Source organism: Leptosomus discolor, chromosome 18 (genome assembly GCF_034619465.1).
Source record: "Leptosomus discolor isolate bLepDis1 chromosome 18, bLepDis1.hap2, whole genome shotgun sequence".
Taxonomy (NCBI): domain Eukaryota; kingdom Metazoa; phylum Chordata; class Aves; order Leptosomiformes; family Leptosomidae; genus Leptosomus; species Leptosomus discolor.
Genome location: NC_141408.1, coordinates 7435417 through 7496364, shown reverse-complemented (window position 1 = coordinate 7496364; position 60948 = coordinate 7435417). Strand labels below are relative to the sequence as shown.

The window sequence follows — 60948 nt, the reverse complement described above, 5'->3', positions numbered from 1 at the left end:
CCCCTTCAGCAAGGACGAAAGAAATAAAAACTCGAGGCAATGGAAATACAGATCTCTGTTCAACTTTCATCTTTCATTTATATTTGCTTCTCAAAAGTTTTTCAGTTAGCTAAAAATACAGTTGAAGTCTTAATCATTCCTCTAATCCTAAAAAGGTGAATTTGCTTTCCCATGTGCTTTTTTTAAAGTTTATATTATTGATTGTTAAATACAAAAATAATTTCCCCCCTGCTTTTTCTCCTTTGGTGAGCTGTGGTTAGTCTCACTGCCATGATTTTCCAGAAAATGGCCATATAGCTGTAGCATAAAGTCATCTCTGCAAACATTGCCCTAAAGAAAAAAATACAAGTCTGCTCATATGAAATCCTATTTCAGTGTGGTCAAAATCTAAAATTCTAAAACAGGCTGTAACATGTTATATGGCATTAGCCAAAGAAAACTGTCATGGCTGTCTTCAGAGAGACAACCGGAATAATATAAGGAAATCCCATTTCCCAATATAGGGAACTTTTCTGTAAGTAGTAGAGTAAGATCTGAGGAAATCAGTTCAAATCACGATCTTGGAAAAACTATAAAGCTTAACCGTATGTGGATATGGCAATTATGTTATTGAAAAAAATTAGGAAGGAAATGTTCACACTCCAATGTTCAAACTGCCATTTAAATCTTCTCAAAGTGATACTGGAAAGAGCCATTTCTTGAGCTGTCCCATTTTATTAGGCAAATGAAAACTCTAAAGGGTCAGCACAGTCTCATGCTTCAAACACAGCCCTCCACAGAAAGAGAATTTCCACAGATGTGCAACCGGTACATGTGGCTGAGCTTCCCTTCTTCTTTCTAGCACGTCATATTGGCCACGGGCATCCCAGAGAAGGATGCTGTGCTAGGCTGAATAAATAGGCTTAACAGAGAAACCTGAAATCCAGTATCAGTAGATCAGATGAAAGGAATCTTGCATTGTTATCTAAAAATTAATGTTAGATATTCTGAAGGAAGAAGGAGGGAAAATTGTGTTAGTACAGAAAAAAATTGTCACATATCCTTCACTAGATAGGATGACCCAGACATTGCTCAATTGTGAGAATTTTTTCGTTTGCTCTGCATTGTACCTTCATATAGGACAATGTAGGGATGATAAGAATTACTCCACTTGTTACTGTCTTCCTGGTTTGCAGTGTTGAAAGTAAACATACTCCAAACAGAACCCCTCATAGGCACTTAGGAACAAAGTCCTCTTGAAGGTCCTCTGTCTAGCTTGTAAATTGTCCCTCCGGTGTTGTGTTAAAACTACAGGCTTGCAGATAATCAATCCTAATGTTTAAGCGCCTTTTTTTTTTTTACAATTTGAATCTTCATAGTTTTGCCTTACACATCCTTTGAATTCTTGTGATTTCGTGCAATGGGTTTCATTTTATATAAGAGCAGCAACAGAAGTCCTTGGTTAGCGTCTGGAGGAGGACAAGGTTAAATTCTGTGTTCAGATATGATTCGTGAGTTGGTAGTTAGAGAGAATACCTGATACATAAAACCAGCAACAGCAAAAAAGAACAAAAAAAAAACAACAAACCCTCCAAAAAGCCCAGAACCTTGAATGAGGTGAGAAGTGTTCACTGGAAAAGAGAACTCAGGATGTACGTAATCATGAGGACCAACATCAAAACCTTAGCAGGAGGCAGGAGGGTGCTGGCACTGGACCAGTACACCTTTCGTTCGTTCAGAAACTGAATAGGTCGGAAATTTTCAGCCATGGCCGTTGAGTTCTTCCTATCAAAGTGGATTGTTGAAAACTGAGAAATCTACAGACATTAAAAAAAAAATAGATCGTTAAATCCTTTTTCCATGGAACACTGGAAATCGTGACATTATGAATCTGCAGTGCCTTACTCTGTTTTTGAACTGTATGGATGCATTAAACCTTGCAGGAAACAATGTGATGGAGGCTACTGCCAGAGGTCACCGACAGGTGACTTCTTTTAGCCCTGGAAATCACGGGGACTTCCTTTCTGCGTGAGCCAAATGCTTTGTCCGGCTCAAGGACCTGGTTACACCAGTCCTCTTGGCGCACACAGTCCTGCCCTTGTCCGTCGCGTCACAGTGACACAAAGCGAGAGGACTCAATTTTCTTTCTTTGCTTCAAATTTCTAACTGCTTGCAGCACGGCGCTGGCCCAGAGCGGGCAGATGCTCACACTTGTGTACTGTGCTCTGCTGCCTTGCGTGTGGCTGAGCATTGCCCTGTGACTGAAGTGATCAGGAGCACGCTGCAGGTAAGGAACTAAAACACAGATGCTGGCTCTCGGCCAGGCTGTGCTGGCTAGTAGTATTGCTGAGAGTCCACTTCAGGACATCTGAATTTTTTAATCACGTATTCTGTCAGCTCAACACCCTGTATTTTCAAGGCAGTCATGACTCAGTCTCCTGTTTCTTTCTATAGGACAAAAATGGGCTGCTTAAAGTTGGTGCTGATAGGCTCCAGGTTTGCATTTAGAAGTATTCTGTTCTGGTAGCCTGATATGAGAACAGAGGAACAGCAGTGAAATTTGGGGGTGAGCAGATGACGGCAGTGGCAATGCTGCTGACGAAGCTTTGAGCTAGGTGTTTACCTGCGGGGTTCTTTGGCTTTCTTTTCACATCATCATTTCCCCTTCCTTCCCCTTTCCTGCCATTTTTTGAGAGATGATTTAATAGGGTCAAAAAACTGACACTAGGGACCATGTTTAGGCTAATGCCAAGCGCGTGTCTGTGTCCTAAGAGCACAGCAGCAGAGCAGCTAACAAGTCTGTGTTCAACTGTGGGAGTGAGCAGGCAGCCGGAGGGACCATAACCATGAGCAGACCTTCCAGGCTACCCCTCTGCAACCTACCTGAGAAATACTGAGTTCAATTGGCTTCTCAAATACTGTCCAGATGACACCCTCATGGCAGTCGGGAGTGGTGAGGGAGCCCTCATACCGATAGTACCTTCGAAGGTCTTTCTCAGGTGGGAGCAGAGAACTCAGTGGCAAAGGCTCCATCTGTGCTGTTTGCCCTAGACAAACCGCACGGAGACAGCGCTGTGACACACGCGGCTGCAGGGACGGCGCACATTTATCTTCAAACGCGGGTGCTGCTGGTGGCTGGGTTATAAGCCTCATCCCCACGCACGCTTCCCCGGCGCCTGCGCTGTTGTGACATCCCCGACGCCAGCCCCAGGACCCCGCAGAGTAGGTTAAGCACACCTCTTGTGTTAACACGCTGCGTGTTTGTCTTCCCACTGTGCTTCCTCCTGCAGAAGCAGGAATATTCATTCTGGTTCTGGGGGCAGTCCTTCACTGCCAATATGAAGAAATAGATTTTCTCCCACCTGCGATGCTCTGAGTGCTTGACAAACTAACCTTTACCGACTAACCTTTACCTTTTGGCTTTGACTTTCAAGTCACAATCTTTACTGTAATTAGGACAGGATTGGACCATGAACCACGTGGTAGCATATGTGCTTGATATAATTATATGTTGCGTTTTGACCAATACAAGCATCTTACCTTTGTATTTAATACTGTCTAATTCATTTATTAGGGTTGCATAGTTTTTATTTTCATCTTCAACCTGAAATGGAAATACTTTGATTCAAAATCATGCGTTTCTCAACAACTTATTCCTTTAAACCGATTGTGACTAAAACAGAAAAGAACCTCAAGGCTAAAAGATAACAGCAAGCAGAATACAGAAAAGGGTAAAGGAGCTAAGTGCTGGTGCTGAATGCCTGCAGAAGACAAGGAGGCTTAGGTTTTGGACTACTGTAATATTAACACAATCGATCACTCAGACAAATTACCAGTAGATTTGAGATGGACAATTAAAAATTTGGCTACCTACCTTTATGAAGAATGCTAACACAGCCACACCATCTGCCTTTTTCTTTGCTTCTGTTATATCTGAAACATCTTCTCTTATGTGGACAATATGAAGCTGTAACACAATAGCCAAGGCCAATTATTTGTTCATTTTCCTCTACAGCTCGTTGTTGTAAGCGCAGCCTCGCTGCTTCTCTGCACCGACGCTGCAGTGTGGCCAGAGCTGCTTTGCTGCTCACAGGCTGGGGTCAGACAGGGCAGTTCCTGAGGCAGGAACTACGACATTTTTTTCAGTTGCATTTGTCAATTCATGGCTGCAGTCCCAGAAATGAATATATCACCTGAATAAGCAGTATCAGACCATATAAACTTCGAAATGTTTCTGCTCCCAAAAGGCTTTATAACTCCAGATTTGTTGCCTGTCCTGTGCCTTTGCTATGCAAAACTAGAGTGTTTCTTGTGGGTTCTGGTTAGCGAGCAACGTGCCCTCAGTTTTCATTTCCACTGTTGGGGCTCCATAGGAGAACTGGCCAACAGCTTCTGTGCAACTATTTTAAAAAGCCAGAGTTCTTGAGTAAAAGCCATAATCCACACGCAGTCTTACCTACCTCCATGGCTTGTTTTTCTCCGTCTATGCTGTGCTCTGACCCAGGAAAGTATTGCCGCTCAATTTGGACTCCCCAGTGAAAATGAAACTCTATTGCCTTGTATTTTCTTCCCAGACCTCCACCTCCGATTTTAGGGGATGCGCTTAATGGTACTTTCACTGGGGAAAACAAAGAAGTTGTTTTAAATAACAAAAAATCAGATCATAGATTAATAGTATGCGAGTAGAGATGCATGTTCTTGAGATTCAAATTTATCCTAAAGTTCTAGCTGTTCCAGAAGTTCGGCTCTGCAGAAGCTGAACTCTTACAAAATGTTACCTGAGATCAATTTGAGATGAAAGGGAGAGATATCATAGCCCTCTTCCTGGTAATAGGCAGCAGCATTTGGGCATCCCTTTATGGCACAGTGCTTGGAGCTTCTGCTCCCATTTCTACCTAGGATTTGCTCTGTGAACTTGAATGACTTGTGTAAAGCCTCACTTGCTGAAGAGCTGAGCTACCCATTACTTCAGTTGAATAGATAATAATAAATAAAATAAATGTGATGGTACTTGTTTCCGTTTGTAAAATGGAGGAAAAGGACAGCACGCTGCTTTGGATTGTTCTGGGGTAAGGGTTTTATACACTTCCATGGCATCCATCGATATATCCTTTGGCGTATCAGTGGTTAATTGCATTTTGAAGAAAATGGTAATAGACTGTCTTTCCTTGATTGCACTGAGGGGATTTGTAGGGATTTGTTCACTGCCACGAGAGCCCCAGGAGTCAGAGCTACTTATACCTTTCAGAATACCCGATATTCCTTTATTTTTGTCTAGAGGAACACCCTCTATCAAAGTATTTTTTAAAGTAATCTTGATCACAGTTTATTTCATTTTTAAGCATTGTTTTTATCTCTCATTGCCTACACGGTAGCATTTGTTTCAGGCAGGGTTTAAAGATATTCAATTTTAATTTAGCGTAGAGTTGCACTTTAAACCTAAGCATCTAAGTCATTATGCCTATTTAATGTGATGCTTGATCTGTTGTTAACGGCAAAACAGAGGTTTCTTAGGAGATATTTTTCTAGCTATAAATCACCATCACTTCCTGTGCTTGAGACATTTGGGATGTATTTTTGCAATTTACTTATTAAGATCTCTACATTAAGCGCAGTACTTATCTTTCCATAGGAAAGATTGTTTTGACCTGGATTGAAGCCCCAGAGATTTAATTTCTCTTCTGAATTCCAAATGAACTGGAAGCTTGCGTGAGTCATTTAGTTACTTTGCTTTTTTTATCTGTAAATAGATGAGTAACAGATCTTTGCTGGCTTTATTTATATTGTAGGACCTTTGAGACACCAGCCTTTGCTATCTGCACATCATCGAACATAAAGATAGTTTAATCTCACGTAGAGCTTCTAATTGCCGCTGTAATTTAAGTGATAACAGTTCCAGTGTTGTAGGTGTTGTAGCACAAGCATTGGTTGCCCTCAGAAGGAAGACATTTTAAAAGCCCAGATTAAAAATCTAATCCTTCTACATGGCTGGGAAAGATAAGAGTTCTGACCAATCCTTATGAATATTAATTTTTGTGTAAAAGATATTTCTATACACAGTGACTGTAATACGGAGATTCTAGAATGCCGTTCTGTAAGGGCAAGTTCATTAACCCATATACTAGTGAAAAGTCAAAATACGTCTCTTTCTTACAGTCTGTCAAAATACTCATATTTTAAACTAGGATCTCTGGTGGTGAAAATCTACCCAGCCGTCTACCTTCCTGTCTTTCCATTTTAAGTTAGGAAAATATTTGCCACTTGCAACTTTCCAATTTGGGGATTTGGCAGTTAAAACAATCCATTGGAGATTTTAAGAACACCTATTGATAAATTAGAAAGGAAAAAAAAAAAAAGACAACAGGTTTATTTTTTAAGTTAAAGTAATTTGGCATAATATTGTTGAAGCGTCATTATTATTGCTTTTAGTAAAGAAAAGTGGAGGAAGTGAAACATTTCGAAACTGCCCTTCACTGATTCACTCACTGTTTACTGATTTGCCATTCACTGACTCACTGTTTACTGAATCAGTAAGTAACTGATCAAAACAACCTCACATTAGATTACTTCTGCATGCAGAGAAAAGAGGTTGAAATCTGAGAATATTTCAGCTCATTATTTAAAGAACTAATAAGATACACACTGTGAGCCACTGGTTGAATGGCTTTCCTAGATTATGTTCTTCTTCAGCAGAATTCTTCTTCATGCAGAAGCAAGGATCAGAAAGGGCAAGCCCAGAACTGCAGGGTATAGGAGCATTCAGCAGAAATGATCTACCTCTGCCAAAACTGTTGTCCTAAACCCCAATACTCTCCCACCTCCTAGTCCTAGAGTGTGTTGTCTGACTCAGAGGTTCCCTGAACATCTTGAGATCTGTTTCTGCACGTGCACAGAACCAATTTCTGCTGAGACACTCAAGGACCCTGTCCAGAATCCAAAAACTAGATAATTCCCCCGAAGTTCCCAGGAAGCCTTGGTTCGGAAGGTGTTCTGAAAGTTTCTCTTCTGCAATGTAGGGACGCTATCTTATATTTGCTCCCTTGCTATTAAGTAGCCATAGCGATACCTGACGCCCTGCCCAGGACACGGAAGAAGCGAACGGACGGTTCCAAGTGAAGGCACAAGTAAATCCCACAGTAACAATAACAACTTGACAGCACTTACCTGTGTGTCCATTATTTTCTATGTTCCATTTCGAAGACCCTTTCACATCATATCCTTCAAACTTCAGTGGCTTAAGGCTCTTGTCATAAATGACATTTTTGGTGACAATATTGATAGGTGACTGCTTGTTTCCGTTGCAGGTGACATCTATTACATACCATTGTCGAGGATCTATTTAATGATAAAGAAAATGATATATTTTTCTGTAGACTGCAAATCTTTGATAAAGCCAAACCTCCCAACACTCATTATATTCTTGCCTGGGAAATTGGAGACTTCTTTGAAGAAAAGGTCTTTGGATGTTGGAATTTAATACAGAAACTTTCTTAGCATGGCATTATTTGTGGTTTTAAAAATATTAGTATGTGTCAAGAATGTTCTGTTAAGCTTAACAGGAAAATAGACGCATATAAATGGCTGCAAAATAGCAAGTGAACTAGCACTGAGGTTGGCTAAACTATAGAAACTTGGAAACTGTGACCAAAAAAAGAAAAAAAAAAAAGTGGTGGTGGTGGTGATGAAATGCTGTTCCCAGCACAGTCAGTTCCAGGGAGGGCTGGGCAGGACTCAAGGATGAGCAAGGGAGCAGGCAGCCTTGATAGGTACTGCTGGTAAAACAGAAGGTGCAGCTGTAGGTAAAACATCAGAATTTTTCACAACTGTCCTTAAGAGTTTAAACAGCTGCGTGTACCCATACTTGAGGGGATGGTTACCTCTGGGGCACACCAGAGTTATTTTTGTGTTTGTAGCATTATCCTTGGTGGAAGCAAAAGGAAGAGTTAGAACAAAGACTGGTATCTTCAAAATATCCTTCCTTAAGTATCCATCCTGTTTAGCACTTAGGCTTGCATATAACACGATCATGCAGCATTAAATGCTGAGTTGTGTGAATTTTTGCATTGTTTTTATAAACAGGCCCTTTGCAAAACAGAAGAATCCAAGCACTGGTGGGATTGGAAGAAATAAATTATTTAGCAGTACCTTCACAGTGTGGCAGTTCATACTTCTGTGACTGATAGCACCAATGGCCTCCAACTGAAAAATAAAATAAAAAAAACCCAGATATTGAAGTTCAGATGAATGAAAAGCTGTTCAAATTGTTCCCCGAGAAAGCAGATGGGAAACGGAGTTGTAACCTGCGAGCCTCAGAGGGTGATGTCTGCCACAGTTTTGACAACTTCTAATTTTTGACGGCCCAATTTTATTATGTTTCATTTCTTAAATATGTAAACAACAGCAGCAGGTAAGAGGTGAGTGCTTTGGCTGTAGAAGTGTGAAGCACACCATCCAGTGAGTCTGTCTGGGTTCTAATATAAAATTCAGAAGAGAGTATAAAAACCCTGCAGTAGGCAGCTCTGTCTCTCTCTAGACCTCCTCCTGGTCTTGAATGAGTTAATTTACCCTTGTCAATATTCCTTCTAAAAACTGAGCTAGCAGGAAATACTAGAACTCTGGATGGATTGCAGTTCTAAATAATTTGCTCTTCAAACTTCAGCTTCAGCAACTTCTTAAGGCAAAAGTTCCACATCTGAATATATGTAGTGTTAAAATAAATTTCCTTTTATCAGTTCTGCACTTGCCATCCTTTCACATACTTATAAATTCTTATGCAAGTTGACTTATCTCACTCTGTTCCAGGAACTATTTTAAAGATTACTTGGTGCAATAAGAAATGAAGGATCTGATTTCCCGAAAGAAATGAAGAATCCTCATCCTCATTCAGCTGTGATCCCACACAGACAGTTGAGACATTTTTCAATAGAACGTCTTAATTCTACTTTTTCATTGTCAGAAGAAATATGAAATTCAGAGGAAGAGAGCTGATTTAGCTTAAGCATGTGTTTATCTAGTCAGGGAAGCAAGGGCTCTTTTATTGCAGCATGACTCGATGGCTGTTTATGACAGCTATAAAGTTTAAATGGACTTTTACATAGGAACGGTTCTCTTTGGCTATTTAACTTGAATCAATAGCAATTCAAAACCTTTTACAATCATGATTGATACTACGTAGTTTCTGTTTGCCTATGATTAGAAAATTATAGGCATTTTAATAGTGACTAATCAATTTTTAGGGATTATTATGGAGGAGTGCTGTCATTAGCTTGCTAATTACCATAATTTGTGATCTTTTATAACACATCTGCTGGAAGGCTCGTAACTGCTTTTAACACCTTTATCTTCACATCAGTAGCACAGCAATACCATCCATCTATTAAGTATTTGGAAGAAGTTACAAATAGAACTGTAATATAAAATGTGACTGGCTGGAACGACAGAGGGAGACTTGGATGAGCTTGTGGCAATTAATGTAGTCTTGAAGAAATGATACTGTTTTAGTGCATCTCTCTCAAAAATTGAATTTATGCTGAAAACCATAAATAATGTTGACTCACTTTCTAGCTTAGCAAATGCTTAGTTATATTGAGAAGAAAAGTAAACACCGTTGCTACATTTGTGTTGTAAGAACTGTGGCGATTTCTGCACCGTTGTTCCATTAACATTTTGTAATTATCAAAAAATTGATTTCAACAGGCTTTTATTTTTTGACACACTCCTAAACACACACAAAACATAGCTTTAGGACTAAATCCAATGGTTGCATTTTTTCAGGCCTGTGTACACAAGACAGCAGCTGGACCTCCAGCAGTGCTGAGCCGTTTCTCATCTCCACTGGGAAACAGGAGGACCAGAAGTTCCAAGCACAGAATGTCACCAAGTGCCTTAATCGATATTTTAATCAATAAATGGCCAGCAGATATCAGGTAAGCCAATCTTCACAATGCTTCATTATGTTTCATGTGCGTTAGTGTCTGCATGGCTGAATGACTGCAGCCATATTTTTGGCAGCTGCTTTAGCCCAGCGGTCAGTCTACACTTTAACAATTGCTGTACCAGCACCCTGTGATCGGGAGTGGTCTTTCTTTGTGAGTTGTATGTGCATGAACCTTCAGGAGAAAAACTCCTGCATTGCAGGAGTAACCTGGACACAAATGTCTAAAGGTGGTAGCATCTATACAGCATGAGAGGGATAGTTACCTGCAAAGATTTGGTCTCAAACTCTTTGGGATATGGGTTAAACCAGAGAGGAAAGTTGTCAGGTGAGAAATCAAGGTCAGTTGAGGTATTCCGGTCTGTTTACTGTAAATTCTTAGCACAAGGTCTACTGTTCTGGGTTTGTGTAGTGCCTTGCACAACGGGAGTGTGATCATTACTTAGACGTCAAAGCATTACTGTAATGCAAATCAAATTTTATGGTCAATATGATTCACAATTAGGAGTAAGTGCAGCAAGTTCATTGTTCGTTTGGTGCAAGGCTGTGGAGCTTTTAGACCATGATGATAAACCAAAGAAAATCAAAGACAATGACAGGAAACACTGAGGGAGGGTAAATATCACCAACCCTTCTTGTCAGTAGACCTGATAAGGTGTCTCTGTACTGGAGTGAAATGGAAGTGGGTTATGGGCTCAGCCCTTTCATTGCTGAGTCTGAGTCTGACCCTTCTCAAACAAAGCCGCCACCAACGTTTTACCAGCTGATAGGTGTTTGGCAGGTTCTCTCAAACAAGCTTGTGGGTTTCAATGAAGTCTGAGCAGACTGACACATGAGCACAGTAAAAGTCTTTCAGCCCGCACATCAAGACGATGAGAAGTTTAAAAAAAATAAACCCAGCCCTCAGGTGGCTACTGCTGCCTTACACCCAGCGCTCATGAACATTCTTCCCTTCCTCTGTGCAACATACAGCAAATAATTAGTGTCTAATTTTTGCAAGCTTTCTGCAAAATTCCTTTATCTCTACAAACTAACAGAGAAGTAGTGGTTTTCTATCGAGTACTTATCACAGTTGTGGTTTAGAAAGTTGGATGGCATCAGTGAATTAGAACAGGATGTAAATTCAGCAGTTCTTAAGAAAAAGGTACTTAAAGCTGTTAAAACTTAAACAATGAGCTAATCAAACACAGCAGAATGCCTGAGCAAACAAAGAATTAATATTTATTGTGAATTAGATTTGGGTTTTTGGCTGGTGGTAATGTAACACTAAAGAACAGGATCTTTTGTGTAGATACTGCTCAGGAGGAACCATACTGCCATACCCTGCGTCACTTACGAGGAAAATCTGTATTTGGAGTTGAGTCAGGTGTGATTCCTCCTTACGTATAGGGACCTTGCACGTACAATGGTCCCCTTTTTTCCCCCTGGGTTTTATTTCTGAAGCAAGAAGGAAAGATACTTGTCACATCCAGTCAGTTGTCTGTGGTCTTAGGTATGATTATGCCCTAAAGTATGTTGTCTAGTCTAGTTTTAATAGTCTGAGTGGCTCCTGCCACTTCCCTTAGGAGACTTTTCCACAGTCTATTAGCCTTCACCATCAGGAAATGTTTCCTGTTTAATAGCTTACATTTTCCACTTGCTTATCTGCATCCCATCACTCCTAGAAATATCACTGAACCACCCTAAACAATTCTTTTCCCTTGCTGGTGTTTACAGCATTCAAACAGTTCCTTCATAATCTGTAATTCCTGTTCTTGCTTCATCCATCCTTTGTCCCATCTCTTGACAACTTGCCCTTTACTTTTCCACCTTTTCCACTTCCAAGTCTTTTGTCTCTCTTTCTCTGAAGCCCCTTTCTCACCAAGGACTCGGCAAGTACCAGATCCCGTCCTGCAGTCCTCTCACTTGACTGCTCTTCCGATCAAACCTCAGCTCCCCCATTCTCTTTCTTGTTCTTTATTTTATCGCCCAGAAAAATACAGGAGAAAGTGGGGGTTTTGGTGTTTGGGGGTTTTTTGTTTGTTTGTTTTTGTAGTTGAGGTGCTGAAACCTCTGCTGTGATACAAGCTGCCCTGGAAGATTTCACAGCTTACCCCTGTGCCTCACTGGTACATGTGAGTTAAGCCATCAGCATCCACACTTCGCTCAGGATGGTATTAGATACTAGTCAGGCTTTCCAAAAGCTCCTGGCCTAATTGGCATTAAATAGAGACCTTTGCATTGTGGTCACCACTGGAAGTAAGCTGATTCGGTGTATATACCTTCAGTGCACAGACACACCCGGACTTACAATTGCTGTATTACCAACTGTGTCTGGCTCTTACATCGTACTATGGAGTCTTGGCTTAAGTGGCAATGCACCATGGCATAGGTGTCGTGACATTACTGGGTTTTAACTTAGAGCAGGGCTGAACTGAGCTGAAGGCCTCCTCTTCCTTCACAAAGTTCAAGCCAGTTAAATTTAGGGAGTCTCTCTTGGCAAGTAAGCAGTCCTACTTATCTCTGTTTCTTCTTTGTCAAATTTACAACTGGTTTCCTGACCAAAGCTGTTTCTTGGCACCAGAATAGCTGGAAAACAATACAATTACGTATTGTTTTCATTTTATTGTAAATGTTTTCGATTGTTTTAGTTATCAAGCCTAGCTTGGAAACTTGAGGCAAAAAAATTCCTTCAGTTGAGAACTCCCTCTTCTGTTCACTCACGCAGCTGGATGGAGGACAGTGCTTCTGGCTGGAAGCCAGGGTGCTCACAGTTTGCCAGTGTGCTATTGTGTGATTTAGGAAAAGACTCTTTAAGCTCTTTGGACCATAGTCAGATTGCCTGAATTCCATAAAAGTTCCTAAATCTACTTTGTCCTACTTGTTCCCAGCTCACTGTCCTACTTGGACCTGCTGAGTTGCTGCTTGGAAGCCCACGACTCCTCTGACTCAGTGCCGTGAGACAGGTGGCATTCAGGCTAGCTGAAAATTGTCCTTTTAATACATCCATCTGCACAAAAGAGTTACTAAAACAGATATTTGTCCTTCTGGATAAAGTGGTTGGAAATCTATTAATTCTATATGCTGAGGGTTAGCTATTTTTATTAACTATACTGAATCTCCTGAAGTGTGAATGACCTCTCAGCCTGAAATACTGAGACAGTCAGAATGGCCTGTGTTGCTTTTTAGTTAAAACCCCTTCTCTGACTGACTGACTCCTTTGTTTGTCCCTTCAGATCTCGTGTCACCCTTTTTCAGCCATGTCTTCGCTGACAATTCCTTGTTTTCCAAGACAGGCAGCCGGTAGTGCCCCCACCCCACTGCTGCTTTTCAGAAAGCCCAGGCTGCCCTGAATGTCACAGTTCTCATCACTGCTCTATTGTCCACCAGTTTCAAATCCATCCCTAAAATCTGTTGTAACCACTGGCTTTGCAGCAGAGTGAAGGGTGGCCCTTTCTATGACAATGGCAACAGCTAGTTTTGCATGCTGTATATTTTTAGCTTTGGTTTGTGTTGGGCTTGTTCTATTTTTAACTTGCTTTGTGAAACTTATTATCTTTAGTACAAAGGACAAAGCAACTTAAAAGCAAATGGAATCTAAGTCTGTCTTTCTAATTAATGAGATTGTTGAACTCAAACTGAGCATCTATACGTAAATCTATCTATGCAGTCTTAAGTATTACACACCCTCAGGAAGGTCTGACAGGCAAAATCAGCTCCGAATGTTTAGTTCTAGATTTGTGTATCTCTACCCATGTAACAACAAATGCCTGTGATCATTCATTTCTCTTTTGTTCACTTTTACCTGGAAATTTTATTTTTCATAATGATACATATCTGTAAGTATGTACATTCCAAGATATTCTGGGAGTTAGCCTTGAAAATAAGCTTTATTGTAGTAGTGTACCATGACAAGTAACCACATCTGATTTGAGCACAGTGTTTATAATTTGCATGTATATATAACAATCACATGCTCAATGAGGTCTTTGTAACACATAAACTAAAGAGAAAATCCAAAGAGACTGGAGGATTCTAGATATGCCCTATAAACACTTGCAAACTACTTCCTTTGTGTCAGAGAGTGAGGAAAATGTTTTTAGCCGTGACCTGTGATACCGTTGTAGCCTCTCTCATACGTGTGTGTCCTGATAAATTTGCTGTATCAAAGAAGGAAGCTGGCCTTTAACAATAAATGAGTATCCAGGGCTAAGGTGATTCGCCTCTGTGGAGTATTTTGCTTTGCTTTGTTTACAACAAAGGCAAAGTCAATCAAAGTTCAGAATTCCTTTTTTTAGTATTTTAAAAATTTAATTCAAGCAAATTCCTTTGTGGCTTCACTGTCCTTCTGTAGTCTTTTGTGCTGGGTTTATGATGACTGATCCTATGGCTAGAAATGTGACTAAAAACCTCGTAACAGGCCACTAGATACATTCTGCAACACACCAAACATCTCCTGCAATGGCACAAACAGGGAAAAAAAGCCTCTTCACAGGGAGGCAGACACCTGGCTGAAGAACTGGACCTTGCAGCATGTCTTGAAGACCTAACGGTTTGTGCTGGTTATTTGGACAGCTGAGAGAGAGGTGTTCCAGAGCAGCACCTGTCTACTTCCAGTCCTCAAAACCTAAATGTTAAGAGCTAGGAGAAACCGTGACTCCAGCTTTCTGAAGTATCACAGCGCACAACTGACAGCATACAAGGGATGTTCCAATTCTTACGCTGATACCTTTTGCTACAGGAGAAAGGAGAGTTTTCTTAAGCTGAAGTAATGTCACTTGTCACCTCCGTATGGCTCCTGTGTACAGCTTCTACTATGCTCCTTTCCTTCTCCCGGAGCTGGAGTGAAGAGCAGTGGGAAAGCAGCCTGGCTTGGATGCTGGGGAAGGACGAGGTGACGCAGCACACTGCAGTTCTGCACGAGGTCAGCTAAGCAGTGAGTTAATCCAGATTGATGACAATGCAGTGTACTCGCGCTAGTCAGGCTGAGCCTGAAATGGAGCGTTAATAATGTGACGGTCCGCTGCGTACACGGAAAACTGCCCACGCGTTGCCTGTCACCAGAAACAGGCTATAAACTAGTCAACAATGATTTTTGAACTTATCAGTAAAAAAGTTTCAAAGATATTAAGTACTAAATGCTGCTACTGGTTCAGCACAGATGATAAAGCTAGAAGATTCTCTGCTGCCTGAAGCCTGCTTGTGCAGTTTATGTCGCTACACGGAGAGGGGAGAACCCAGAGCAGGATCAGTGGGTACCTCGCTCTCAGTGCACACTCAGCAACCTGACAAATGTGAGCTCGTGTTTCTTCTTGCATACAGCGGACCTGACAACGATGGCATACACTGTTACTCGTGGATGATGGCAGGCAGACCTGGATAAGCCTTTAAATCTATTTTGGCAGCTTGAATGATTACAAAGAAGAAAGAGAAGGAAGCCCCAAGCAATATATAAAGATCATAACTTGAGATCAAAAGTCTGTCTGCGCCAAGATAGTTAAGGTAACTGATTTGAGATAAGGTCAGCGATAGCCTGTCAGTTATATTTAATCGTGTGTGGGACTTGGTGGGTGGAGAGAGGGAAATTCAGGCAACCCCTATCTCCTGAAGCACCTATGGATTACTGCCTAAAGCAGCTATGGCTGACTGCCTTGCCTATGTGTTCTAGCCTTATATTGCAGTTATTATCCTTCTCTCTTAAACCACTGAAAATGCAACTTTTCATCCCAGAATGTATCTAAGTGCACCAGCATCCTAATTTTGCCAGTGCTAAAATGGATTTGAAACACAACTGTAAATAGGTGTGCAGTCTATACCATTAGAACTGGAAATGGAAGAAGTTACAGCACGGGGTTTTTTTACTGCTTACACAGATATATTTGTATTTGAATGGCCCTGAGGAAACAGGAGACTGAGAATTAATGCTGACAATGTCAATGTCTGCATGGTTATGTACATTTTAAGTTCATGAAAGTTAAAAGTTAGAAATGAAAGTAAGTGGAAATATAGAAAATTAGTGAAATCATGTTCTATTGTGCATCAATCTTTTGGACCACTAGAGCATGGACTGTGTGAGAATGTCTTCTCATAGCTGAGTCCTGGTCTGTGATAAAGAAAAAGGTTAAAACATGCTGGGGTCCATTCCATTCCAGCTAGATGGTTTCTCTTCCTGGGGCTGGTTATTCTCTGGGAAGGTGGCTGCACCAATGTGCCTCAGTTTCCCCTTAGTAGAACGGGGATAATGAAGCTTGCTTCTTTATAAAGCACTGTAAGGACTATTAGGAATCATTTTAAAACATAGGTGCTGTGATATTAAGACAGGTCAAGGCTGAAAGCAATTTGAAAGATCAGCAATCAGTCACACTGACTACTTAAGCGTGGTGAATTATGAGGCTGTCCAGATTAGAAAAACAGCCCTGGTGGAGGTATGTTAAGCGAGCTGACAAGTGGATATCACTCAAGCTAGTTCTGAAAAGTGGTAAGATAGAAATGGAATGCTTATTTTTTCAAAAAAGGTACCTTCCAAATAGAATAAAAAATAATTTAGGCTGATTCTCAAACATTGAGCTTTCTTGAAATGTTTAGTCTTTAACTTAGCATAATGTATCCTGTGCATCCTCAGGAAAAGGTTTGGAAAAGAAAGCGGGGGAGAGAGCAGGTTTCTTGTGTGTTAATGACTGTGCAGTTTGCCTCTGTACTCAGGGAAGAAAGTGGAAGCAATCATGGTTGGGGAAAAAAGCAACAAAAAATACTATATGCGTTCCGTATCTCACCTCCATCTGCTAAAGTACTAATTATTAATGCCAATCTAATAAAGCCCATAAGGGTTTTGGAAATAATCTTTCAAGATCCTGTAATAAATCCCTTAATAGAGCAGTAAATCTAGCGAAGTGTGAATCGGGCAGGAATCAATACCAAGCAAACATTAGTTGTAGACTTTGGAAGAGCAAAGGTTCCGTGTGTTTCTGTTTGCCTGCACCACATGTGGGAAGCCTCTGGAGAGAGAATACCTACAAAATACAGACTGAAGAAGAGGGAAGGTATGTGAACCGTCAGGTAAGAATCTGCAAAAGGCAAGCTACTGAGTCATGGATATAGAGAAAGAATTAATTAAGAACAGGGAAATAAAATGTGGGAACCCCCCCATTTCCCCAGTGCTCAGGCTGTGCTCCTTGAGGCACTCTGGGCACCTCAGACCTCTGTTTCTTTAAGTCTGGCAACTGAATCTGCATTCAAACTGTGTCCCTTTAATAGGCTCTTGGTGCAGTGCTTCCCTCTGATACCTCTGATAATATTGTATCTCTTTTTTTTTTTTTCCTTAATGCAGTCTGGTCTATTTTAGCGCAAACAATAGACCCTTCATCACTATTAAGAACTGCAGTGTTTATCTTTAATTTTGAGGCTGTGTGCTGATATTTACATAGGGAAGGTGATTTAGTCAATGTTACAACATTGCTGATCTAATAGAAACATAAAAATACCTTCTGCATTTTTCAAAACTAATTATAGATCGCTATTTAATCTAGTCATCATAAGTGCATAGTGTACTTATGTACATGGTGCCCAGAGTGCAGAAATAGATGGATCCGCTGGGCTAATGCAGCAAAGACATATTGTTCTTTTTCTCTCAGTAGGCAACCGTAAGAATTTCATCTTATATCACGAATGGCAGAGCAATATGAGTAGAAAATTAAAACAAGCTATTTGAAGTTTTAGGAAGTTTACAACTAAAGAAATCATGTTTTGATTTTTAACATTTACATATATAATCAAATAATATAGTCAAATCTCATAGATTATTCTTGGAGGAGGAAGGCAACTAGAATCTCTAAAGGTGGGGAACCCCCCTCACACACACGCTCATTCATTCATGAGAGAAGTCTATACTTGGTATTTTACCACAAATAACAAAAGGCAGGGAAATAAATAAAACGTTCTTCATTTGTCACACAGGAGAATTAGAGAGTCTGTACTGTATGTACTCATACCCAGAAACAAATAATAAATAAGGGTAACCTTGGCACATGGGGTTAGAAAGAGCAGGCAAGGACTTACCTACTGCCTCTGTCTTGAGAATGTGCAGAGAGAACAGAACAAGGAACAGCAATTCCATTATCTATTTTAAATAGGCTCAGTGTCGAAACCAGAATTGATTAGACTTCTTAGTATGTGATCATATTTCTGCTCTCAGTTTTATACTGGAGTAAGTAGTCCTGGACAGACCTGAAAGCCATAGCCAGGAAGGTGAACTCCTCCCCTTTGTAATTTCTCCAGATTTACTCTACTCCTGATTTGCCTAAATTTATTCATTTCTCCCAAACGAATGGCAAAAGGAAGAAGGCTTTCTAGCACTGAGCCAGGAGCCTGTAGTGAACAACTGACTTGGCAATCCATGCACGTTCAGGAACCTATTACTGAAATGCAACATTTTTATTTACTGGTAGCATTTTTTTCCTGACAGTCCACATGACATTCACTTAATGTGTGCGTTAGGGTTAGTGTTCGGCTTTAAAATACCCCAACAAAACAAAGAAAAACCCCAACTCCGGCACATCCCCACCCTCCATCCCCCCATCCCTACCCTGCAGCCCTCCAAACGGCTGCTCAGGACTCGGGGGTGGATTTGCGAGACTGGAAAATGGGACTTCTGTGTGCAGTAACAGGAACTGCTGGTTAGGTGGCAGACCAACACCTTACTTACATACGCTTTTGCACTTCGTGAAGTAACTGAAAGCACACCTTTTTTTTTTTTTTTTTTTTTTTTTTTTTTTTTTTTTTCTTTGCTTGTTGGGGGGGGGGATGTTGTCCTTTTTTTTTTTTTTTTTTTAATAATGCTTTTTCTTAACTTTCCTGCTTCTCATACTACAGTATAATATATACAGATTTTTTTTTTTTCTGTCCCCTTTGCTTTCCTAACTGAATGCTCTAATTCCATGTGTCTGATTCAGCAGCAATTCAGGCTTTACGTTTAACAAACAAAGGTGTGCACTGCTACGTTTTTCTCTATAGTCTCTATTATAGACACATTTTCCTCTTTTCATTTGGGATTGGATTTTGATACAGCTGAGGAAACCAAAAGAGGGAGTGCAACTTCTTCCCCTTCCCCAAATGCCTCTCTGCCCATGGGGATGCAACCCATGTGCTGGGTTGAGTGCAAGAAGAACAAGATGCTTGACCCAGCGCTCCTCCGTGAAGGGGTGAACAGAGTGAAGTGGCATTTTCCTGGCTGCACTAAGGAAGCCTAGTCATCCAGCAAGGGCTGAATGAAAAGAAGGAGCCAAGAAAGTGCTTCTTGCCTTTACCAAGAGCTGCAGGCTCCCAGGTGAAGGGTATGGCTGTTCCGCTGTAAGTAGTAGGGTCGCACAGGATCAGGACCTCTAATAACAATGGGAAATCTGACAGCTGACTTATGAGCAGGTCTTTTATTCATAAAAAGGATGGCTATAAATAACGTTCCAACAATGAAGATTTGCTGGGTAGTGTTTTTCCATCCTGGATTAGGTAGATTAAAGCACGAACAGACGATGATTTGCCTAGCACATGGTGCTAAGATAAATAGTGACTGCAGTGACAAGAACAATAAGAGAATTTGTTGCATTTTTTTAACTTCCTAGTTTGGCAGTCTCGGCGGAGCTATCTAAGCAAGGTGCATGCTGAGCACGTAGCGAGAAACGGGGGCGTGAACGTGGCGGTGTCAGATGGTGTCAGCCTTCAAGGGCATCTACAAGACATTTTACTCTTGGGCTTTTCTCTTTTTCTTTTCTGGAGATGGCCTTCAGTGGAGGAGCTGAACCAAAGCTCTTTGATGATTTTTTTTTCGCTCTATTGTCTTCAGTTCTCTGAAAGCTAAGAACCTGTGAGAAACCCTCTGTTTAGGACTGAAAAATCTGAGGGTTAGAAATGTTGATCTTGAAATCCAGGATTCTTGGGTTTGGGGTTGGTTTTGGTTGGTTTGGTTTGGTTTTTTTCCTTCTGTACATCTTCCAGCCTGTCATTACTAAAGTGGTAATAAATTGCACTGCAGTCATGTTAACTAAGTCTTTATTTGTGCTAGAAAGGGAAGGCAGACTCAGGGAAGGACATTCCTTTTCCTTATAAAGTCTGTAATCTATAGAAGCAGGGTAGACATCATGTGATCTCCATTTTTTTTTTTTTCCTAAAGAAACTTACCTGGTAGGTGCTTGGTTATCAGCTCTTGATGGCATCTTTGCACTGAGGGATGTTTTTGAAAGGAATTGCACTATGGGTGGGTCTTACATAAAGGCCTTTGGACGTTGAACTGAAATACATATGAGGATCTCAATTGGAGAAGATAAGAGACAAAGTTATGCAGGGAGTCTATTGCAGATCACTGAATCCAAGGCCAGTTTTTTCTGGCATAACGATTGTAGTTGTGTCCGTAGCTACAGGATGTGTAAGAAAAGGAGGGAATATCTAAACTGGTGAAAACCACACTTATTTTGTGGCCTTGAGAGCCCCAGCAGCAAAGGTTTTGGAGATGTTCCCTCCAGCCTGGTTTCTGAAATGTGTGAGATCTGACATTGGCCTGCTGCTACCCAAAGGGCTTCATGGGAAGTTTGGAGGGACTGACGTGATGGCTCGTGAAGCTTGTGTGTGTCTGAGCCAAATGATCCTACCATGTGCTGATGGAGGAAGTCCAGAGCTGTTCCTAACCTTCCAGCCGAATGGCTGCAGTCCCTCTGTGTCCCAGCAGCGCAGGCAGGAGCAGATGAGAGCAGGCTGGGTCTGACTCCATGGCACAAATGTGTGAGTCCCAGTCCAAAGCCAAGGCGGTGGCACAGCTCTATTGCTGGGAGGCCAAGTCGTTGCTCTTAGAAGGAAGATCCAAGGTTTGTGAGGGTGAGACTGCCTTGAGTCCAAATCCTGCTCATGGATGAGCTGATGTGGGAGGAAACGTCCCTGCAAGGGGAGAGGAAAACACTTCCAAGAGACTTAAAACACAGATGAACTTCATGATTAGCGACTGGGTGAATGGGAAACGTACTCTTCAGAGTAAGAGAATGCACTAAGTGTTCTTCATTTAGCTGCATGTTGTAATTTTCTTCGATAGAGTTCCCTCACCACTGAACAGGAAATCTGGGATTTCATAGCTGTTGGTGAATTAGAAACATTAAGTCTCTACCTTTCACATGAAAATGTGGTTTGGCTGTGATTCTCCTTGAGTCTGCTCCATTGAGAACCTTGTTCTAATACAAGGTCATTTTCATGGAATAGTTAGAAGTGTTTGCTCAGCCTTCTGCCCAGCTCTGGTGCATTAACTGCTTACTATCTATTTTAGGCCGTACCTGAGGATTAGACCCTGTATTATGCAATGTTATCATTAGTAAAGCTGAACTTCTCTCCTTTTCCCAGCATTTATGTAAAGCACTATTGTTTATGTGGATGAGTAGTCTTCATCTGGCGAGTGATGAAACACTAGCAGTGTGCAACTCAACACTTCCTAGAATTATGAGGGTGTGTTCTGAAGGATGGTGCCTCTAAGCGGTGGATTTAGCTCTGTGTGTTTACAGCCTGTCTAGTTGCTTTGCCTGGTTGTGAAGCACACGCATTTCTGACCGTTGCTTTCTTGTAATAACAGTCCTCCCTGTGCCTCTGTCGTTGTTTAGTTCGGAAGGAAGATGCCCTTTACATGGATCATTTAATGTCCAAAGGGACAAGAGGCATTCTGGCTTCTTCACACAAAAATGATCATTGGAAGGCCTTGTTTACCACACATCCTTGGTTTCAGGTTATCTATCAAGGTCTGTCTCCCTTTAGATAGCCTAATACAAGTTCCTCAAAGGTGAAAATAACAGTTCTGGCATCTCAGAGAACCGTTCAGGCTCTGCGTAGACAGGGAGAGGGCCCAGCTTGTGTGGGCGTTCTTGCAACAAGCTGTCCTTGCCATTATTTTGTGGCTTGTAGCTAACGTAATGCTAAGAGCAGTCGGAGACATTCAAGCCTGATGATCGTCTTCACTTCATATTCCTGATGAGGACCATGAAAGCATAGCTGGGACGTCAGATAACTCAAAACCTGTGAGGCAAAAATTCCTCAAAGAGAGTGGGTGGAGGAGGAGTGGAGAGCTCCCTGTTTTGAAAACATCTCAGAAAAATCTTGGAAGGAGATCATACATCCCATTTGTGTCTTCCGTTCCAAAGAGGAAGACTTTAATCTGCATAAATTAAAACATAAATTGGATAACTACCCTCCTTATTTGTATTACTCCCTTTCCTGAATGTTCCTTATTTGCAGGCCACATGATGCCCATTCAAAGACTGAGCAGCTGGATATTCTTGTCTCAAGGCTTTGCTGAAGGTCAGAGCGAGCAGGAATCAATCTTCCTCAATACTTAGCCAAGCTGCGTGCCACATGCTGTATTTTGGCTCAGGTTGTGTAAGTGTGTAGTTGGAGTGCAGGGGTGACTGAGGAGAAAGTTGAACTGTTGCATTTCGCAACAAACCAGGTCTGGGGTTCAAGAATAGGAGTAGGAATTGGAGGTGAGTTCAGGGAGGATGCGACAGGAAAGAAACCAGAACAGTAAAATCCCTTATCCTTTCAGCCCCTTGTTTTTCTCGTGTAGATAGCGCACGCACATGACGTTGAAAGTGATGCCACACGAGCTGTAGCTTGATTGTGCTACGAAGCGCTTTCTTATTTTCATTACACAGATGCAGCTTTTTCTCCTGTAGCTTCAGATATAATTCAGGTTTCTTGGTGAATTATCGGCACACAGAACACAGAGAATGGCGTTGCATCATGCTAAGGTAAAAGTGTATGTTGTCCAAGAGTTACCGCACTAAGACTCTCAGCTCCCGAACTTCATTTCCTGTTTTGAAATCAACTTTGGCGTGTCACAGCTGGGGCCTGTTGTTCTGAGAAGCTGCTGAGCCCTTGTGATTCCTGCTGAAGTCTGATGCAGGTTACGGGCATTTCTGAAACCGCAAGCCCAGTGGTGTGAAGTTAGATTTTCCCCAACAGCCACTTGAAATGAATGGTTGTTAAAAATTGAGCCCGAAGCTTCTCGTGTCCCTTTCTCAGCCTCTTCAATACGTTCAGTGACTATCGTCTTCTCCACAGGCATAATGGTCAGATGATTATTATTAAACTTTGAGATTCTATACAAAATAATGCCATTTGTTACACATGGCAAGTACCAAAATGATAGCAATTTGGACATTCAGATAAATAAATATAAAAAGAATTCTAGAACTAAAAAGTGTTGCAGAAGGTGACATCTAGAGAACTATCAATCAAAGGCTTGCCAACAGCAAGGTACAGCCAGTGTTTAAAGTGCTAGCCTGAGATAGAGGAGATTAGATTCAGTTCCCTCCGTACTGGACTTCTGCGTGATCTTAAGCAAATAATGTGATTGTTCTTTTCCCACTTGTGAAATGTAGATAATGCTCTTTCCTCACAGGTGTGTTGTGAGCGCGAGCACAAGAAAGATCGCAAAGTTCCCAGAATACCCGAGTATAAGAATACCCTTGAACTGAGATTGTGATACATAGAGATTTGGCTATGTAGTAGCCCTCTGTCTTACACAGTGTTTTCAATTCAAACTGCTTTTCATCTGGTTTTGAGAGCTCAAACTTCACTACAGAAGGTTGGAATATACAAATCTGGGGTTTTCTGTATATTGAAGCCCACTAAAAAGCAGTTTCCACAATAATATTGTCTCCTTTAATCTAGCAACATCATGCTAATTTTTATGCAATTATAATAGAGAAAAAGCTTTTGTGAAGAGGTATTTATACTGCTCGATATTATTTTTAATCACATTCTGATCTCATATCATTTAGCGTTTCATGCTTGAACACCAAATTTTCAAATTAGAGAATTTTCAAGTAGCATTTTCAGGAATACCTAGGGCACTTTGAAGTCCAAGCTCACGCATATACTCCTCTCAGCAACTAGGACATTTTTAAAGATGCTTGTCTTTGCGGATAGCCTGCTGTTCAGCACAGCCCTCAGAGCCATGGCAAACGCAATCAGAAGAGATGACGAGTGCATGTGGCTCGGTCTGGTGTCCTCTGCCATTCCCAACCGATACTCAGCGGGGCTGTACGTTACCCGCTGATGTACTTGCTGTTATTAAAAGGTCTCGCTGACTTGTAGTGCTGGCAGTGACAAGGTGACAGAAATAGTAGAGCCCTTGTTCAGCGGCAACCGCACACCAAAGGTCTGGTTGACAAGTCTGTATGAGGTGGATTATAGGATGCACAAAGCATGGTTTATCTGTGACATTTTGAGAAGACTATTTTATAGGATATTAATACCTCAGCAGACTTGACTAAACAACTCTCAGCCTTTATTTCTACATAATCATTCTTTGCACTTCCGTATGACCACCTGAAACACCTGTTACATATTTGCACGAATATTTCTAGTATATAATAATTGTATAGTACTGACTGCACACTAACCTGAATACACGTTCATACACATCAACTTTAATAGAAAAAAAGAAGCTGTAGAGTTTTCCTTTTTAAGCTCAACACTTTAGCACAGATTTGTTGTAAGTCCTGACAGAGCTATATCTATAGAGAGAGATACGTAGATATATATTCACAGATTTACAGTTGTAGAGCTGGAATTGCTGCTACAACGATCAGAAGTCAGCACTGAATGTGGAAAGCCCATAAACTTAGCTGAGCTGCTTTGCAATATCAGGGTACAAAATTGTTACAAATGCAAATCAATCCTTTGTTATCCTAACAGTAAAAAACAAATTAAATCAGAGTACCTGAGAAAGTAACACGGCTTTACCTGGTGTCACGGTTTGAGGCTGGGCGGGCCAGGAACGAATGACAGACGTTCTCTATTAACCTCTCTCCCCTCCCAAAAGGAAAAGGAGAGAGAACAAGGGAGAGAGACTTTACGGTTTGGAAAAGAAAACTAAAACAGCTTTAATGAAACAATAAAAGAAAAGATAATAATAAGAATAAGGAAATAATTAAATATATACAATATGTACAAAGAGATACAAACCCAATACCGAACCCAACTCCCCCCACCCTGATGACAATACGTCACCACTGATGCTGCAGGGCTGGCACTGGGGCAGTCCCAGGCTGGACTTGGCAGCAGACAGTGACGGGATGCAGGAGCTGGACTCAGGCACAGGATTCAGGGATGCACGGATCGGGATCGACGACAGAAGAACAGATAGAGTCCTCCTCAGATGTCGGCCATTGAAGAAGAGAGAGACACTCGTGATCTCTCATCGTTATACTGAATATGACGTCTATGGGATGGAATACTCTGTTGGTCAGTTTGGGTCACCTCCTCCCTGCAGGTGTGACCCTTTTCACTCCCGGCACCCCAACATGGAGTACAAGATTTAGCAGTGACCTTGGTCGCTATAAGAACAAGTATAAGCAAGGGCCTCTCTGCATCCCATTCCTTGGTACAAGCTATAAACACCAGGCCTTATCACTGCTAGGAGCAGTCACTGTCTGGAAAAATGTGCTGCTGTCTCAGAAAATGCTGTTAGTTAGAGGAGACTTAACTGAAAAGTTAAAGCACTAAACCAGAACTAGTTCTGATTTAGCCCAAACCAGGACATCTGGGTAATTTTGCTCAAGGAAAGCTGCTTGGTTGCAGGCAGATGCCAGGTAGCGGCCAGAGCATGTTGGAGAATTCTCCTTGTACGTGGGCATTTTGAACAAAAGGTGGAGTGACACAGAAGCGGCCCACACTCAGCATTAGCAAGCAAAATCAGCAGCTTCTGTGTAGAAAATATATCCCGATGTACTGATGTCCTGCTCACCCAAACTGCTCCCACCTCCCCTACTGTTTCTGCACCACGGACCGCTGCAAGCTCATGGCTCATAGGGAGAAAAGCAGCTCCATCCCTGCCCGCGCAAGAGGCCTTAGGGGGGCTCCAGCAGCAGAGGAGAGCAGCTAACCCGGCCACAAAGCAAGGCCAGCAGAGAGGTCTCAAAACCCCAGGGCTCCAACAGCCCCGGGTTTTACGGGGGAGGGGTTTTTATGTTACCCTGAAGTGAGAGCACTCCACGGCAGCCTTGGCCTTCTCCAGCTTCTCGGACGCTGCCTGGAACTCGGTGGCCTCTTTGGCAGCTGGGGTGGGAGGGAAGCGTCAGGGAAAGATGCCTGCGGCTGCGCCTGCGTCCCACCCCTCCGCAGCCCTCCAGGCACTCACCCACCAGCGAGTCCTGCGTGTGCACGCTCGGCAAGTCCTCGGTGAGCTGGGACCTGCTCCTCCGGCTCGGGGCCCTCCGCGGGCTGCAGGGCGACCTCTGGGCCGCCGCTGGGCTCCAGGGGCTGCAGGGGCTCCGCCGCCATCTTAACCGCGGGCCGCAGGGGAACCCCTGCTCCGGCACAGCTCCCCCTCTGCTGCCTCCCGGACCGGGGCTCCGCAGGGCTGGCTCTCTCCCATCCCCCTTCTCTCACACCCTCGCCAACACACACAGACAAAACCAAAGCCGACAATCAGCGGCTTCTTTCCCTCTTCAACAGGGATTCGCAGAGGTGCCATCGGCCTGGCCTTGCCCAGAGGCGGGTCCGAAATTGAAGCCGGGGGAGCTTCTCAGAGCCTCTTCCAGGGGCTCCCTCCCCCACTACCGAAACCGTGCCAAAACCCCACCAGACACCAAACTACCACAGCAGCATTGAAACACCGAGGAAGATCAGCTTGGGGGCGAGAGAAAGCGTTTTAAGATGGATAAAAGGGTTCAAGAAGCTCTCTTCCCCTGGCCCTGAGCAAAACTCAGGCTCTAGAGCAGCAACTCCTTCCAAAATATTCCTAAAGAAACGTCGCGCAGCCTTGCACACGCTGGTGTCAATAGGCTGCTGCAGAAATCAGCTTCCTGGAGGAAGCCTTGGACTAAGGATCTAGTCCCGCAGGCCCTCGGCACCTGACCTGTCAAACCTCCCTCCTCCAGCGGACTTCAACTCCCCCTGCTTAAATCCTACAAAATTCACACCCCCCCTGCCCCCTGCTGCCCCCCCCGCCCAGTGCTGTGTGACTGATCCAGCCCAGCACAGGGTGAGGTGCCCGACGGCTCTCACTGGGCCCCCCCAAATCCGGCTGTGAACACACAGATCCCAGCACTGCCCAGCCCTGCTGTGCCTGGCCAGGGGTGGCAGCGAGCAGGGGGTGCACAGGAGCAGGGGCTGGCAGTTTGGGAGGTCACCTGCACTCGTGCATGCCCGGCCCCAGCCCAGGGCAGCGTGTGGGGGTGATCCTGGGCCCCCTGCCGTGACAGCCAGCAGCAGCCATGGTGCGCATGGCCCAGGGCTGTACCTGTTACCCTGCACCCTGCGGGGCTGGGCTGTGGGGTGCAGGGGAAGCACATTCCCAGGCATCCCAAGCCCTCAGGGCCACCCCCCCACCCCACCCCCCCCCCCCCCCCCCCCCCCCCCTCCCAATCCTCCCATGGGCATCCCTGCCCCTGATCACCCTCAGCATCCTCCCCTGGCCCCCACCCCGGACACCCCATCTCGGCTCAGCAGCCCCCGTGCCATGGGTTCCAAAAGACCTTCCTCTAGTAAAGACTCAATAACGGGCTGTAATCCCTTTCTTCCTTCTTTTGAAACAGAGTATTGCTTTTTAGAGACTACTTGACCAGGCTGTTTCAAAGGAATCTGAAGGGGCTCCATATCTAATTTTCCATACTTCCCTGGGACTGCCCATACTTCCGGGTTTATTTTAGCATAATCTTTATCAGACAGTTTGCACAAAGTCACCCCAGTATTTGCTTCCTCATCATTCTTGATGATATTAATTTGCATTCCCAGTTTAACCATTAAATCCCTCCCCTATGGACTGCAATCGCAATTAGGGACAAACAAAATTTCATGCATTTCAAATTTATCTCCTACCTCAATTAGCAGTGGCTGAATAATTCATACTTGTTCAGCCTCTCCCCTCACCCCTTGGATAGTCAAAAATCCCCCTGACAATTGTCCCCCCTTTGGAATAAAGTTCAAAGTGGATTGAGAGGCCCCCACGTCCACTAGGAAGTGCACTTCCTCTCGATCTGGACTCACCCTACAAGTTATCAAGGGCTCCAGGGTGGTGGGTCCCTGACACAATGGGAGCCCCTGACACCCCTAACAATCCATTGCCAATAACCGGTGGACTTCCTCCTCACAAGGGTCCGCCTGTCTCTGAGGGCACTCCTTTTTCCAATGCCCTTTCCTTTTTGCAGATAGCACACTGATTTCTTCCCAATTGACCCCTTGGTTTACCCCCGCGCTGAGGAAGACATGTTTTTGTTAAATGCTGGTGTTCCCCTCCGTTTTTCTGATCCTGGGAGTCCCTGCATTTTCACCCTTGGGGGTTGTAAAAACTGTGCCGTAACTTTCGCCTTTACCCTCATCTTTTCCTCATCCCTTCTTACATACACCTGCTGTGCCTTCTTAACGCATTCTTCCAAGGGCCTGCTCTGCCACTCCTCATCTTTCTGTATTCTCCTTCTTATGTCAGGCCAGGATTTGGGGACAAATTGCACCCTTAACAAGGTGTCAAAGGCTGGCCCCTCAGGGTCCCTCCCCCCTCGTTTTCTTAAGGCATCCCTAGTCCTTTCCAGCCAGTGGGAGAGACTCTCCTCTTTTCCTCGTTCTAAAGACATAGCTTTTAGCACATTGTAGGGTCTAGGAATTGCCGTTTTAACCGCCCTAACGAAGTAGGCGCGATGACCCCAGAGGCGGGCCAAAGTAACCCGATTATTGGGATCCCTGTTAGGGTCCACCTGAGGAATTGTCTCCTCAACTGTGAGTGCATTTGCGCCTCCTGCTGCCTATCCGTGTTCATCTTCCCACAACTGACGAGCTTTCTGTAAAATCATCTGTTTTTCTTACTGTCCCAATAGGATTCCCAGGAGGAAATCCCAGTCCTTCCAGGTAGAATCAGCATTCCCCAGGTACTCATCTATTTTCTCCCCTACTCCAATAGGATCATCCAGGTAGGGGGGTAATTCCTTCTTTAGACCTCTTCTGTCATGTGCTGTTAGAGGCACAATAACAAACCCAAAACCTCCCCCTTGTCCTCCTAGAGGGACCTGCCTCAAGGGCATTTGATGAACTTTTTCAGGCTGTGTTTTAGGTTCTCGAGGAGCCTCGTATTTGGTTCCTCTCCTAGTCGCAGAGGGAGAGATCGCGTTTGAATCATCCCCCTCTTTACTGCTATCACCTGGAGGGGCTGTTGGGGCCCCTCAAGAGCCTGAACCCAATGGCTCTCCCCAGCCCAGCCCCAGCTCTGCAGGGAGAGCGGCTGGGCGAGGGCAAGGGGCACGGGGCTGCCTCCAAACCCAGCTCAGCACCCCTCAGGCTTTGACCCCCATGCGTTCTAGGGGACAGAAGCGACCACAGGCTTGAGAGGAACCAAGAAGAGCTGCTGTATTCAACTGCTGGGAAAAGGCTACAACAGCCGGTCTGGTGCATCCGAAGCGTCAGCGGTGGGCCGGAGATCCACAAAGCTGCCCTGGTACCAGCCAATTCTTGTCACTTTGTTTGCTTTTATCAGTTGCAGCCCCTGCTTCTTGATGTCTTTCCTGGTGGGGACAACTTTCTTGCCTTTCTTGGGAAAATCAGAGGGGTCTGGAGGAGAGAGCGGAGAGGAACGGGCTGAGGAGGGTCTGCGGGGTCACCTCTGCTGTGCCCGTGTCCTCAGGGGAGAGGCAGCACGTTTTTGAGGGCCGAGGGCACCCCGGAGAGCCCTCGGGCACAGGCACTCCCCACTAGCTCTTCCAGCCCAGCATCCCAGGATGACCACCGCTGTGGCCCATCTCCCACACTGCTGAGGCTTCCCGTAAAGGTCTGGAGCTACAGGGTGGTGGCTAAAAAAAGAGGTGGTAAGCTGCCAAAAGCTCATGGTCTCCTCCAAGAGCAGCCACTAGGAGGAGGCCCCAGGCAGAGCCAAGCACTGCTTAGTCTTCACAACCAGGTGATCTGGGAGGTGAGGCTCTCCCTCCTTGCCCCACAGCATCTCTCCTTGTTCCTGCTGTGCTTCGATACTCGCCGCCCCACCGCCTGCCTTCCTTCTCCCACATCCCCACCTCAAATCACCACCCATGCCCTAAGCCTTGCAGACAGCCAAGGTCAGCCCCAAGGCCTGGAGGCAACTCCTGGCTTGGGGTCTGCCGGGACAATGGGAGGCAGGCAAGGACGCCCAGAAGGCCCAGCGGGCAGGGGCTGGGGCAGCTGCTGTGTCTCCTACCTTCCACCGTGCTGCTGCTCTCCTTCAAGGGGATTCTGACGTTCTGCGGATGGTTCACAGCTGCCTTCTCCAGGGCATTCTGCACCTTGACAAGAGCCTGGGAAAGAGGCCCGGGGTTAAGTGCTGAAAGGGAGGTGGGTGTCACAGGCCAAGCGGTTCTCCACCTCCATGTCCCCCTGGAGAAAACAGCCCCCAGTGCCCAGTGCCACCTGGGGCTGAGCTGCTCCATGGCTCTTCCCTGGGGCCACCTGCATCCTCCCAGCTGGGAGGACGGCTTGGGACGGGCCATCCGGGAGAGCCCCGGGGGTGTCCCCAAAGATCACAGCAGGGACGGAGCCCCCGCGCACCTTATTCTCCTGGTCCAGGCTGCGCATTTCGGGGGACAGGCTGGCCACCCGCTGCACCAGGTACTGCAGCTTCTGCTGGCACTGCTGGAGCTTCTCCTCCACGCTGCTGGCCTTGACAGAATCGTCCTGGAGTCGGAGAGAGAAGAACCACCGTGGTGGGGAAAATGAGCCCCTTGGGGTGACGTCGGCTGCACCAAGCGTCACTGCGCTGTGCTCTCGCGCCACCGAGCAGCGGCTGGGGCCGTGCTCACCCCAGCACGGTGCAAGTACCTGGCCAGGCACGGTGATCCCACGCAGATAGGCAAAGAGGCTCTCGACAGCATCTCCAATCTGGACCAGGACCTGCTGGTTCCTCAGCACCGGGCCTCGCAGCTGCTCCAGCCGAGCCTCTTCCTGCTGCAGGTGCATCCTCAGCTCCTCCAGCCTCCTGCAGCCAAACACACTCGCATCTGTACAACTGCATAGGCATGCCGAGATACCCCCAAATCTGCTGCAAAAGCTGCTCAGGTTGCCCCCACCCCCAAGTGCGGAGCAGAGATGCTGCCTGCAACCCAGCTCCGTGCTGCTGGTACCACTTCCCACGCCAGGCAAGGAGCAAGGGTCCCCCTGCTGCCACAGCGGGAGCTTTGGGTGCCCTGCCAGGAGCAGAGCTGGGCGAGCACCCTGCCCAGAAAACCTCCCGGTGCAGGAGGGGTGGGCGGCTGCAGGGGGACGGAGGAAGGGGTGCCCTGTTGGGACACGCATGATGCACACATCCCCCACAAGGGTAGGGGCACGCTTGGCATGACTGCCCTGAGGCCAGCAACAGCACCTGTTGGTCTCGGCGGGCGGGCGAAACTTCAGCTTGGCCTGCTTCACCTCCAGCTCCTTCAGCTTCTCCTCCATCATGTGGCGCTTCTGCTCGCAGACCTTGATGCGCTCCTGCATGACCGCTAAGGACGACTTCTGCGCCAGGAGCTTGCTGGGGATGTCCTGGACGGGGGAGAGCACAGGGACTCAGCCCGTGGCGCTCCGGCAGGGTACAGGACCCGGGCCGTGGCCTCGGGGAGGTGTCTGCACCACGGACCGCTGCAAGCTCATGGCTCATAGGGAGAAAAGCAGCTCCATCCCTGCCCGCGCAAGAGGCCTTAGGGGAGCTCCAGCAGCAGAGGAGAGCAGCTAACCCGGCCACAAAGCAAGGCCAGCAGAGAGGTCTCAAAACCCCAGGGCTCCAACAGCCCCGGGTTTTACGGGGGAGGGGTTTTTATGTTACCCTGAAGTGAGAGCACTCCACGGCAGCCTTGGCCTTCTCCAGCTTCTCGGACGCTGCCTGGAACTCGGTGGCCTCTTTGGCAGCTGGGGTGGGAGGGAAGCGTCAGGGAAAGATGCCTGCGGCTGCGCCTGCGTCCCACCCCTCCGCAGCCCTCCAGGCACTCACCCACCAGCGGGTCCTGCGTGTGTACGCTCGGCAAGCCCTTGGCAGGCTGGGACCTGGCTTGCTGCAAGGACATTCATCGTCACCCTCTGAGCTGCTGGCACCCTGGGGGAGCTGGCCCTGCAGCCCCCCACCAGCACCACAGGGGGCTCAGCACTAATGCCCGCCACCTGCCCACAGCCCTGCCTGCGCCGGGTCCCCCCCGGCTCACCGCTCTCAGATGCCTTTCGAGCTCGCTCTTCTGGGTAGCCAGGGAGCGGCACCAGAGCTCTCTCTCTGCCAGGAACTCGGCTTTCTTCTTGGCCATGTCCTTCTGGAGCAGATCAGAGAAGGGAGAAGTGCCTGGGATGTCCAGCGCCAAACACGACCCCTGCCCCGTGTAAACAGGCTGGGAAGGAAAGCGGGCCAGGAGGGCTGGAGGGTGCAGCACGCTGCTTCGCCATGGCTGGTGCTTCAGGCAGGCAGGTGCTTCAGGCAGGCTGTGCCCAGCCCCAGGGCAGCCTGGCCCAAGAGCACGACTCGAGAGGAGCTCTGGAGGCACGTGGGTGCCCTGGGCAAACCCAGCTCGGTCTCTTTTGCTCTTTATTGCAGAAGACTGAGCAGCCCCAGCGCGTGGTGCCGTCTGTGGGCTCTGGACGGCTGGAAAGGGGTGCTGGGCACCCACGGGAGAAGGGGGTCCTGCCTGGAAAACTCCCCCCAAGGTGGAGCTGGGGACGCTGGGACATTGCTCCGGGAGGTGCCTTGGACCATCTCACCTTGGCTGCAATAGCGGCTTTCAGGGCATCCAAGGCCATGAGCTCCATGGTTTCCAGCTCCCCGTGGTACAGATCAGCTGTCTTGCTCAGGAGGTCCAGGTGCTGAGGCAGCTGGGCCAGCTCCTGGGGCGCAGGGAGCCACAGCACATCAGCCCACTGAGCCCCAGGGGTCCCCCGCGCTCTGACAGGGAATGAACGGAGGGGAGCAGGAGGACCGCGCTGATCCGGGAGGGCGTCCCACCAGCACGGCCCCTTGGGCACCTCATTGCCTTTGCAGGGGGAGCAGGTGGGACGATGGCACGGTGAGGAGGAGCTCACCTTCCTCAGGGCATCCCGCACCACCAGGTACACAGAGGTCACCTTCTCTGCAGCCTGGACTTTGATCAGCATCTTCTCAATGCTGTTCCTCAGCTGGTGAACCACCTGGCGCAGAGATGGCGGGGGGGACGGACACAGGGTGAGCCCCTGTGCGGAGCCTGGTGCCCACCCGGGGCGTGCAGGGCTTAGATTAAAGACCCCGTGGGTGCTGCCACCCCAGGGAGGGGCCCTGGGTACCTGTGCCTGATGCCACCGGTTGTCCATCTCGGCATCCTGCAGCTGCTGCAACTTCTCCTGCAGCTCATCCCGGACTCGGCTCCGCTGCCTCAGCTGGTACAGCAGCATGTTGCAGGTGTTCACCTGCTCGTGGATTTGAGCCTGGAGCTTCTCCTGGGCCACCTGGGTGGGCATGCAAGGGTTCACCCGGCTGGAAGTAGGGCTTGCTGGGCACCCACGGGAGAAGGGGGTCCTGCCTGGAAAACTCCCCCCAAGGTGGAGCTGGGGACGCTGGGACATTGCTCCGGGACATCGTCACTGCCTTGGCAGGACGGGCTCTGGCAGAGCTTTGCTCTGGGGGGCTGCTTGGGCTAAGGCAGAGGCAGGTGTCTGCTGATGGCACTGGCGGGTCAGGCTTAGGGACCCTGCATAACGCAGACCCGGGGCTGGGCATCCATAGAACCGGTCAGTGCCCCAGATGTGGAGGCTGGCGGAGAGCGGAGGCACCGCTCTCTGCCTGCAAGAGGCCCCTGGGCAAAGGCAGCTCCGCGGGGCCAGCGCCTCTCTCTCTCGAGGCTTAGAATAAGCAGGTCACCACGTTGGGACAGGCGGCAAAGGGCAGAGACAGCACCTGTCTCCCAGGGGTGCAGCTGGACCCTGTAGGAACCCAGGCAGCCCCGGGGACGCGCAGGGTGGGAGGGCCAGGAGCTCTGCTGGGGCAAAGCATCTGCGCAGGGAGCTAAAGGAGGACCTGCACGGATGGGTGCAGCGGTGGAAAGGGACCCCGTGGGACCACACGTGAACACCCCGTGTCTCGCTGTACCAGCCCTGTGGGGCTGTCCTGGGGCCAGCACCAGGCCCCTCTGCCCTGCCCCCTGTTCTTCTGAGCGTCCCCGGAGCCCCAGCCCCCTGGGAGCAGCCCCTGCCCTCCGGACCCTGCTGTTACCTCCAGCGTTTTCCCGGCCAAAGCGATGCCCAAGGGTTTCTGCGCTCCGAAAGCCTCAGAGGCGGCAAGTGGCTTCCACGCCTGTGGGCAGGAGAGAGCTCTCTTGAACTGTGGCGACAGTCGCACCCTATCGCTGCCCTCCCGAGAGGCGCGGCGGAGGAGCTGGCTCTGCAGGGCCAGCACCAGGCAGGGGTAGAGCAGGTGGGATGGGCTGGTACCTTCTGGGCAGCGCTCAGGGCACGGATGTCCTGCTGCACCGCCTCACGCAGCGGGGGAAGCCGCTCTCTCTTCTGACGGAGCTTCTCCTCACAGGACAGCATAAAAATCTTCCTGCCTTGCTCTGGAGGACACAAAGGTGCTTTTGGTACCATGCAGGACGACGTGGGGACCAGGAGCCCCCGGGCCGTCCCCCCGAAGCCCAAGGGGCAGCACCTTGCAAGGCGAGGGTGGCGCGCAGCCCCTGGGCCTGCTGGCTGAGCATTGCCTTCCGGCCCTGCATGGTGCTGCTCCTGCTGTGTGCGTGGCAGCTGTCGCAGCTCCACTGCCCGACGGGGACGCCGTGACTGCTGGAGAGGTCACGGCCGCTGGACACGTCGCTGGGCGGCGACCACATGTCACTGACACCCAACACACGTGTCACAGCCACCCACGGAATCGTTGCCATGGCACCTCCAAGGGCTGCACGCCACACCCCTCCTGATGGGCCGTTGCCTCCCGCGCGCCCATCGCTGCCCACAGCCCCTTCCTCTCCGCTTCTGCGGGCAACACGTTCATTAAGAAGCAATTCCTGGGCTCTCTCTCCGGGAGCCGAAGGCAGGGCGGGCAGCGGGGATCCCACCTCGGTTTCCCATCCCTGCGGCTACAGCAGGCGCAAGCTGCCCAGCCCAGGGAGCCCTCCAAGCCCCACCAGAAACTGGGTGAGGACAGTTACAGGCAAAACACGTGTCCACGTAGACCCAAACACACTACCAGCCCTCTCGGCAAGCTGCTGGCTTGTTTCAAATGGCAAGAGCAGTCTCTTACTACCTGGACACGTACCTTCAGAAATTCCAGGGAGTTAGTCAGCACTAACGGTTGGGCAGGGAGTTACGCTGCTGTGGAAATGGGCAAGGACAAAGCAGCTACCGATGCTGCTACTGACTTTGGTGCTTCCCATACGTTCCTGCTGAACTACAAACATGACAAGAAACACAAGCATGTACGCTTCTTTCTTGACAAATAGAGCCAAGCTCCTTCTACCAGAGAAAACTCTTCACACTGGGGTTGCAGAAGACGGCTTTATAAGGAAATTGCCTTCCGAGCACCAAGCTCCTAAATCACCTTGGGTTAAGTTTCTCTAAGTCAAGACCTTTAACCTACAGCCATCCTATTGTGCTCTAGGTGTCGAACATGGAAAACACAGAAATCCTTGGACTGTCAAATCAAGTATTAGTGACACAGTATCATCTGAGGCTCTTACTCAGGCTCTCATTTGCAGATTCACTAATTGCACGTCAGCGCTAGGTGCCAGTGACCAGCTAAATATCAACATTAGCAGCACGAAGAGACGGCCACTTGGAAAACAAGGGGTTAAGGGCTGGTACAGACGAGGGATCTTGCCAATCTGTCCATGGACATAGAGATCTCCACCTGGGGCAAATACAGTTACCACGCCAGTAAACTTTCCTAGGCAGCTGTCCCTACCCAGCTGGCTCCAAAAGCCCCCTGCAGCCGTTCACTCACCCCTAGTCTGTCCCCTCAGGGTTGGGGAGGAGAAAATGCAACCGAAAGGGCTTGAGGGTCGAGACAAAGGACAGGGAGGGCTCACCCACCAGTTACGGCCACCAGCAAAAGACAGGCTCCACTTGGGGATAACAACACACATTTCATACAAAACAACCACCACCATCAAGGAGAACGAGAGATACAACCGGGTCTGAAATACAACGCACCTTCCCCCCGCCAGCCCTCCGCTCTTCCCGCGCTCAGCTCTGCTCCCTCTTCCCCCCCAGCAGCACAGGGGGGGCAGGGAATGGGGGGCACAGCCCGGCCGGCACGAGGGGTCTCCCTGCTCCTTCCCCCTCAGGGAGAGGGGCCCTCGCCGCCCTCCCCTGCCCCCCCGGGGTCCCTCTCCCGGCAGACACTCCTCCACCCCCTGCCCCAACGCGAGTCCTTCCCGCGGGGCCGCAGCTCCCCAACCCGCCCCAGCGCGGGGCCCTCCCGGGGCTGCCGCCCTCCCACCGACGGGCGGCTCCAGCGCGGGCGGAGTCGCGGCTGCTCCGGGCCCGGGCCCTGCTCCTCCGGCCCGGGGCCCTCCGCGGGCTGCAGGGCGACCTCTGGGCCGCCGCTGGGCTCCAGGGGCTGCAGGGGCTCCGCCGCCATCTTAACCGCGGGCCGCAGGGGAACCCCTGCTCCGGCACAGCTCCCCCTCTGCTGCCTCCCGGACCGGGGCTCCGCAGGGCTGGCTCTCTCCCATCCCCCTTCTCTCACACCCTCGCCAACACACACAGACAAAACCAAAGCCGACAATCAACGGCTTCTTTCCCTCTTCAACCGGGATTCGCAGAGGTGCCATCGGCCTGGCCTTGCCCAGAGGCGGGTCCGAAATTGAAGCCGGGGGAGCTTCTCGGAGCCTCTTCCAGGGGCTCCCTCCCCCACTACCGAAACCGTGCCAAAACCCCACCAGACACCAAACTACCACAGCAGCATTGAAACACCGAGGAAGATCAGCTTGGGGGCGAGAGAAAGCGTTTTAAGATGGATAAAAGGGTTCAAGAAGCTCTGTTCCACTGGCCCTGAGCAAAACTCAGGCTCTAGAGCGGCAACTCCTTCCAAAATATTCCTAAAGAAACGTCGCGCAGCCTTGCACACGCTGGTGTCAATAGGCTGCTGCAGAAATCAGCTTCCTGGAGGAAGCCTTGGACTAAGGATCTAGTCCCGCAGGCCCTCGGCACCTGACCTGTCAAACCTCCCTCCTCCAGCGGACTTCAACTCCCCCTGCTTAAATCCTACAAAATTCACACCCCCCTGCCCCCTGCTGCCCCCCCCGCCCAGTGCTGTGTGACTGATCCAGCCCAGCACAGGGTGAGGTGCCCGACGGCTCTCACTGGGCCCCCCCAAATCCGGCTGTGAACACACAGATCCCAGCACTGCCCAGCCCTGCTGTGCCTGGCCAGGGGTGGCAGCGAGCAGGGGGTGCACAGGAGCAGGGGCTGGCAGTTTGGGAGGTCACCTGCACTCGTGCATGCCCGGCCCCAGCCCAGGGCAGCGTGTGGGGGTGATCCTGGGCCCCCTGCCGTGACAGCCAGCAGCAGCCATGGTGCGCATGGCCCAGGGCTGTACCTGTTACCCTGCACCCTGCGGGGCTGGGCTGTGGGGTGCAGGGGAAGCGCATTCCCAGGCATCCCAAGCCCTCAGGGCCACCCCCCCACCCCCCCCCCACCCCCCCCCCCCGCCATCCTCCCATGGGCATCCCTGCCCCTGATCACCCTCAGCATCCTCCCCTGGCCCCCACCCTGGACACCCCATCTCGGCTCAGCAGCCCCCGTGCCATGGGTTCCAAAAGACCTTCCTCTAGTAAAGACTCAATAACGGGCTGTAATCCCTTTCTTCCTTCTTTTGAAACAGAGTATTGCTTTTTAGAGACTACTTGACCAGGCTGTTTCAAAGGAATCTGAAGGGGCTCCATATCTAATTTTCCATACTTCCCTGGGACTGCCCATACTTCTGGGTTTATTTTAGCATAATCTTTATCAGACAGTTTGCACAAAGTCACCCCAGTATTTGCTTCCTCATCATTCTTGATGATATTAATTTGCATTCCCAGTTTAGCCATTAAATCCCTCCCCTATGGACTGCAATCGCAATTAGGGACAAACAAAATTTCATGCATTTCAAATTTATCTCCTACCTCAGTTAGCAGTGGCTGAATAATTCATACTTGTTCAGCCTCTCCCCTCACCCCTTGGATAGTCAAAAATCCCCCTGACAATTGTCCCCCCTTTGGAATAAAGTTCAAAGTGGATTGAGAGGCCCCCACGTCCACTAGGAAGTGCACTTCCTCTCGATCTGGACTCACCCTACAAGTTATCAAGGGCTCCAGGGTGGTGGGTCCCTGACACAATGGGAGCCCCTGACACCCCTAACAATCCATTGCCAATAACCGGTGGACTTCCTCCTCACAAGGGTCCGCCTGTCTCTGAGGGCACTCCTTTTTCCAATGCCCTTTCCTTTTTGCAGATAGCACACTGATTTCTTCCCAATTGACCCCTTGGTTTACCCCCGCGCTGAGGAAGACATGTTTTTGTTAAATGCTGGTGTTCCCCTCCGTTTTTCTGATCCTGGGAGTCCCTGCATTTTCACCCTTGGGGGTTGTAAAAACTGTGCCGTAACTTTCGCCTTTACCCTCATCTTTTCCTCATCCCTTCTTACATACACCTGCTGTGCCTTCTTAACGCATTCTTCCAAGGGCCTGCTCTGCCACTCCTCATCTTTCTGTATTCTCCTTCTTATGTCAGGCCAGGATTTGGGGACAAATTGCACCCTTAACAAGGTGTCAAAGGCTGGCCCCTCAGGGTCCCTCCCCCCTCGTTTTCTTAAGGCATCCCTAGTCCTTTCCAGCCAGTGGGAGAGACTCTCCTCTTTTCCTCGTTCTAAAGACATAGCTTTTAGCACATTGTAGGGTCTAGGAATTGCCGTTTTAACCGCCCTAACGAAGTAGGCGCGATGACCCCAGAGGCGGGCCAAAGTAACCCGATTATTGGGATCCCTGTTAGGGTCCACCTGAGGAATTGTCTCCTCAACTGTGAGTGCATTTGCGCCTCCTGCTGCCTATCCGTGTTCATCTTCCCACAACTGACGAGCTTTCTGTAAAATCATCTGTTTTTCTTACTGTCCCAATAGGATTCCCAGGAGGAAATCCCAGTCCTTCCAGGTAGAATCAGCATTCCCCAGGTACTCATCTATTTTCTCCCCTACTCCAATAGGATCATCCAGGTAGGGGGGTAATTCCTTCTTTAGACCTCTTCTGTCATGTGCTGTTAGAGGCACAATAACAAACCCAAAACCTCCCCCTTGTCCTCCTAGAGGGACCTGCCTCAAGGGCATTTGATGAACTTTTTCAGGCTGTGTTTTAGGTTCTCGAGGAGCCTCGTATTTGGTTCCTCTCCTAGTCGCAGAGGGAGAGATCGCGTTTGAATCATCCCCCTCTTTACTGCTATCACCTGGAGGGGCTGTTGGGGCCCCTCAAGAGCCTGAACCCAATGGCTCTCCCCAGCCCAGCCCCAGCTCTGCAGGGAGAGCGGCTGGGCGAGGGCAAGGGGCACGGGGCTGCCTCCAAACCCAGCTCAGCACCCCTCAGGCTTTGACCCCCATGCGTTCTAGGGGACAGAAGCGACCACAGGCTTGAGAGGAACCAAAAAGAGCTGCTGTATTCAACTGCTGGGAAAAGGCTACAACAGCCGGTCTGGTGCATCCGAAGCGTCAGCGGTGGGCCGGAGATCCACAAAGCTGCCCTGGTACCAGCCAATTCTTGTCACTTTGTTTGCTTTTATCAGTTGCAGCCCCTGCTTCTTGATGTCTTTCCTGGTGGGGACAACTTTCTTGCCTTTCTTGGGAAAATCAGAGGGGTCTGGAGGAGAGAGCGGAGAGGAACGGGCTGAGGAGGGTCTGCGGGGTCACCTCTGCTGTGCCCGTGTCCTCAGGGGAGAGGCAGCACGTTTTTGAGGGCCGAGGGCACCCCGGAGAGCCCTCGGGCACAGGCACTCCCCACTAGCTCTTCCAGCCCAGCATCCCAGGATGACCACCGCTGTGGCCCATCTCCCACACTGCTGAGGCTTCCCGTAAAGGTCTGGAGCTACAGGGTGGTGGCTAAAAAAAGAGGTGGTAAGCTGCCAAAAGCTCATGGTCTCCTCCAAGAGCAGCCACTAGGAGGAGGCCCCAGGCAGAGCCAAGCACTGCTTAGTCTTCACAACCAGGTGATCTGGGAGGTGAGGCTCTCCCTCCTTGCCCCACAGCATCTCTCCTTGTTCCTGCTGTGCTTCGATACTCGCCGCCCCACCGCCTGCCTTCCTTCTCCCACATCCCCACCTCAAATCACCACCCATGCCCTAAGCCTTGCAGACAGCCAAGGTCAGCCCCAAGGCCTGGAGGCAACTCCTGGCTTGGGGTCTGCCGGGACAATGGGAGGCAGGCAAGGACGCCCAGAAGGCCCAGCAGGCAGGGGCTGGGGCAGCTGCTGTGTCTCCTACCTTCCACCGTGCTGCTGCTCTCCTTCAAGGGGATTCTGACGTTCTGCGGATGGTTCACAGCTGCCTTCTCCAGGGCATTCTGCACCTTGACAAGAGCCTGGGAAAGAGGCCCGGGGTTAAGTGCTGAAAGGGAGGTGGGTGTCACAGGCCAAGCGGTTCTCCACCTCCATGTCCCCCTGGAGAAAACAGCCCCCAGTGCCCAGTGCCACCTGGGGCTGAGCTGCTCCATGGCTCTTCCCTGGGGCCACCTGCATCCTCCCAGCTGGGAGGACGGCTTGGGACGGGCCATCCGGGAGAGCCCCGGGGGTGTCCCCAAAGATCACAGCAGGGACGGAGCCCCCGCGCACCTTATTCTCCTGGTCCAGGCTGCGCATTTCGGGGGACAGGCTGGCCACCCGCTGCACCAGGTACTGCAGCTTCTGCTGGCACTGCTGGAGCTTCTCCTCCACGCTGCTGGCCTTGACAGAATCGTCCTGGAGTCGGAGAGAGAAGAACCACCGTGGTGGGGAAAATGAGCCCCTTGGGGTGACGTCGGCTGCACCAAGCGTCACTGCGCTGTGCTCTCGCGCCACCGAGCAGCGGCTGGGGCCGTGCTCACCCCAGCACGGTGCAAGTACCTGGCCAGGCACGGTGATCCCACGCAGATAGGCAAAGAGGCTCTCGACAGCATCTCCAATCTGGACCAGGACCTGCTGGTTCCTCAGCACCGGGCCTCGCAGCTGCTCCAGCCGAGCCTCTTCCTGCTGCAGGTGCATCCTCAGCTCCTCCAGCCTCCTGCAGCCAAACACACTCGCATCTGTACAACTGCATAGGCATGCCGAGATACCCCCAAATCTGCTGCAAAAGCTGCTCAGGTTGCCCCCACCCCCAAGTGCGGAGCAGAGATGCTGCCTGCAACCCAGCTCCGTGCTGCTGGTACCACTTCCCACGCCAGGCAAGGAGCAAGGGTCCCCCTGCTGCCACAGCGGGAGCTTTGGGTGCCCTGCCAGGAGCAGAGCTGGGCGAGCACCCTGCCCAGAAAACCTCCCGGTGCAGGAGGGGTGGGCGGCTGCAGGGGGACGGAGGAAGGGGTGCCCTGTTGGGACACGCATGATGCACACATCCCCCACAAGGGTAGGGGCACGCTTGGCATGACTGCCCTGAGGCCAGCAACAGCACCTGTTGGTCTCGGCGGGCGGGCGAAACTTCAGCTTGGCCTGCTTCACCTCCAGCTCCTTCAGCTTCTCCTCCATCATGTGGCGCTTCTGCTCGCAGACCTTGATGCGCTCCTGCATGACCGCTAAGGACGACTTCTGCGCCAGGAGCTTGCTGGGGATGTCCTGGACGGGGGAGAGCACAGGGACTCAGCCCGTGGCGCTCCGGCAGGGTACAGGACCCGGGCCGTGGCCTCGGGGAGGTGTCTGCACCACGGACCGCTGCAAGCTCATGGCTCATAGGGAGAAAAGCAGCTCCATCCCTGCCCGCGCAAGAGGCCTTAGGGGAGCTCCAGCAGCAGAGGAGAGCAGCTAACCCGGCCACAAAGCAAGGCCAGCAGAGAGGTCTCAAAACCCCAGGGCTCCAACAGCCCCGGGTTTTACGGGGGAGGGGTTTTTATGTTACCCTGAAGTGAGAGCACTCCACGGCAGCCTTGGCCTTCTCCAGCTTCTCGGACGCTGCCTGGAACTCGGTGGCCTCTTTGGCAGCTGGGGTGGGAGGGAAGCGTCAGGGAAAGATGCCTGCGGCTGCGCCTGCGTCCCACCCCTCCGCAGCCCTCCAGGCACTCACCCACCAGCGGGTCCTGCGTGTGCACGCTCGGCAAGCCCTTGGCAGGCTGGGACCTGGCTTGCTGCAAGGACATTCATCGTCACCCTCTGAGCTGCTGGCACCCTGGGGGAGCTGGCCCTGCAGCCCCCCACCAGCACCACAGGGGGCTCAGCACTAATGCCCGCCACCTGCCCACAGCCCTGCCTGCGCCGGGTCCCCCCCGGCTCACCGCTCTCAGATGCCTTTCGAGCTCGCTCTTCTGGGTAGCCAGGGAGCGGCACCAGAGCTCTCTCTCTGCCAGGAACTCGGCTTTCTTCTTGGCCATGTCCTTCTGGAGCAGATCAGAGAAGGGAGAAGTGCCTGGGATGTCCAGCGCCAAACACGACCCCTGCCCCGTGTAAACAGGCTGGGAAGGAAAGCGGGCCAGGAGGGCTGGAGGGTGCAGCACGCTGCTTCGCCATGGCTGGTGCTTCAGGCAGGCAGGTGCTTCAGGCAGGCTGTGCCCAGCCCCAGGGCAGCCTGGCCCAAGAGCACGACTCGAGAGGAGCTCTGGAGGCACGTGGGTGCCCTGGGCAAACCCAGCTCGGTCTCTTTTGCTCTTTATTGCAGAAGACTGAGCAGCCCCAGCGCGTGGTGCCGTCTGTGGGCTCTGGACGGCTGGAAAGGGGTGCTGGGCACCCACGGGAGAAGGGGGTCCTGCCTGGAAAACTCCCCCCAAGGTGGAGCTGGGGACGCTGGGACATTGCTCCGGGAGGTGCCTTGGACCATCTCACCTTGGCTGCAATAGCGGCTTTCAGGGCATCCAAGGCCATGAGCTCCATGGTTTCCAGCTCCCCGTGGTACAGATCAGCTGTCTTGCTCAGGAGGTCCAGGTGCTGAGGCAGCTGGGCCAGCTCCTGGGGCACAGGGAGCCACAGCACATCAGCCCACTGAGCCCCAGGGGTCCCCCGCGCTCTGACAGGGAATGAACGGAGGGGAGCAGGAGGACCGCGCTGATCCGGGAGGGCGTCCCACCAGCACGGCCCCTTGGGCACCTCATTGCCTTTGCAGGGGGAGCAGGTGGGACGATGGCACGGTGAGGAGGAGCTCACCTTCCTCAGGGCATCCCGCACCACCAGGTACACAGAGGTCACCTTCTCTGCAGCCTGGACTTTGATCAGCATCTTCTCAATGCTGTTCCTCAGCTGGTGAACCACCTGGCGCAGAGATGGCGGGGGGGACGGACACAGGGTGAGCCCCTGTGCGGAGCCTGGTGCCCACCCGGGGCGTGCAGGGCTTAGATTAAAGACCCCGTGGGTGCTGCCACCCCAGGGAGGGGCCCTGGGTACCTGTGCCTGATGCCACCGGTTGTCCATCTCGGCATCCTGCAGCTGCTGCAACTTCTCCTGCAGCTCATCCCGGACTCGGCTCCGCTGCCTCAGCTGGTACAGCAGCATGTTGCAGGTGTTCACCTGCTCGTGGATTTGAGCCTGGAGCTTCTCCTGGGCCACCTGGGTGGGCATGCAAGGGTTCACCCGGCTGGAAGTAGGGCTTGCTGGGCACCCACGGGAGAAGGGGGTCCTGCCTGGAAAACTCCCCCCAAGGTGGAGCTGGGGACGCTGGGACATTGCTCCGGGACATCGTCACTGCCTTGGCAGGACGGGCTCTGGCAGAGCTTTGCTCTGGGGGGCTGCTTGGGCTAAGGCAGAGGCAGGTGTCTGCTGATGGCACTGGCGGGTCAGGCTTAGGGACCCTGCATAACGCAGACCCGGGGCTGGGCATCCATAGAACCGGTCAGTGCCCCAGATGTGGAGGCTGGCGGAGAGCGGAGGCACCGCTCTCTGCCTGCAAGAGGCCCCTGGGCAAAGGCAGCTCCGCGGGGCCAGCGCCTCTCTCTCTCGAGGCTTAGAATAAGCAGGTCACCACGTTGGGACAGGCGGCAAAGGGCAGAGACAGCACCTGTCTCCCAGGGGTGCAGCTGGACCCTGTAGGAACCCAGGCAGCCCCGGGGACGCGCAGGGTGGGAGGGCCAGGAGCTCTGCTGGGGCAAAGCATCTGCGCAGGGAGCTAAAGGAGGACCTGCACGGATGGGTGCAGCGGTGGAAAGGGACCCCGTGGGACCACACGTGAACACCCCGTGTCTCGCTGTACCAGCCCTGTGGGGCTGTCCTGGGGCCAGCACCAGGCCCCTCTGCCCTGCCCCCTGTTCTTCTGAGCGTCCCCGGAGCCCCAGTCCCCTGGGAGCAGCCCCTGCCCTCCGGACCCTGCTGTTACCTCCAGCGTTTTCCCGGCCAAAGCGATGCCCAAGGGTTTCTGCGCTCCGAAAGCCTCAGAGGCGGCAAGTGGCTTCCACGCCTGTGGGCAGGAGAGAGCTCTCTTGAACTGTGGCGACAGTCGCACCCTATCGCTGCCCTCCCGAGAGGCGCGGCGGAGGAGCTGGCTCTGCAGGGCCAGCACCAGGCAGGGGTAGAGCAGGTGGGATGGGCTGGTACCTTCTGGGCAGCGCTCAGGGCACGGATGTCCTGCTGCACCGCCTCACGCAGCGGGGGAAGCCGCTCTCTCTTCTGACGGAGCTTCTCCTCACAGGACAGCATAAAAATCTTCCTGCCTTGCTCTGGAGGACACAAAGGTGCTGTTGGTACCATGCAGGATGACGTGGGGACCAGGAGCCCCCGGGCCGTCCCCCCGAAGCCCAAGGGGCAGCACCTTGCAAGGCGAGGGTGGCGCGCAGCCCCTGGGCCTGCTGGCTGAGCATTGCCTTCCGGCCCTGCATGGTGCTGCTCCTGCTGTGTGCGTGGCAGCTGTCGCAGCTCCACTGCCCGACGGGGACGCCGTGACTGCTGGAGAGGTCACGGCCGCTGGACACGTCGCTGGGCGGCGACCACATGTCACTGACACCCAACACACGTGTCACAGCCACCCACGGAATCGTTGCCATGGCACCTCCAAGGGCTGCACGCCACACCCCTCCTGATGGGCCGTTGCCTCCCGCGCGCCCATCGCTGCCCACAGCCCCTTCCTCTCCGCTTCTGCGGGCAACACGTTCATTAAGAAGCAATTCCTGGGCTCTCTCTCCGGGAGCCGAAGGCAGGGCGGGCAGCGGGGATCCCACCTCGGTTTCCCATCCCTGCGGCTACAGCAGGCGCAAGCTGCCCAGCCCAGGGAGCCCTCCAAGCCCCACCAGAAACTGGGTGAGGACAGTTACAGGCAAAACACGTGTCCACGTAGACCCAAACACACTACCAGCCCTCTCGGCAAGCTGCTGGCTTGTTTCAAATGGCAAGAGCAGTCTCTTACTACCTGGACACGTACCTTCAGAAATTCCAGGGAGTTAGTCAGCACTAACGGTTGGGCAGGGAGTTACGCTGCTGTGGAAATGGGCAAGGACAAAGCAGCTACCGATGCTGCTACTGACTTTGGTGCTTCCCATACGTTCCTGCTGAACTACAAACATGACAAGAAACACAAGCATGTACGCTTCTTTCTTGACAAATAGAGCCAAGCTCCTTCTACCAGAGAAAACTCTTCACACTGGGGTTGCAGAAGACGGCTTTATAAGGAAATTGCCTTCCGAGCACCAAGCTCCTAAATCACCTTGGGTTAAGTTTCTCTAAGTCAAGACCTTTAACCTACAGCCATCCTATTGTGCTCTAGGTGTCGAACATGGAAAACACAGAAATCCTTGGACTGTCAAATCAAGTATTAGTGACACAGTATCATCTGAGGCTCTTACTCAGGCTCTCATTTGCAGATTCACTAATTGCACGTCAGCGCTAGGTGCCAGTGACCAGCTAAATATCAACATTAGCAGCACGAAGAGACGGCCACTTGGAAAACAAGGGGTTAAGGGCTGGTACAGACGAGGGATCTTGCCAATCTGTCCATGGACATAGAGATCTCCACCTGGGGCAAATACAGTTACCACGCCAGTAAACTTTCCTAGGCAGCTGTCCCTACCCAGCTGGCTCCAAAAGCCCCCTGCAGCCGTTCACTCACCCCTAGTCTGTCCCCTCAGGGCTGGGGAGGAGAAAATGCAACCGAAAGGGCTTGAGGGTCGAGACAAAGGACAGGGAGGGCTCACCCACCAGTTACGGCCACCAGCAAAAGACAGACTCCACTTGGGGATAACAACACACATTTCATACAAAACAACCACCACCATCAAGGAGAACGAGAGATACAACCGGGTCTGAAATACAACGCACCTTCCCCCCGCCAGCCCTCCGCTCTTCCCGCGCTCAGCTCTGCTCCCTCTTCCCCCCCAGCAGCACAGGGGGGGCAGGGAATGGGGGGCACAGCCCGGCCGGCACGAGGGGTCTCCCTGCTCCTTCCCCCTCAGGGAGAGGGGCCCTCGCCGCCCTCCCCTGCCCCCCCGGGGTCCCTCTCCCGGCAGACACTCCTCCACCCCCTGCCCCAACGCGAGTCCTTCCCGCGGGGCCGCAGCTCCCCAACCCGCCCCAGCGCGGGGCCCTCCCGGGGCTGCCGCCCTCCCACCGACGGGCGGCTCCAGCGCGGGCGGAGTCGCGGCTGCTCCGGGCCCGGGCCCTGCTCCTCCGGCCCGGGGCCCTCCGCGGGCTGCAGGGCGACCTCTGGGCCGCCGCTGGGCTCCAGGGGCTGCAGGGGCTCCGCCGCCATCTTAACCGCGGGCCGCAGGGGAACCCCTGCTCCGGCACAGCTCCCCCTCTGCTGCCTCCCGGACCGGGGCTCCGCAGGGCTGGCTCTCTCCCATCCCCCTTCTCTCACACCCTCGCCAACACACACAGACAAAACCAAAGCCGACAATCAGCGGCTTCTTTCCCTCTTCAACCGGGATTCGCAGAGGCGCCATCGGCCTGGCCTTGCCCAGAGGCGGGTCCGAAATTGAAGCCGGGGGAGCTTCTCGGAGCCTCTTCCAGGGGCTCCCTCCCCCACTACCGAAACCGTGCCAAAACCCCACCAGACACCAAACTACCACAGCAGCATTGAAACACCGAGGAAGATCAGCTTGGGGGCGAGAGAAAGCGTTTTAAGATGGATAAAAGGGTTCAAGAAGCTCTGTTCCACTGGCCCCGAGCAAAACTCAGGCTCTAGAGCGGCAACTCCTTCCAAAATATTCCTAAAGAAACGTCGCGCAGCCTTGCACACGCTGGTGTCAATAGGCTGCTGCAGAAATCAGCTTCCTGGAGGAAGCCTTGGACTAAGGATCTAGTCCCGCAGGCCCTCGGCACCTGACCTGTCAAACCTCCCTCCTCCAGCGGACTTCAACTCCCCCTGCTTAAATCCTACAAAATTCACACCCCCCTGCCCCCTGCTGCCCCCCCCGCCCAGTGCTGTGTGACTGATCCAGCCCAGCACAGGGTGAGGTGCCCGACGGCTCTCACTGGGCCCCCCCAAATCCGGCTGTGAACACACAGATCCCAGCACTGCCCAGCCCTGCTGTTCCTGGCCAGGGGTGGCAGCGAGCAGGGGGTGCACAGGAGCAGGGGCTGGCACTTTGGGAGGTCACCTGCACTCGTGCATGCCCGGCCCCAGCCCAGGGCAGCGTGTGGGGGTGATCCTGGGCCCCCTGCCGTGACAGCCAGCAGCAGCCATGGTGCGCATGGCCCAGGGCTGTACCTGTTACCCTGCACCCTGCGGGGCTGGGCTGTGGGGTGCAGGGGAAGCGCATCCCCAGGCATCCCAAGCCCTCAGAGCCCCCCCCCCCCGCCATCCTCCCATGGGCATCCCTGCCCCTGATCACCCTCAGCATCCTCCCCTGGCCCCCACCCCGGACACCCCATCTCGGCTCAGCAGCCCCCGTGCCATGGGTTCCAAAAGACCTTCCTCTAGTAAAGACTCAATAACGGGCTGTAATCCCTTTCTTCCTTCTTTTGAAACAGAGTATTGCTTTTTAGAGACTACTTGACCAGGCTGTTTCAAAGGAATCTGAAGGGGCTCCATATCTAATTTTCCATACTTCCCTGGGACTGCCCATACTTCCGGGTTTATTTTAGCATAATCTTTATCAGACAGTTTGCACAAAGTCACCCCAGTATTTGCTTCCTCATCATTCTTGATGATATTAATTTGCATTCCCAGTTTAGCCATTAAATCCCTCCCCTATGGACTGCAATCGCAATTAGGGACAAACAAAATTTCATGCATTTCAAATTTATCTCCTACCTCAATTAGCAGTGGCTGAATAATTCATACTTGTTCAGCCTCTCCCCTCACCCCTTGGATAGTCAAAAATCCCCCTGACAATTGTCCCCCCTTTGGAATAAAGTTCAAAGTGGATTGAGAGGCCCCCACGTCCACTAGGAAGTGCACTTCCTCTCGATCTGGACTCACCCTACAAGTTATCAAGGGCTCCAGGGTGGTGGGTCCCTGACACAATGGGAGCCCCTGACACCCCTAACAATCCATTGCCAATAACCGGTGGACTTCCTCCTCACAAGGGTCCGCCTGTCTCTGAGGGCACTCCTTTTTCCAATGCCCTTTCCTTTTTGCAGATAGCACACTGATTTCTTCCCAATTGACCCCTTGGTTTACCCCCGCGCTGAGGAAGACATGTTTTTGTTAAATGCTGGTGTTCCCCTCCGTTTTTCTGATCCTGGGAGTCCCTGCATTTTCACCCTTGGGGGTTGTAAAAACTGTGCCGTAACTTTCGCCTTTACCCTCATCTTTTCCTCATCCCTTCTTACATACACCTGCTGTGCCTTCTTAACGCATTCTTCCAAGGGCCTGCTCTGCCACTCCTCATCTTTCTGTATTCTCCTTCTTATGTCAGGCCAGGATTTGGGGACAAATTGCACCCTTAACAAGGTGTCAAAGGCTGGCCCCTCAGGGTCCCTCCCCCCTCGTTTTCTTAAGGCATCCCTAGTCCTTTCCAGCCAGTGGGAGAGACTCTCCTCTTTTCCTCGTTCTAAAGACATAGCTTTTAGCACATTGTAGGGTCTAGGAATTGCCGTTTTAACCGCCCTAACGAAGTAGGCGCGATGACCCCAGAGGCGGGCCAAAGTAACCCGATTATTGGGATCCCTGTTAGGGTCCACCTGAGGAATTGTCTCCTCAACTGTGAGTGCATTTGCGCCTCCTGCTGCCTATCCGTGTTCATCTTCCCACAACTGACGAGCTTTCTGTAAAATCATCTGTTTTTCTTACTGTCCCAATAGGATTCCCAGGAGGAAATCCCAGTCCTTCCAGGTAGAATCAGCATTCCCCAGGTACTCATCTATTTTCTCCCCTACTCCAATAGGATCATCCAGGTAGGGGGGTAATTCCTTCTTTAGACCTCTTCTGTCATGTGCTGTTAGAGGCACAATAACAAACCCAAAACCTCCCCCTTGTCCTCCTAGAGGGACCTGCCTCAAGGGCATTTGATGAACTTTTTCAGGCTGTGTTTTAGGTTCTCGAGGAGCCTCGTATTTGGTTCCTCTCCTAGTCGCAGAGGGAGAGATCGCGTTTGAATCATCCCCCTCTTTACTGCTATCACCTGGAGGGGCTGTTGGGGCCCCTCAAGAGCCTGAACCCAATGGCTCTCCCCAGCCCAGCCCCAGCTCTGCAGGGAGAGCGGCTGGGCGAGGGCAAGGGGCACGGGGCTGCCTCCAAACCCAGCTCAGCACCCCTCAGGCTTTGACCCCCATGCGTTCTAGGGGACAGAAGCGACCACAGGCTTGAGAGGAACCAAGAAGAGCTGCTGTATTCAACTGCTGGGAAAAGGCTACAACAGCCGGTCTGGTGCATCCGAAGCGTCAGCGGTGGGCCGGAGATCCACAAAGCTGCCCTGGTACCAGCCAATTCTTGTCACTTTGTTTGCTTTTATCAGTTGCAGCCCCTGCTTCTTGATGTCTTTCCTGGTGGGGACAACTTTCTTGCCTTTCTTGGGAAAATCAGAGGGGTCTGGAGGAGAGAGCGGAGAGGAACGGGCTGAGGAGGGTCTGCGGGGTCACCTCTGCTGTGCCCGTGTCCTCAGGGGAGAGGCAGCACGTTTTTGAGGGCCGAGGGCACCCCGGAGAGCCCTCGGGCACAGGCACTCCCCACTAGCTCTTCCAGCCCAGCATCCCAGGATGACCACCGCTGTGGCCCATCTCCCACACTGCTGAGGCTTCCCGTAAAGGTCTGGAGCTACAGGGTGGTGGCTAAAAAAAGAGGTGGTAAGCTGCCAAAAGCTCATGGTCTCCTCCAAGAGCAGCCACTAGGAGGAGGCCCCAGGCAGAGCCAAGCACTGCTTAGTCTTCACAACCAGGTGATCTGGGAGGTGAGGCTCTCCCTCCTTGCCCCACAGCATCTCTCCTTGTTCCTGCTGTGCTTCGATACTCGCCGCCCCACCGCCTGCCTTCCTTCTCCCACATCCCCACCTCAAATCACCACCCATGCCCTAAGCCTTGCAGACAGCCAAGGTCAGCCCCAAGGCCTGGAGGCAACTCCTGGCTTGGGGTCTGCCGGGACAATGGGAGGCAGGCAAGGACGCCCAGAAGGCCCAGCGGGCAGGGGCTGGGGCAGCTGCTGTGTCTCCTACCTTCCACCGTGCTGCTGCTCTCCTTCAAGGGGATTCTGACGTTCTGCGGATGGTTCACAGCTGCCTTCTCCAGGGCATTCTGCACCTTGACAAGAGCCTGGGAAAGAGGCCCGGGGTTAAGTGCTGAAAGGGAGGTGGGTGTCACAGGCCAAGCGGTTCTCCACCTCCATGTCCCCCTGGAGAAAACAGCCCCCAGTGCCCAGTGCCACCTGGGGCTGAGCTGCTCCATGGCTCTTCCCTGGGGCCACCTGCATCCTCCCAGCTGGGAGGACGGCTTGGGACGGGCCATCCGGGAGAGCCCCGGGGGTGTCCCCAAAGATCACAGCAGGGACGGAGCCCCCGCGCACCTTATTCTCCTGGTCCAGGCTGCGCATTTCGGGGGACAGGCTGGCCACCCGCTGCACCAGGTACTGCAGCTTCTGCTGGCACTGCTGGAGCTTCTCCTCCACGCTGCTGGCCTTGACAGAATCGTCCTGGAGTCGGAGAGAGAAGAACCACCGTGGTGGGGAAAATGAGCCCCTTGGGGTGACGTCGGCTGCACCAAGCGTCACTGCGCTGTGCTCTCGCGCCACCGAGCAGCGGCTGGGGCCGTGCTCACCCCAGCACGGTGCAAGTACCTGGCCAGGCACGGTGATCCCACGCAGATAGGCAAAGAGGCTCTCGACAGCATCTCCAATCTGGACCAGGACCTGCTGGTTCCTCAGCACCGGGCCTCGCAGCTGCTCCAGCCGAGCCTCTTCCTGCTGCAGGTGCATCCTCAGCTCCTCCAGCCTCCTGCAGCCAAACACACTCGCATCTGTACAACTGCATAGGCATGCCGAGATACCCCCAAATCTGCTGCAAAAGCTGCTCAGGTTGCCCCCGCCCCCAAGTGCGGAGCAGAGATGCTGCCTGCAACCCAGCTCCGTGCTGCTGGTACCACTTCCCACGCCAGGCAAGGAGCAAGGGTCCCCCTGCTGCCACAGCGGGAGCTTTGGGTGCCCTGCCAGGAGCAGAGCTGGGCGAGCACCCTGCCCAGAAAACCTCCCGGTGCAGGAGGGGTGGGCGGCTGCAGGGGGACGGAGGAAGGGGTGCCCTGTTGGGACACGCATGATGCACACATCCCCCACAAGGGTAGGGGCACGCTTGGCATGACTGCCCTGAGGCCAGCAACAGCACCTGTTGGTCTCGGCGGGCGGGCGAAACTTCAGCTTGGCCTGCTTCACCTCCAGCTCCTTCAGCTTCTCCTCCATCATGTGGCGCTTCTGCTCGCAGGCCTTGATGCGCTCCTGCATGACCGCTAAGGACGACTTCTGCGCCAGGAGCTTGCTGGGGATGTCCTGGACGGGGGAGAGCACAGGGACTCAGCCCGTGGCGCTCCGGCAGGGTACAGGACCCGGGCCGTGGCCTCGGGGAGGTGTCTGCACCACGGACCGCTGCAAGCTCATGGCTCATAGGGAGAAAAGCAGCTCCATCCCTGCCCGCGCAAGAGGCCTTAGGGGGGCTCCAGCAGCAGAGGAGAGCAGCTAACCCGGCCACAAAGCAAGGCCAGCAGAGAGGTCTCAAAACCCCAGGGCTCCAACAGCCCCGGGTTTTACGGGGGAGGGGTTTTTATGTTACCCTGAAGTGAGAGCACTCCACGGCAGCCTTGGCCTTCTCCAGCTTCTCGGACGCTGCCTGGAACTCGGTGGCCTCTTTGGCAGCTGGGGTGGGAGGGAAGCGTCAGGGAAAGATGCCTGCGGCTGCGCCTGCGTCCCACCCCTCCGCAGCCCTCCAGGCACTCACCCACCAGCGGGTCCTGCGTGTGCACGCTCGGCAAGCCCTTGGCAGGCTGGGACCTGGCTTGCTGCAAGGACATTCATCGTCACCCCCTGAGCTGCTGGCACCCTGGGGGAGCTGGCCCTGCAGCCCCCCACCAGCACCACAGGGGGCTCAGCACTAATGCCCGCCACCTGCCCACAGCCCTGCCTGCGCCGGGTCCCCCCCGGCTCACCGCTCTCAGATGCCTTTCGAGCTCGCTCTTCTGGGTAGCCAGGGAGCGGCACCAGAGCTCTCTCTCCGCCAGGAACTCGGCTTTCTTCTTGGCCATGTCCTTCTGGAGCAGATCAGAGAAGGGAGAAGTGCCTGGGATGTCCAGCGCCAAACACGACCCCTGCCCCGTGTAAACAGGCTGGGAAGGAAAGCGGGCCAGGAGGGCTGGAGGGTGCAGCACGCTGCTTCGCCATGGCTGGTGCTTCAGGCGGGCAGGTGCTTCAGGCAGGCTGTGCCCAGCCCCAGGGCAGCCTGGCCCAAGAACACGACTCGAGAGGAGCTCTGGAGGCACGTGGGTGCCCTGGGCAAACCCAGCTCGGTCTCTTTTGCTCTTTATTGCAGAAGACTGAGCAGCCCCAGCGCGTGGTGCCGTCTGTGGGCTCTGGACGGCTGGAAAGGGGTGCTGGGCACCCACGGGAGAAGGGGGTCCTGCCTGGAAAACTCCCCCCAAGGTGGAGCTGGGGACGCTGGGACATTGCTCCGGGAGGTGCCTTGGACCATCTCACCTTGGCTGCAATAGCGGCTTTCAGGGCATCCAAGGCCATGAGCTCCATGGTTTCCAGCTCCTCGTGGTACAGATCAGCTGTCTTGCTCAGGAGGTCCAGGTGCTGAGGCAGCTGGGCCAGCTCCTGGGGCACAGGGAGCCACAGCACATCAGCCCACTGAGCCCCAGGGGTCCCCCGCGCTCTGACAGGGAATGAACGGAGGGGAGCAGGAGGACCGCGCTGATCCGGGAGGGCGTCCCACCAGCACGGCCCCTTGGGCACCTCATTGCCTTTGCAGGGGGAGCAGGTGGGACGATGGCACGGTGAGGAGGAGCTCACCTTCCTCAGGGCATCCCGCACCACCAGGTACACAGAGGTCACCTTCTCTGCAGCCTGGACTTTGATCAGCATCTTCTCAATGCTGTTCCTCAGCTGGTGAACCACCTGGCGCAGAGATGGCGGGGGGGACGGACACAGGGTGAGCCCCTGTGCGGAGCCTGGTGCCCACCCGGGGCGTGCAGGGCTTAGATTAAAGACCCCGTGGGTGCTGCCACCCCAGGGAGGGGCCCTGGGTACCTGTGCCTGATGCCACCGGTTGTCCATCTCGGCATCCTGCAGCTGCTGCAACTTCTCCTGCAGCTCATCCCGGACTCGGCTCCGCTGCCTCAGCTGGTACAGCAGCATGTTGCAGGTGTTCACCTGCTCGTGGATTTGAGCCTGGAGCTTCTCCTGGGCCACCTGGGTGGGCATGCAAGGGTTCACCCGGCTGGAAGTAGGGCTTGCTGGGCACCCACGGGAGAAGGGGGTCCTGCCTGGAAAACTCCCCCCAAGGTGGAGCTGGGGACGCTGGGACATTGCTCCGGGACATCGTCACTGCCTTGGCAGGACGGGCTCTGGCAGAGCTTTGCTCTGGGGGGCTGCTTGGGCTAAGGCAGAGGCAGGTGTCTGCTGATGGCACTGGCGGGTCAGGCTTAGGGACCCTGCATAACGCAGACCCGGGGCTGGGCATCCATAGAACCGGTCAGTGCCCCAGATGTGGAGGCTGGCGGAGAGCGGAGGCACCGCTCTCTGCCTGCAAGAGGCCCCTGGGCAAAGGCAGCTCCGCGGGGCCAGCGCCTCTCTCTCTCGAGGCTTAGAATAAGCAGGTCACCACGTTGGGACAGGCGGCAAAGGGCAGAGACAGCACCTGTCTCCCAGGGGTGCAGCTGGACCCTGTAGGAACCCAGGCAGCCCCGGGGACGCGCAGGGTGGGAGGGCCAGGAGCTCTGCTGGGGCAAAGCATCTGCGCAGGGAGCTAAAGGAGGACCTGCACGGATGGGTGCAGCGGTGGAAAGGGACCCCGTGGGACCACACGTGAACACCCCGTGTCTCGCTGTACCAGCCCTGTGGGGCTGTCCTGGGGCCAGCACCAGGCCCCTCTGCCCTGCCCCCTGTTCTTCTGAGCGTCCCCGGAGCCCCAGCCCCCTGGGAGCAGCCCCTGCCCTCCGGACCCTGCTGTTACCTCCAGCGTTTTCCCGGCCAAAGCGATGCCCAAGGGTTTCTGCGCTCCGAAAGCCTCAGAGGCGGCAAGTGGCTTCCACGCCTGTGGGCAGGAGAGAGCTCTCTTGAACTGTGGCGACAGTCGCACCCTATCGCTGCCCTCCCGAGAGGCGCGGCGGAGGAGCTGGCTCTGCAGGGCCAGCACCAGGCAGGGGTAGAGCAGGTGGGATGGGCTGGTACCTTCTGGGCAGCGCTCAGGGCACGGATGTCCTGCTGCACCGCCTCACGCAGCGGGGGAAGCCGCTCTCTCTTCTGACGGAGCTTCTCCTCACAGGACAGCATAAAAATCTTCCTGCCTTGCTCTGGAGGACACAAAGGTGCTGTTGGTACCATGCAGGACGACGTGGGGACCAGGAGCCCCCGGGCCGTCCCCCCGAAGCCCAAGGGGCAGCACCTTGCAAGGCGAGGGTGGCGCGCAGCCCCTGGGCCTGCTGGCTGAGCATTGCCTTCCGGCCCTGCATGGTGCTGCTCCTGCTGTGTGCGTGGCAGCTGTCGCAGCTCCACTGCCCGACGGGGACGCCGTGACTGCTGGAGAGGTCACGGCCGCTGGACACGTCGCTGGGCGGCGACCACATGTCACTGACACCCAACACACGTGTCACAGCCACCCACGGAATCGTTGCCATGGCACCTCCAAGGGCTGCACGCCACACCCCTCCTGATGGGCCGTTGCCTCCCGCGCGCCCATCGCTGCCCACAGCCCCTTCCTCTCCGCTTCTGCGGGCAACACGTTCATTAAGAAGCAATTCCTGGGCTCTCTCTCCGGGAGCCGAAGGCAGGGCGGGCAGCGGGGATCCCACCTCGGTTTCCCATCCCTGCGGCTACAGCAGGCGCAAGCTGCCCAGCCCAGGGAGCCCTCCAAGCCCCACCAGAAACTGGGTGAGGACAGTTACAGGCAAAACACGTGTCCACGTAGACCCAAACACACTACCAGCCCTCTCGGCAAGCTGCTGGCTTGTTTCAAATGGCAAGAGCAGTCTCTTACTACCTGGACACGTACCTTCAGAAATTCCAGGGAGTTAGTCAGCACTAACGGTTGGGCAGGGAGTTACGCTGCTGTGGAAATGGGCAAGGACAAAGCAGCTACCGATGCTGCTACTGACTTTGGTGCTTCCCATACGTTCCTGCTGAACTACAAACATGACAAGAAACACAAGCATGTACGCTTCTTTCTTGACAAATAGAGCCAAGCTCCTTCTACCAGAGAAAACTCTTCACACTGGGGTTGCAGAAGACGGCTTTATAAGGAAATTGCCTTCCGAGCACCAAGCTCCTAAATCACCTTGGGTTAAGTTTCTCTAAGTCAAGACCTTTAACCTACAGCCATCCTATTGTGCTCTAGGTGTCGAACATGGAAAACACAGAAATCCTTGGACTGTCAAATCAAGTATTAGTGACACAGTATCATCTGAGGCTCTTACTCAGGCTCTCATTTGCAGATTCACTAATTGCACGTCAGCGCTAGGTGCCAGTGACCAGCTAAATATCAACATTAGCAGCACGAAGAGACGGCCACTTGGAAAACAAGGGGTTAAGGGCTGGTACAGACGAGGGATCTTGCCAATCTGTCCATGGACATAGAGATCTCCACCTGGGGCAAATACAGTTACCACGCCAGTAAACTTTCCTAGGCAGCTGTCCCTACCCAGCTGGCTCCAAAAGCCCCCTGCAGCCGTTCACTCACCCCTAGTCTGTCCCCTCAGGGTTGGGGAGGAGAAAATGCAACCGAAAGGGCTTGAGGGTCGAGACAAAGGACAGGGAGGGCTCACCCACCAGTTACGGCCACCAGCAAAAGACAGGCTCCACTTGGGGATAACAACACACATTTCATACAAAACAACCACCACCATCAAGGAGAACGAGAGATACAACCGGGTCTGAAATACAACGCACCTTCCCCCCGCCAGCCCTCCGCTCTTCCCGCGCTCAGCTCTGCTCCCTCTTCCCCCCCAGCAGCACAGGGGGGGCAGGGAATGGGGGGCACAGCCCGGCCGGCACGAGGGGTCTCCCTGCTCCTTCCCCCTCAGGGAGAGGGGCCCTCGCCGCCCTCCCCTGCCCCCCCGGGGTCCCTCTCCCGGCAGACACTCCTCCACCCCCTGCCCCAACGCGAGTCCTTCCCGCGGGGCCGCAGCTCCCCAACCCGCCCCAGCGCGGGGCCCTCCCGGGGCTGCCGCCCTCCCACCGACGGGCGGCTCCAGCGCGGGCGGAGTCGCGGCTGCTCCGGGCCCGGGCCCTGCTCCTCCGGCCCGGGGCCCTCCGCGGGCTGCAGGGCGACCTCTGGGCCGCCGCTGGGCTCCAGGGGCTGCAGGGGCTCCGCCGCCATCTTAACCGCGGGCCGCAGGGGAACCCCTGCTCCGGCACAGCTCCCCCTCTGCTGCCTCCCGGACCGGGGCTCCGCAGGGCTGGCTCTCTCCCATCCCCCTTCTCTCACACCCTCGCCAACACACACAGACAAAACCAAAGCCGACAATCAGCGGCTTCTTTCCCTCTTCAACCGGGATTCGCAGAGGCGCCATCGGCCTGGCCTTGCCCAGAGGCGGGTCCGAAATTGGAGTCGGGGGAGCTTCTCGGAGCCTCTTCCAGGGGCTCCCTCCCCCACTACCGAAACCGTGCCAAAACCCCACCAGACACCAAACTACCACAGCAGCATTGAAACACCGAGGAAGATCAGCTTGGGGGCGAGAGAAAGCGTTTTAAGATGGATAAAAGGGTTCAAGAAGCTCTCTTCCACTGGCCCTGAGCAAAACTCAGGCTCTAGAGCGGCAACTCCTTCCAAAATATTCCTAAAGAAACGTCGCGCAGCCTTGCACACGCTGGTGTCAATAGGCTGCTGCAGAAATCAGCTTCCTGGAGGAAGCCTTGGACTAAGGATCTAGTCCCGCAGGCCCTCGGCACCTGACCTGTCAAACCTCCCTCCTCCAGCGGACTTCAACTCCCCCTGCTTAAATCCTACAAAATTCACACCCCCCTGCCCCCTGCTGCCCCCCCCGCCCAGTGCTGTGTGACTGATCCAGCCCAGCACAGGGTGAGGTGCCCGACGGCTCTCACTGGGCCCCCCCAAATCCGGCTGTGAACACACAGATCCCAGCACTGCCCAGCCCTGCTGTGCCTGGCCAGGGGTGGCAGCGAGCAGGGGGTGCACAGGAGCAGGGGCTGGCACTTTGGGAGGTCACCTGCACTCGTGCATGCCCGGCCCCAGCCCAGGGCAGCGTGTGGGGGTGATCCTGGGCCCCCTGCCGTGACAGCCAGCAGCAGCCATGGTGCGCATGGCCCAGGGCTGTACCTGTTACCCTGCACCCTGCGGGGCTGGGCTGTGGGGTGCAGGGGAAGCGCATCCCCAGGCATCCCAAGCCCTCAGAGCCCCCCCCCCCGCCATCCTCCCATGGGCATCCCTGCCCCTGATCACCCTCAGCATCCTCCCCTGGCCCCCACCCCGGACACCCCATCTCGGCTCAGCAGCCCCCGTGCCATGGGTTCCAAAAGACCTTCCTCTAGTAAAGACTCAATAACGGGCTGTAATCCCTTTCTTCCTTCTTTTGAAACAGAGTATTGCTTTTTAGAGACTACTTGACCAGGCTGTTTCAAAGGAATCTGAAGGGGCTCCATATCTAATTTTCCATACTTCCCTGGGACTGCCCATACTTCCGGGTTTATTTTAGCATAATCTTTATCAGACAGTTTGCACAAAGTCACCCCAGTATTTGCTTCCTCATCATTCTTGATGATATTAATTTGCATTCCCAGTTTAACCATTAAATCCCTCCCCTATGGACTGCAATCGCAATTAGGGACAAACAAAATTTCATGCATTTCAAATTTATCTCCTACCTCAATTAGCAGTGGCTGAATAATTCATACTTGTTCAGCCTCTCCCCTCACCCCTTGGATAGTCAAAAATCCCCCTGACAATTGTCCCCCCTTTGGAATAAAGTTCAAAGTGGATTGAGAGGCCCCCACGTCCACTAGGAAGTGCACTTCCTCTCGATCTGGACTCACCCTACAAGTTATCAAGGGCTCCAGGGTGGTGGGTCCCTGACACAATGGGAGCCCCTGACACCCCTAACAATCCATTGCCAATAACCGGTGGACTTCCTCCTCACAAGGGTCCGCCTGTCTCTGAGGGCACTCCTTTTTCCAATGCCCTTTCCTTTTTGCAGATAGCACACTGATTTCTTCCCAATTGACCCCTTGGTTTACCCCCGCGCTGAGGAAGACATGTTTTTGTTAAATGCTGGTGTTCCCCTCCGTTTTTCTGATCCTGGGAGTCCCTGCATTTTCACCCTTGGGGGTTGTAAAAACTGTGCCGTAACTTTCGCCTTTACCCTCATCTTTTCCTCATCCCTTCTTACATACACCTGCTGTGCCTTCTTAACGCATTCTTCCAAGGGCCTGCTCTGCCACTCCTCATCTTTCTGTATTCTCCTTCTTATGTCAGGCCAGGATTTGGGGACAAATTGCACCCTTAACAAGGTGTCAAAGGCTGGCCCCTCAGGGTCCCTCCCCCCTCGTTTTCTTAAGGCATCCCTAGTCCTTTCCAGCCAGTGGGAGAGACTCTCCTCTTTTCCTCGTTCTAAAGACATAGCTTTTAGCACATTGTAGGGTCTAGGAATTGCCGTTTTAACCGCCCTAACGAAGTAGGCGCGATGACCCCAGAGGCGGGCCAAAGTAACCCGATTATTGGGATCCCTGTTAGGGTCCACCTGAGGAATTGTCTCCTCAACTGTGAGTGCATTTGCGCCTCCTGCTGCCTATCCGTGTTCATCTTCCCACAACTGACGAGCTTTCTGTAAAATCATCTGTTTTTCTTACTGTCCCAATAGGATTCCCAGGAGGAAATCCCAGTCCTTCCAGGTAGAATCAGCATTCCCCAGGTACTCATCTATTTTCTCCCCTACTCCAATAGGATCATCCAGGTAGGGGGGTAATTCCTTCTTTAGACCTCTTCTGTCATGTGCTGTTAGAGGCACAATAACAAACCCAAAACCTCCCCCTTGTCCTCCTAGAGGGACCTGCCTCAAGGGCATTTGATGAACTTTTTCAGGCTGTGTTTTAGGTTCTCGAGGAGCCTCGTATTTGGTTCCTCTCCTAGTCGCAGAGGGAGAGATCGCGTTTGAATCATCCCCCTCTTTACTGCTATCACCTGGAGGGGCTGTTGGGGCCCCTCAAGAGCCTGAACCCAATGGCTCTCCCCAGCCCAGCCCCAGCTCTGCAGGGAGAGCGGCTGGGCGAGGGCAAGGGGCACGGGGCTGCCTCCAAACCCAGCTCAGCACCCCTCAGGCTTTGACCCCCATGCGTTCTAGGGGACAGAAGCGACCACAGGCTTGAGAGGAACCAAGAAGAGCTGCTGTATTCAACTGCTGGGAAAAGGCTACAACAGCCGGTCTGGTGCATCCGAAGCGTCAGCGGTGGGCCGGAGATCCACAAAGCTGCCCTGGTACCAGCCAATTCTTGTCACTTTGTTTGCTTTTATCAGTTGCAGCCCCTGCTTCTTGATGTCTTTCCTGGTGGGGACAACTTTCTTGCCTTTCTTGGGAAAATCAGAGGGGTCTGGAGGAGAGAGCGGAGAGGAACGGGCTGAGGAGGGTCTGCGGGGTCACCTCTGCTGTGCCCGTGTCCTCAGGGGAGAGGCAGCACGTTTTTGAGGGCCGAGGGCACCCCGGAGAGCCCTCGGGCACAGGCACTCCCCACTAGCTCTTCCAGCCCAGCATCCCAGGATGACCACCGCTGTGGCCCATCTCCCACACTGCTGAGGCTTCCCGTAAAGGTCTGGAGCTACAGGGTGGTGGCTAAAAAAAGAGGTGGTAAGCTGCCAAAAGCTCATGGTCTCCTCCAAGAGCAGCCACTAGGAGGAGGCCCCAGGCAGAGCCAAGCACTGCTTAGTCTTCACAACCAGGTGATCTGGGAGGTGAGGCTCTCCCTCCTTGCCCCACAGCATCTCTCCTTGTTCCTGCTGTGCTTCGATACTCGCCGCCCCACCGCCTGCCTTCCTTCTCCCACATCCCCACCTCAAATCACCACCCATGCCCTAAGCCTTGCAGACAGCCAAGGTCAGCCCCAAGGCCTGGAGGCAACTCCTGGCTTGGGGTCTGCCGGGACAATGGGAGGCAGGCAAGGACGCCCAGAAGGCCCAGCGGGCAGGGGCTGGGGCAGCTGCTGTGTCTCCTACCTTCCACCGTGCTGCTGCTCTCCTTCAAGGGGATTCTGACGTTCTGCGGATGGTTCACAGCTGCCTTCTCCAGGGCATTCTGCACCTTGACAAGAGCCTGGGAAAGAGGCCCGGGGTTAAGTGCTGAAAGGGAGGTGGGTGTCACAGGCCAAGCGGTTCTCCACCTCCATGTCCCCCTGGAGAAAACAGCCCCCAGTGCCCAGTGCCACCTGGGGCTGAGCTGCTCCATGGCTCTTCCCTGGGGCCA

The 60948-nt window shown here is 52.3% G+C and overlaps 5 protein-coding genes across 11 annotated transcripts in view; all 5 read right to left on the bottom strand.

Annotated features, from left to right (window-relative positions):
- Nucleotides 1-1607: 1607 nt before the first annotated feature.
- Nucleotides 1608-27649, bottom strand: CA4 (carbonic anhydrase 4). The gene is made up of 8 exons (XM_086475412.1): nt 27397-27649; nt 8125-8178; nt 7144-7314; nt 4440-4597; nt 3854-3946; nt 3520-3583; nt 2863-3026; nt 1608-1796 (listed from the first exon to the last, which is right to left on the bottom strand). Exons 1-8 carry the CDS (start codon nt 27647-27649, stop codon nt 1608-1610), a joined length of 1146 nt encoding a protein of 381 aa, XP_086331538.1.
- A 1583-nt stretch (nt 27650-29232) lies between these two features.
- On the bottom strand, nt 29233-36108 carry LOC147414144 (coiled-coil domain-containing protein 183-like). Of its 3 annotated transcripts, none has more exons than XM_086475245.1 (14): nt 35112-36108; nt 34292-34413; nt 34074-34154; nt 33149-33310; nt 32912-33016; nt 32594-32716; nt 32050-32151; nt 31842-31902; nt 31677-31759; nt 31236-31396; nt 30695-30851; nt 30425-30550; nt 30078-30174; nt 29233-29458 (listed from the first exon to the last, which is right to left on the bottom strand). In XM_086475245.1, exons 2-14 carry the CDS (start codon nt 34391-34393, stop codon nt 29280-29282), a joined length of 1539 nt encoding a protein of 512 aa, XP_086331371.1. In that variant the 5' UTR covers nt 34394-34413; nt 35112-36108; the 3' UTR covers nt 29233-29279. The 3 variants fall into 3 exon arrangements, with proteins under 3 accessions (XP_086331371.1, XP_086331369.1, XP_086331370.1); XM_086475243.1 differs by lacking the exon at nt 35112-36108 and adding an exon at nt 34506-34675; XM_086475244.1 differs by lacking the exon at nt 35112-36108 and adding an exon at nt 34506-34675 and having other exon boundaries at nt 32050-32148.
- Nucleotides 36109-39455: 3347 nt separating this feature from the next.
- Nucleotides 39456-46324, bottom strand: LOC147414143 (coiled-coil domain-containing protein 183-like). Of its 3 annotated transcripts, none has more exons than XM_086475250.1 (14): nt 45335-46324; nt 44515-44636; nt 44297-44377; nt 43372-43533; nt 43135-43239; nt 42817-42939; nt 42273-42374; nt 42065-42125; nt 41900-41982; nt 41459-41619; nt 40918-41074; nt 40648-40773; nt 40301-40397; nt 39456-39681 (listed from the first exon to the last, which is right to left on the bottom strand). In XM_086475250.1, exons 2-14 carry the CDS (start codon nt 44614-44616, stop codon nt 39503-39505), a joined length of 1539 nt encoding a protein of 512 aa, XP_086331376.1. In that variant the 5' UTR covers nt 44617-44636; nt 45335-46324; the 3' UTR covers nt 39456-39502. The 3 variants fall into 3 exon arrangements, with proteins under 3 accessions (XP_086331376.1, XP_086331374.1, XP_086331375.1); XM_086475248.1 differs by lacking the exon at nt 45335-46324 and adding an exon at nt 44729-44898; XM_086475249.1 differs by lacking the exon at nt 45335-46324 and adding an exon at nt 44729-44898 and having other exon boundaries at nt 42273-42371.
- A 3332-nt stretch (nt 46325-49656) lies between these two features.
- Nucleotides 49657-56532, bottom strand: LOC147414142 (coiled-coil domain-containing protein 183-like). Of its 2 annotated transcripts, none has more exons than XM_086475230.1 (14): nt 55536-56532; nt 54716-54837; nt 54498-54578; nt 53573-53734; nt 53336-53440; nt 53018-53140; nt 52474-52575; nt 52266-52326; nt 52101-52183; nt 51660-51820; nt 51119-51275; nt 50849-50974; nt 50502-50598; nt 49657-49882 (listed from the first exon to the last, which is right to left on the bottom strand). In XM_086475230.1, the coding sequence occupies exons 2-14, from the start codon at nt 54815-54817 to the stop codon at nt 49704-49706; spliced, it is 1539 nt and encodes a 512-aa protein (XP_086331356.1). In that variant the 5' UTR covers nt 54818-54837; nt 55536-56532; the 3' UTR covers nt 49657-49703. The 2 variants fall into 2 exon arrangements, with proteins under 2 accessions (XP_086331356.1, XP_086331355.1); XM_086475229.1 differs by lacking the exon at nt 55536-56532 and adding an exon at nt 54930-55099.
- A 3324-nt stretch (nt 56533-59856) lies between these two features.
- LOC147414141 (coiled-coil domain-containing protein 183-like) overlaps nt 59857-60948 on the bottom strand; it is a 5914-nt gene continuing 4822 nt past the window's right edge. For both annotated transcript variants that reach the window (XM_086475278.1, XM_086475277.1), the window contains exons 13-14: nt 60702-60798; nt 59857-60082 (exon numbers count right to left, since the gene is read on the bottom strand). In XM_086475278.1, the coding sequence (XP_086331404.1) occupies nt 59904-60082; nt 60702-60798 (276 nt within the window). In that variant the 3' untranslated portion in view covers nt 59857-59903. The remainder of the gene's footprint in view (nt 60083-60701; nt 60799-60948) is intronic.

Excerpts from the sequence above, each read along its gene's own strand:
- CA4 (XM_086475412.1), bottom strand. The coding sequence starts at position 27,649 with ATGCAAATTAATATCATCAAGAATGATGAGGAAGCAAATACTGGGGTG. Across the intron at positions 3,947-4,439 it reads GAGAAAAACAAGCCATGGAG|CTTCATATTGTCCACATAAG; the intron begins GTAGGTAAGACT and ends ATTGTGTTACAG. Across the intron at positions 1,797-2,862 it reads TTGAACTCAGTATTTCTCAG|ATTTCTCAGTTTTCAACAAT; the intron begins GTAGGTTGCAGA and ends TAATGTCTGTAG.
- LOC147414144 (XM_086475243.1), bottom strand. The coding sequence starts at position 34,572 with ATGCAGGGCCGGAAGGCAATGCTCAGCCAGCAGGCCCAGGGGCTGCGC. Across the intron at positions 31,903-32,049 it reads TCGAAAGGCATCTGAGAGCG|CAAGCCAGGTCCCAGCCTGC; the intron begins GTGAGCCGGGGG and ends ATGTCCTTGCAG. Across the intron at positions 30,175-30,424 it reads GCCTGGACCAGGAGAATAAG|GCTCTTGTCAAGGTGCAGAA; the intron begins GTGCGCGGGGGC and ends CCTCTTTCCCAG.
- LOC147414143 (XM_086475248.1), bottom strand. The coding sequence starts at position 44,795 with ATGCAGGGCCGGAAGGCAATGCTCAGCCAGCAGGCCCAGGGGCTGCGC. Across the intron at positions 43,534-44,296 it reads TGGCCGGGAAAACGCTGGAG|GTGGCCCAGGAGAAGCTCCA; the intron begins GTAACAGCAGGG and ends ATGCCCACCCAG. Across the intron at positions 42,126-42,272 it reads TCGAAAGGCATCTGAGAGCG|CAAGCCAGGTCCCAGCCTGC; the intron begins GTGAGCCGGGGG and ends ATGTCCTTGCAG.
- LOC147414142 (XM_086475229.1), bottom strand. The coding sequence starts at position 54,996 with ATGCAGGGCCGGAAGGCAATGCTCAGCCAGCAGGCCCAGGGGCTGCGC. Across the intron at positions 54,838-54,929 it reads CGCCACCCTCGCCTTGCAAG|AGCAAGGCAGGAAGATTTTT; the intron begins GTGCTGCCCCTT and ends TGTGTCCTCCAG. Across the intron at positions 51,821-52,100 it reads TGGAGTGCTCTCACTTCAGG|GACATCCCCAGCAAGCTCCT; the intron begins GTAACATAAAAA and ends TCCCCCGTCCAG.